A 69,718-nucleotide genomic window follows, 5' to 3' on the forward strand; every position below is an offset into this window, starting at 1 on the left:
CCACCGCCGCCACCACCCTACCCCTCTCTCTCTCTCTCTCTCTCTCTCTCACTCTATCTCTCTTTGTCTGAAACCCATCAGCAGATTTGGCACAGTCAAACACCTCTGCATATTTGCAGTCACCATTGGTTTGTTGAGCATTAAAAATGTTAATTGGAATTTTTAAAAAGGAAAGAAAATATCGCATTACCATCCCACCTCCTCCAGTCACAGGCTGTCAGAATGCAATATTCCAAATTAGATTGTATTTGGATAATCTTTTGAACTGTAATAGGTTTCCAGCCAGCAGGCATATTACTATTGGCACATCATTATTAAACAAAAGTGACACCGAACCATCACTTTGCAGGCGGCGCCAGATAAACGTTCGACACCGTGCAAATAATATTAGTTCTGCTTCCAGAGTCACTGGCTTATCTCTGGGATGCTATATTGGGTTCATATCCCTGTCGGCTGGCGAGGGCCTTCTGACGGAAGTGTCTAAATTTATGAGTAGCCCATATGTGTGAGGTGCATGTATGAATAGGCTGCTGTGTGTGTCGCACATTAAGGCTTTTATATGTAAATGCTGTGTTTGTGCGCGCGTGGGCGGACGGACAGATGAGTGTGCGCTCCCGCTCGTGGGCGTGCGTGCAAAAAGGGAAACTGGATGCATTCATATGTAAATAGGCGGTGCATGCGCGCCTGTATGTGCAGACGCGACCCATATCATGGCATAATGAGATCCGCCACTGTTGGTTACCCTCAGACAGTGGTAATTATGGCTGCGGTGGGAAAAAAAAAAAAGGCGGGATGGACGCAGGCCTCAGTCCCACTGACAGCACGCTGCAGGCAAAATGACGACCTGTCCATTTGGCGGCAGTCCGTTAACAGGAAATGAGAAATTAGACCCTGCATCTGCTTTCTAATCAGCTTTACAAAACCTGTATTTTGCACCTCTTACAATATCTAACAGCAGAGAGATAGTGGCAATTCAATGTCATTTTACAAAAAAAACCAAAAAAAAAACAACTAGATAGGAGACAGCATGGTGCCAATAAAGAGAAAAGAAGAAAAAAAAAAGCCGTATGAAAAAGGAGAAGTGTTTTTGTTTAGCTCGCTCGGGTTTTCCTTCCCGGAAGGCCAAATTGAGCGTTGCACCTCCAAACAGCCCGTGGAGAGGTCTATAGGTTGTGTTAAATGGACCAAAAAGCTTGTTTCTCATTGAAATGGGTGAAAGGCTGGTTTGTAAAACACTGTGCAAAGTGTTTTACAGGCTCACTCTGTTTCTGTGGAAACTGTGTACCCTATCAATAAAAAGCAAATAGAAGAATAAACGCGTGCGTTCGCAGGACGGGGGACAGTTTTATTCGCGGTAATTGGACCGTGCAGCCAAATTCCGACATATTGATGCTCGTTTAGCACAAGAAAACAAGCCCAGGTCAAATGTTTAGGTAAAACTGCTCCTCGCTATTTATCTTTTGACAGTAAAGCATGTCTTTGCGATAAGACCAATACTATTAGATCCCAAAGGCCTCTCTGCTTCTCCAATATCTTTAATATAAAATACGAGGAATTCTGTACATGCACGTTGCAATCTGTTCCAATTTCAAGATCTTGCCAATGGAAAACAAAACAAAATACAGCATAAAGCAGCAAATCACAACTTACCCAAGTCTTTACAAAAATGGTTTACTGCTGCAGCGCATGTTTACGAATCGAGAACTAATTTTAAATTGAGATTTCCTGTGATTCATTCAACGCTATCAAGCATTTCTATTAAACTGTGAAATAGCCTTGAAGAGTTCAGCAATATGATAATATTTAAAGCACACTATAGACAAGAATAAGGAGGTACATGGCGGTAATTTTCATTTATTCTCATGAAAACATGCTTTTATCCCTGCAATGTAAGAACTTTAAAGAGATTTTTTTTTCACTTAACTCTTTCTGTGTAAATGCAAACTTTCCGCTTTATCCTGCTCCTTTCTGAACAAATAACTTTTGGGAAAATCTTCAGTAGACTGTCTATTGTTTATTTGTGTGTAATTACAATTAAAGGAAAGTGTATTCTGTGCATGCTCTCGGTTCGGTTGAATGTTCATCCATTCACGTGTTTAAAAAAAAAAAACATGATTGCTAACGATTTATCAAGACCAAGACTGTGAGTGCGCGTCACTTTTAATCAATTAAAACTTATTAATCTGCCTCTCGGACGCAAACAGCTTGTTGACGTTATGTCAAGTGAAAACGCATCGTATTTACGTTTGCAACAGCGTTTTAGAAACAGTGTCCATCTACACGGCAGCGGCAGGAATGCTGAAGACGATGTAGTTTTCATGGTGGGCCACTAGTGGGTGCTGTTGTTCGTGTTTGTTATGTAACCACACAGAGTCACACGACTCTGGAGGCCGCCATTGTTGTTTTTGTCGACCCACTCGAAGACGTGCGGGAGAAGGATTTACGGCAGCCATGTTGTGCATGCGCAGCAGCAGAGTTTGGGAAAAGTTACCCCGTTGCCGTGGAGATGGAGTTGGAGCATTTTCGAAAATGTCCACCTTGGGAGCCATTTTCAAAAAGTTGTGTTTCAATTTCACTTTGGCATCCTCCATCGGAAGTTACCCAGACCTTTATTGTTTGTTATTTTTGAATCGGTTAACCCAGATCCAGATCCTAGATAACTTTCTTATAGAAATTCTTCATGCATTATCTTGTTCAAATGGAAACATGCTCTCCTTGCTGATCTTCACTCACATTGAACTTGAAAAGATTAGATTTTCACTCACAAACTCGAGTTCTGTTTTCAGTTAAACCTGGCAACCCTTTATAAAACACCTATCCAACATTACTATTCACCCACAAACTAACTCGATCCCCCTCCCCCCGTCTATTTTCTGTACGTCCCCTACCATTTTTGTCTTTTATTTATATATTTTCTTATCTAAGTGTGTCTTGTATTAAGTTTCTATTAATGGGTTGGACGGGACAACGGACAATCACGGACTTTAGTTCGGCTGTAGAAGCAGATTTGGGCTGAATTGATTCAATATTGATACTCTGTTTATTTTTGTTGTCCCCAACACACATTACGCTGAATGACCCTCTTACTCCCGGTCCATCCGTTTATACACATTGTTCTTTTGTTGTAAAAAAAAAAATGTCTCCACAGGTCATTTCTTAACTTTAACTGAAGTTCCACTCGTTTTCTAAAAAGGATTTTCACAATAATTTTGGACCACCACTCAATGCCGCACGTACTGGAGAGCTTTACGCTGAAGTTTGCTGTGCGTCGGAGTTTCACCGCGATGAATAGGACTCGTGATGTATGAAGGGATGAATAAAGGTAGACGCTCCTGAAAAAGAGACGGTTTGTATCCGGGTCTTCAGCGTCCCATCTTCATCCGTCTTGGCTGTAATCACCCTTGTCCCACCGTCTATGGAGAGCCCGGCCTGCTCTTACCTGATGGGCTCTACATCCTGTTTGCACACCGACAATCGCGTCAACCAAGTTCTGATTTATTTTCTTGATACTTGCCTTGAACCTTTCAGCAGCTCTCTTTTACATCTCTCCATCTCTGAATGCGAGTGTTTCCTCCCCTGCTCGTCTCGGTGGCTAATGGGCTCCACACAGCACACTGTGTCTTTTATGGCGAGGGGTCCCTTGATCAAGTGCATGTTTCCCTGCCTCATATAAGCAACACAGAGGGGAAAACATAAAGGATGTGGCAATACTCCATTGGTGCGAGCTCTCGCCCATCAATACAGGGCACTCAGAGAGCAGCCACAGGCACACATCCATTTCCCTCAGCTTTTTATTTATTTATTTTTTTCTTCTTAGAAATCTCCTTAAATGATTTGAAAGGTTTTCACAGCTGCTGCTTCTGTCTTTTTTTTTTTTCTGAAATTCCCAAAAACCACACTTATCAAGCTTGTCAATACTGCTGGCTTAGAGAACCAAAATATAGCAAACCATCGTAGCTTTCATGTAAACGGGCGTGAAAACGCAACGTAAAGTTGTGTAAAGAAGCAGCGTTACCCGTGGCGCTTTGTTGGTTTTTTTTGTTTGGTTGGGGGTTTTTTTGTGCTTGTGATTTGGTTATGGTGGAATCGCAGTGACTGGAACAGCTTGCTGCATATGTCCCTTCATGTGTCTTTTCTCTTGACATTTGATGCGTTTAAAAAAAAAAAAGAAAAGAAAAGAAACTCTCTGGATATGCCACAGAGCAGTGTGGGTGAACGAATTGTAATTATGAAGTGAATGAATTTGAAAATAGCTCCAGTGTGTGCATGAACAGTTATTAGATATTTTATTGCCACAAAGTTGCTGATATCTTTTGAAGTGAAAACTAAGAAGATGCTAAGAAGAGAAATTGAAACATTCTACATGAAACCCACAAATATCCAGAATGAGATGGTTGAAGGAGCAGCCATTCAAATGCAAAAATGGTATTACCGTATTTCCTGGACTATAAGTTGCACCTGACTGTAAAATAATTTCTTGGACAAACTCTTTTTTTTTCTCTCTCAGTAGAATAACAATACTTTTTTTGTTTAAAATGTTGCTGTGGAGCTTTTTTTGACAATATTTTTGCTTGCTCTGGTTTTTCGGTGACACTGTAGTAGCATTTATTATTTTTTTTTTATCATAAAGCAATATCTAGTGGTCCGAGGTGGCACATACTGGCATGTTCTGATGTTTGTCACGTTTTACCATTAAAACAACTACAACAACAAAACTTGGGATTTATAGTCTGGAAAATATGGTAAATCCACAATATATCATTCAGAGAAAATTAAATAAAGACACATTTTTGAATGAAACTGCACAACTTTATTGACTTTTATCATTTACAGTGAGAATATCAGTCTTTGAAAGGGTTTACAATCATTGACATACTTTTATAGATTAGGATCCTCTTGGCTGTGATGAGTGTGATTGATCCTGAGTGTGTGTGTTGCATTATAGGAAATCTATGTGAAAAGGCTGTCGCACATTTGTAACCGAATCACAGTTCTCGTGCGATCCTGGGAACAGGACAAGAGTCTTGCGGCGCCGTGCAAAAGGAATAAACACATTGGAGGACATTGAACTCTGGAAGCATTTATGAGTGAAGATGAATTCAGGAATCTCAGCACACGATGGTCCTGCACTCAGCGGATTATTAAATAAAGACTTTTCCTGATAGTTCTGTTGTGCACAGGATTTTCTGTTCAATTACAGACCCCCCCCCCCCCCCCCCCACGACACGTTAAAGGTATGTTTCTCTCACACGGTGCATTAAGGAATTTCCCCAGAGGGATTAATAAAGTAGTTTAGTTAATTTAGTTTCATATTAAAAGGGCAACTCGGTGATAACTGAGAAACAGTTTGGTAATAAGCCTTTATACCTTTAAGGTTAACAGAAACGTACTTGTCTCGAGGACCGCGCTTACTGCTGGCTTTCTAAGAGAGTAAAGGTATAAAAACATCCTAGCGTGGTCACCGTCATCCTCTGACCTCAATTGGACTGACAACCTGTGGCGCATCCCCAGCATATTAATCTACAAACAGACCCACAACAAAGAGGAAAATACAGGATCAGTCTCATTAAAAACATCCAAAATTCAATACGTTTCTCATCCTTTTTATTTATTTATCCCCCCCCCCCTCCCAAGTAAATAATTACACCCATATTGCGTTTCATTCCTCGAGCAGGGATAAGTTACACGCTGTCATGTTCTGTCGATCCCCGCTGGAAAAAAAACGGAGCAAAGTTCCCTGTGATTTCGTTGTAAATGTCAAGAAAAACAAATCCAAAGTTAATTGAGTAATAAGTTGCGGCATGTTGTTTTGGCGCACTGAGCAGAGAAGTCAGCTGTAAACTAGTGACGCTCCAGTGGAAAAAGACGCCTCCACCGGTGAGGATTGAATTCACATTATTTTTTGTCAATGAGCCCCGTGGGCTGATAAGCATGATGAAACCGCAGCATGGGGCTGAGTGGCAGCACGAGCTGACATGTTCGCTCAGATGTGTCATCAATCACTCCCCCCCAAAAAAATGCAGTTTACTTCGGCGGTGACTAGTTAAGCAGAATCAGGGCACAGCTCAAATGTGCCGGGAAACGAGGTATTTGCCCGCCGAAGAGAAATCCAGCGGTGGATTTTACAGCCATGACAGTAAAAATCAGTAATTAATGCATCGTGTGGAGATTATCATGCTTCTGTTTAGAGAATAACAAGTTGTGAGATGATTTAAATCCAATGTGACTACTGCATATCAGTCCAGGGGCCACATACAGCCCAGTTTATTCTCAAACCACAACAAAAACTTTCTACTTATAGTACCATATTTCCTGGACCATATATAGCTCTTATCGCCTTGAAGGTAATGGTAATATATGTGGTACTTAATTATTGACATAATCTCTTAACCTAAAGTAGCACAAAGTGGAATTTATATTACCGTATTTTCTGGATTATACGTTGCACTCACTGTCCAGAAAATATGGTAATTTATGTGCCACTTATATCAGCGAATTGCTTGGGCTAAAAGTAGAATATACAATAATCATACTTATATACCTGTATTTTCTGGACTAAAAGTAGCCCCTCATATCACCATATTTTCTAGACTATAAGTGTTACTCATTATCCAGAATACACATTAATATACATAAAATATGATGATATGCCATACATTACTCAATGAGTATGAAATATAACAATATAAATACAACTTATATTACCACAATTTCTAGGCTAGAAGTAGCGCAAAGTGGCATTTATATTACCATATTTTCTGTACTATAGGTTGCCCTTATAGTTCAGAATTAACAGTAATATAAGTGCTACTTATGTTACCAAAATCTCTTGGCTATAAGTACAAAATATGTCAATTTAAGTACTCCTTATAATACTGTATTTTCTGGAGTAAAAGTAGCATTTACAGTACTGTGTTTGTTAAACTAGAAGTAGCACTTATATTACCATATTTTCTGTACTATAAGTAGCATTTATAGTGCAGAAAAAGATCGATCTTGAAAAAGTCAACATCAAGATATCGGTATCTAAGGCCGTTGTCCCATGAATTACACTCCTCTGTCACTTGATTTGAAGTTAGTGCTCGTGAATCTGCCAACAGGATGTGAAAAGATAATAACCTCTGCTAACCTGGAGGCAAGTCCAAGAGATCATGGTGATAGACAGATTAGCACTTGTCAAAGAAAATAGTACTTAGACTCTTTGGATGTCGGGTTAGGGTTAACTCGAGGTGAGCAGAATACTGCCAACTGCTTTTTTTTTTTTTTTTTTAAGGGTCCTGGGTGTGATACAAGTTTTTGATTTTACTGGAATATTTCAACCTTCAAACCCTCTCAGGAAAAAGCCTTTTTGGCCTTATAATTATGAAAATCAATAAATAAATGCACATCAAATTGCATATATAGTTTTGTGGAAGAACAATTCACACTTGTATGACCTATAATGAATATTCAGATCTGATGTTTAGCTTGGGGGGGGGGGGTGAAAAATGAGGTTTCACAGTGAAAGAAGACCAAATGATTGAAGATTTTGTTGTTCGTGGTCAGTTTTTCTTCACATGACTGACACAGCTGGTGTGGACTTCAGAGGACAGAGGATTATTATTCAAAAATAATTAATTTATTTAATCATGTGTCATTGGTATGTGCCAATCTGAGAAAAGCCATAATAAAATATTGTATGTGTGTAATGGCCTTTTTTTTTTCTGTTTTCATTTAAGTTCTTTACCATCGTTTCATCTCCCTTTTGGCTCCCGTCTAAACCGTTTTCAGTACAAACAAGCCTGGTGGGGAATAACTACGCTAAGTTTTTTTTGTTGTTGTTGTTGTTTTTTTTGTTTTTTTTTACTGTTTCCCACATCTATAAACCTCTGATTTGCGAATATTAGTGCTGGCAGTGCGGACTCCCACAACCCGGGCTGGCGGGGAAGGGAATCGGCTGATTTCCGGGCATGAAATGGCTCGTCCACTTGGCCTGCACAACAAATGTGAACTGATTCTTTGACCCCTGCAAAGTAAAGTTCCCACAAGGGATCTCCGGTGCTGTGATGTTGCCCCCCCCCCCCCCCCCCCCCCCCCACACACACACCCCACCCCTCCCCCACCTCCAAACTACAATCACTGGGATTAGGTCCAGGTTTGTGTTTGCTGTGTGACGGCTGGAGATGGATGGATCCCCAAATGCTGTGAACACATTCCAGCCCCCCCTGTGTGGTGGGCTGCTGTCTTCCATGGCATGCTCCTTTGAGGCGGGTGTATCTGAGGGAGACTGCAGACAGGCGCTGCTCAATGAGCAATTTATATGTTCTCAACAAAGCTTCTCCTCCAGACCCCGAAGGCAGGTCTTAATTGTTAGACGCGATATCTCCACTCTCCCTCTCCTTCTTTCTTTTGACTGTTTTCCTCTCCCTTTTCCTCCCACCCACCCACCCTCCCTCCCTCCAGCTATTAGGAATTGGATTTGGAGCAGAACGATCCATTTAGTCTCTCCCCTCCATCTCTATCCCTCTCTCCCTGCTTCCACACCTCCTCTGTAGGTTTCTCTCATCAAAGCCTGGGCTTAATCTGTCTATTTTTACCTGGAGGAATGGAAGGGAAAGGGATGAGGTAATGCTTTCCCTGTCCATCAGGTGGGCAGTGGTGCATATGGTGGGGATCACACGGGGAGCTAGCGCCACCATGTGGCCGGGTGAGGAGGGAAAGGCAGACACATGGTCGAGGACAGGAGGTTCTTTACTTTCAACTCCAACAAAGTCCCGGAGAAAACATCAGTGCAGTTCACAGACGAAAATCTACAAAATGGTTAGCGGTAACGGTAATCTCAGTTTGACTTCAGCTCATTCAGTCTCTTGGAGATCAAAGTGTGACAGCCGAGCTCCACCTAGTGGACACAGCTGGGAAGTGACAGGTAGAAAACAAATCTTGTGAATGAACCCATTACATTATCAAATAGTAGAAAATGTGTGCGTCTACTGTCTAGTGTAGATAAACGTCAGATGTTCACTTTTGAACTTGAAAAACATTCAAATTGTAGATCTGCTCTATACTGGTTTGTAAAATTCTCCTAAATAGTCTTTTTTTTTTAATAATTCTAACTTAACTCTTGACTTGTTTTCTCATTGACAACGCTCCTTTTATCAATTAGGGACCAAAGTGGTCTGTTCATACTACTTTTAAATCACGATTGCACCTATTTAGTGAACTTTAATATTAGATAAACCTAATTTAAAACACGTGTCTCCCTTTTGAAAAACAAAATGCTGAAATATTGGATCATTCTCATTGGAACGCTCAGAGGCACGGGAGTTGAATATTACAGGCGTGAATATGCCAAAGCTTAGTCAGGAAACTGTGTTGAAATGACTTACTGGCTCATATTGACCTGGCAAAACAACAGATGCCATACAGTTTAATAAAACAGTCAACAAATGTGCTCCAAATGAATTTGACTTGCAAAGAGAAAAGTGTCAAACCACCCATGTAATTATGTAGAAAGAAACAATTTAAACAGCATCAGTATTAAATAATCTGTTTTGGGGGGGGGAATGTTTAGAAATACAAACTTTTACACTAATCATAAAACTACTAGAAAGAGATTAGTGTGCACCGCCACTAGAGGGCAGCAGAGTCACTCCTGAGCTATTATGTATCCTTTGACAGGCTTTAAATCACAGATAGTCTTGACTTTGAATCATCTTTGGTTTACACTTCTGTGAATGAGTTAAAGCCTTCATCAGCTAACAAAGCATGACTTTATTCACTTAGAATTTGGATTTATTGCAGGTAAAATCAAAGTAGAAGAAAAAAAAAAAACCTCAACAACAATAAACCATGTACAAGTCCTCCTCTTGGGCTACAACGTTTCTATTTTGACATCCAACTCCTTTTTCTTAGACGAGAAGATGATTCATAGCTGTGGAAGTTTTTATTTCTTCTTCAAGAAATAAACTTTTACTAAAATTATAGTATTTTCCGCCTTTCCTCTCGCATAAAATAGCATTATTTTGCACGCACTATTTATTAATTGCAGTAATCCACACATTATTAGAACATAATTTATTTTAAGTTTAGTATCATGAAATAATTCTGAATGCAGAAGTGTGATAGGCACAACAAGTCATCACGATACATTCTCACTAAATATTTCCAATTCAAATCCTTGCTTTACTGCTTACACTTCCGCTGTTAATAAAATAATATCTCATAATGTGACAAACTTCCAAAAGTCAGAGATTCAACAAATAATAACTACTTGCTGTGTGAAGGAAACTCTTCCTAGAGCATGCGTTGTAATAAATATCTCAGATTTGTGCGATAGATTAAAAGAACTATTAACTTGTGATGAAGTTTAATTCACTCTGACAATAGGGCACTCTGAAAAGGAAGAATTTCAACAATCAACCTACTTTCTTAGGCCCCGTTTACACAACGTTTCCAGTGAAAACACACGTGTACACCACAACATTTCGAAAACGATGTTTACACGGCAACAGCAGAATTCCTGAAAATGGTGTCGTTTTCATGTAGGGCGCTGATGTAATGAAACCACATACATGTGTGCAGGGAACAATACGCTATAAACAGGTACCATTGTGAGTACACAGACATTCGTATGGACAGACTCTCAACTACAAAACTACCAACTCCCAGGAGAATTTGGACTGGAAGTCATGACATTTTGGAGGAAACATTGTTGTTGTTGTCCATCTACTACATGTGCAGAAATAACTATTTACCACAGTCGCTACATTTCAGAAAAGTTGCGTTTTCCCACATTTCCTGAGACAAGAGCGTTTTCAAAAAAGTTGTGTTTTCAAAAAGTTGACTTTTACCCATCTACACAGAGACAAAGTAGGAGTGTTTCTGAAAAGTTGCACTTTGCCATTTGCACAGAGACAGAGAGACCCAGAACGTGACATTTTCACTTGTTTTTTCATTTGAAAAAATTGCTGCGCAAACAGGGCCTTGGTCTTTTCACAATCATTGTTGGTATTTTTATGTAATACCAAATTCATTTTAAAGTGTGAAACTGAACAAAATTTCATAGTTCATAATGTATTGTCTAAAGAAATAGGTTAGGTCTATATAGGTTAAACAGTTCAAAATATGCCTTTAAAAAAAACATTTTTTGTTCCATTCTGATTATTATACGATACTAAGGTTATACAAAAAAGTGTTTGGGATTTGAAAAGTCTGTAGTTTATTTTATTGCCCCATAAAGGGTTAATATAGGTTCACCTGAGATAAATAACATCAGTGATCATCAGCAAATGAAAAACACTTCCTCCATTTATTAGTCTTAAATACCTGTGATTTTTTTTTTATTTTACAAAAGAAAAAAGAAAATAAATAAGTGTTTGAGTGGAGCATTGAAAAAAAAAATAAATAAATAAAGGGAGAGAGGATCCGTCTCCTTTGCACTTGAAGGCACAGAGGTTTTGCCGCCGTCACGTCGGACAGACAGAGGCGGTAAGAAGCGAGCGCAGTCTTTGGTTTATTCGTCTTTGCGGTGCTTCTGGCCGTTGCAGATCGTTTTGTGCGGCCGGATGCAGAACTGACGCGGGTGATCTCTGAAGTTGATCCAGTCCAGTGTGTGTGGATTCTGCTGCACGTGCAGATAAAACTCATCTGGAGGGGGGGGAAAAAAAACAAAAACCAAAACAAGATTAAACATCATTGTCCAATTTTGCTCTGATGAAACGCTTCAGTTTGTTTTGTATGTTCCACATGAGTTTGTGCAGATGGAAAATGTGTTCCATGGAAAGAGGAGGAATGGCTTCAACAGGACAAGACGAGGGTGCACAGAGAAGCTTTTGACAGTTTCTAGGAAAGACAGATGGTGGATGTAAAAATTTCCTCAAACAGATGGTATTTATCTTCTTCGGTGACGCCAAGAAGAAATGGAGTGTGATGGTGACAGCACAGACGAAGTGGGGGGACACATTGACAGATGCTGCCAATCATCTCCAACACAGCTTCATTTGTGTAAAAGTGCTATTAAAAATTGAACAAAAATCTACGGGCATGCTTCAGACCTAAGGAGCCGTGTTTCCTACCGTAGGTGATGCGGCCCGTGTCAGGTTTGTCGAGCGTTAAGAACGACCCTGAGAGGTCCACCTCCTTCACTCCCAGCATTATTTCCAATATGACGGCCAGCTCCTCCTCCAGGATTCCCCCGCTGTCCTCGTTCCCGTACATCTGCACAGCAACGTGTTGCTTCAGCACACAGAACACAGGCTCAGAGGTGACTGAAGAAACACGAGGGCTCACCTTGAAGGCCAGTTTGACCGTCTCCATTGACCTCGAAGGCCGGTGGACGGTAGATAAAGCAGTGACGTAGCGCCTGACATCGATTTGTCCGTCTTCATGCTGCAGAGGGAGCAGAAAATGGACAAACCTGAGACGATACAAACGTTGGACCTGCAGAAAGACTGGCATCGTGTCCAACATTGAAGAAGGATGGAAGGAAGGAAGGATGGAAGGAAGGAAGGAAGGAAGGAAGGAAGGAAGGAAGGAAGGAAGGAAGGAAGGAAGGAAGGAAGGAAGGAAGGAAGGAAGGAAGGAAGGAAGGAAGGAAGGAAGGAAGGAAGGAAGGAAGGAGGGAGGGAAGGAAGGAAGGAAGGAAGCTCATCCCACAAATGCATGGTTCTTACAAAGGTTTTCACAATTTAAAATGGATGTAAACAGGCTTTGAAGCACTGTTTGCAAAAGAAATGAACCAAATATCTGGTGCCTGCACAGGGAGAACGTACAAATTCCACACAGAACCAGAAGCAGGACCCATGCTCGCCGATGAGCTGTTCACCGAGCGTTTCTCACCTGGTCGAAGACGTCGTGGACTTGTCTGAGAGTGTCAGAAACAGGCAGGTTGAGGAAGAGGGCGAAGTCCTCCAGCGTCAGCCTGCCTCCCTGCAGCTTCCTGGCCCTCCTGGCCAGCTCCTCCAGCTCCTCGGCTGTAGTCCCTGCTCTCACCTTGCTATGACAAAGTGAAGCACATTTAGCGCTGGAGACATCCAGTCCAACATGTTGGTACTTTTCTGTATATTTGATTTGTAGCAGCGCATGTAATCTACCTCATGGTGCATCATATATTAAATGCTAATTATCTGATACCACAATAACGTGAAATTCAGTATTCTTACTTTTTATTCATAAAAAGCAGCTGATTAGAACAGTGATGATGTTTGTCCAGTATCAGATTTATGTTCAATATCATATTGTTTCATTCTCTCTCAGCAGATTATTGAGATGAGATCATTTCCTTTTAAACAAGGATGGCCCCTTTTACGACACTATATTGATGATACACACTGGAAAAGTAGATCCAGCATATTGATGTTGTGGTTTTATATAATTAAATGACACAAAAATGAATGAAATTTATGTTTAACATCTGATTTAATCTATTTGTTAGTTTCATTTAGCATGCATTCTAAACTAAATGTCAGATGAGAGTTTAATCTAACAAAAAATTAATCATGAATAGGGGGAAGAAAACATTTTTTCCCATGGCCATACATGCTTTTAGCCAATAATGATCCTTCTTTCTATTTTATCATACATATTTTTTTACAAATCAAAAATAAAGGCGATCTAAAGCAAAGCTACACATTTGAAATTCACAAAAGCTGCAGGGGATTCCCAGTGAGCACGTGTAAAATATACAATCTGCAGTTTTCCCAATGAGTTGGCGTTGAGGCCTGATGCTGTGAGTGTTTTTCTGCCTTTCCGCCAAAAGGTGTCAGCGTTCCTGCACTGTCTCTGCCCCCAGAAGTCTTAAATGTCACCCTCCCACCACCAGCACGACCAGTCCGTCCAGTCTCCCTCCGCTCACCCCAAGCGACACATGAGCTGGTTGAACTCCAGCAGGCCGCTGTGGTCGTACATACGCAGGGGGCCCTGCGACAGGATGATCTCACGGTCATCGAAGGACAGGTCAGTGAGCGGCGCCCCCAACGCCCTGTCCACATCCAGAGACAAGAAAAAAAAAAAAATGTAATAGAAATTCATGCCTGTGAGTTATGGACGTCCAAAGTGAGGGAACGCGTGCTGAAAAGGCACGTGTGCAGACAGCGCCGGCGGTCCTAAACACTTACTCGGCCATGAGCTTCCGGACGTTGTTGGCAAACAGAGAAGGGTTGAGCTTCTCCTCATCCGATGGAGTGTAAATAGGCAAGTACTAAGAGGACAGATAAGTGTCAGCTCATGAAAACTCTTGGGGGGTAAAATAAAAGCAAAAGGTCTGGGCGACAATAAACCTGCTCACCTCGATCTCCATAGGGTTGTGAGGCTGGCACAAAGTCAGCCACAAGATCTTAAACCTGAGAGAAAGAAGAGTTATCTCTGTCTGAGAAAAACGACAGAAAGGATGGATGGTACTTGGGGTAATGGAGGTTCCAGTACAGAGTATCACCGCGTTCCTTTCTAATGGAAAACAGGTCGTATGTGCTTAAACCACATACTTAGCAGTGGGGAGGGAGATGGTGTGTGTTTGTGTGTGTGTGTGTGTGTGTGTGTGTGTGTGTGTGTGTGTGTGTGTGTGTGTGTGTGTGTGTGTGTGTGTGTGTGTGTGTGTGTGTGTGTGTGTGTGTGTGTGTGTGTGAGAGAGAGAAACAGAAACACTCACGCTCCAGGACCTTTCCACGTCCATGTAACCGTATCCTACAGAGAGGAAAGAGGAAATGACTTAGAACGAGCAGAGAAACACCCCACGACACCCATTTCAACTCAGCCATTCAAGTCCGGTTTGCTGCCTTTCTCACACTAGTACAAGGGTGTGTTTATACACACCAGTGTCTGAGATGTTTATTATGTTAACAAGAGTTTTCACTCACTGCTGAAAGGATTCTATAAGATCCCAGCAAATATGAGTAAACGCTAATCTGCAACCAAAGTAGAAACTCATAATCACTGTGGCAAAGGACATAAAAAAACATTAGCTCATTGGAGAGGTGAGGTCTAGTTATATATAACAAATACTAAGAACATGAACTTGGAGATAAAAAGTTAGATGTTGTTGAGATAAAAAAAAAAAAAAGTGCAAACAACAGATCTGTGCGCTTATCTCCTCTCAAAGTGTATCAAACAAAATAGTCAGAATTTGAGTTACACTGAGGATAATAGTTTGTACAGTCAAGACTGCATTGAGAAAATGTTCACGTGTGACCGATACGAGGCTAAAAGAGTTGAATACAGCATTGTAAGATTAAGAAAAATTCAAGTCTATTGTGACTGAACTGTAATGAATTATATGTTTTCTATGCATCAACATATTTGAAGAACAAATTACTAAACGCAGGAAAACTTGACAATTGCTCCCCTTCAAAGCATAAAAGTAGAGATGATCCCAAGAGATAAACAGTCATTGTATCTCAAAAGAGAAGTGTAACTGTAATCTGAGAGTACAAACCCCAAAGCGCAAAGACGTCAACAAAAAAATACTTCAGTGTTTCTTCATCACAATTCTCTACATTATCGCATATCTCAAGCTTGACTGGTATCCAACTTTGGTTTAATTTATATCACCGTATCAATGGCATGAACCTGTATGGTTCATACACATATGAAAGGGTTAAACTAACCAACAGATTAGGATTCTGAGTTTCACAATTTCCTCGAGGTACTTCACAAAGCAACCTTCATTCAGAGGTTTTAAATGAGCAGTTTTTTGCACATAGTGGATATAGATCAGTGTAGTTATAGTGACATACACACACACACAAGACATATCAATCTCCTAAAAACCGTATGCATGGCAAGTGTTTACTTTACCCGACTTGATTCTTCATCAAATGTTACCTCAACTAATTAAAATCTGATGATTTACATCATGAGAAACACATACTGCTAGTGTGTAAACAGATGACGCTCCAAACCAAATTAGGGACATCTTTGATACACACAAACGCGCACACGGTGTTGTTGAGTGAAACAAATCTGCTTTTGAAGTACAAAAAAGTAATCACTGCAGGACACCATCAATAATCTGCCTCGTTTCATTGCCTCGGCGGCGCCACGCCATCACTGAGGTCAGTGCCGAGAAGCCCCCACGTGAAGCGGTGACAAAAGCTTTCTAGGGAAACGGACGAGAAAAAACCCAGTAATGAGAGCTGCGTAATTTATGAGCGAGCTCGGAGAGGTGCCGAGAGAGAGACATGACACCTGTGTGTGTGTGTGTGTGTGTGTGTGTGTGTGTGTGTGTGTGTGTGTGTGTGTGTGTGTGCGTGTGTGTGTGAGGGGTAAAGAAGGAGATGAAATATCATCCCACGAGGACGTGAAGTCATTCAGCACAAGGGGAGCGCACGCTGCCGTGGGGAGAAGAAGCCATTGCATCACTGTGCAGCGCAGCGTCGAGGATCAAAAGTCGCAGGGGACATGGAGACGAGGGAGAGGTCAGGGGGTTTACCAGCTTGTTGGGGTAGCGTAGGACCACGGGCTGCACCGGAAGTCCTGGGATGAATGCACCTTAGAAACATGAAGGAAGAAACACACGAAGCATAAGGAACGGTCAGAGCACACTGGTCCAGATCAATCAGACACCGTTTTGCCTTTACAGATATGAACACGGGACGGAGCTGCACCGGATTGGACTATTGTCAAAACCTCAGGATAACCTCCGGCGCTGGCAGACTGACATTGTGTTATGTCCTGCTGATGACAGGTGAGCTGATAAATGCAATATACACTATTTATCTTGGGACAAAGGCCCATTCAGGCCATTGTGGGGCCTGTGGGCAGATTAGACTGGCCAAAGAACTTTACGCATGAGAAAGAGATTACACCCTCAGGAGTATAACTTACACTTTTGTCTATCATGTTGGAAAACAACAGACAACTGCTTCTGCTGTCGGTTTTCCTCTTCTGACTTCTGATTTGCCACCAATATTACAGTGAAGGTGAATCTTGTGGACACGCCCACTGTACAACAGCAGGACGCTTCAAAAGAAAAAGGCAGTTTCTCAGGTTTCCTCGAGTGTCTTTAGTGTGTTTAGTGTATTTAGTTTTTTCTTCTTTCTTATTTCTTTAACTAAAATGTAATTTTCGTCCATGTTTACATGGCAACATTTTAAGTGAATATACATAAATTTTTCCCCGTTTTCGTTTTCGGAAATGTTTTGCGCTTATACTGCAACGTTTTCAAAACGAACATGGACTGGGAGTCACGACACTCTGGAGGCAAACATCGTTGTTATTGTCCATCTCAAGTTGGGTTTTCAGTAGCTCCAAGCACTGTTCTCGTGTACTTAAAGTGGATACAAGGAATAACCCACAGTCCTCGGGATCCCAGGAGTCAGTGGTATAAAATATATATCTCAAGCATCTCAACACATATCTCAACACAACACACACAATCTGAAATCTGTTTCAGAATTCACCAAGATGAATAAAATAGAACTGGAGCTTTAAGCTTAAATAGACCCGGAGGCAACTAACATAAGAATATATGCTTAGTTGTAGCTTCAAGTGGGACCGATGAGGCGGTGAAAGAACATAAAGATGATAAAGATGAATACTAAACCGACGACGGTGAGAGAGACGGACAGGTGGGAAAGGGGTGAGGATGAACGCGACGGCTCTCGACAAGCGTGTTTGAAATGAGAAAAAGACTGGAGGTATCTGTGGAGGAAGTTCATGCACAGGTGGTCAACGCACATCAACACACACACACACACACACACACACACACACACACACACACACACACACACACACACACACACACACACACACACACACACACACACACACACACACACACACACACACACACGGAGTTGTGCTGGGAGCCAGCGATGAGCTGTAACTGAAAGAGACACATCCAGAGAAGACTGGCAACACACAGCCGACAGACGAGGCGAGAAACACACACACACACGCACGCATGCACACACACGCACACACACACATACAGAAAAGTGTGACCCGACAGGGCTTACTGGAAATGACAGAATTACAGACTGGAAGAAATGGGATTACACAGGGCTGGCTGTGAACAATGCCACACACATGGACACACACACACACACACACACACACACACACACACACACACACACACACACACACACACACACACACACACACACACACACACACACACACACACACACACACACACATACACACACACACACACACACAGAAAAACAAGCCCCTAAAGAGTCGGGGACAACAGTTGCGAGCCCGTCCTGCTGTAGTGCCCCAAAGCAAAACACTGAGCAGAACATTCATTTGTCCAGACATCTGCACCTGCAGTTGGCAGACAGACACACACACACACACACACACACACACACACACACACACACACACACACACACAACACTACCACCATGAATAAATGATCACGTACAGGTCCAAGCATACAAAATGAAATGCATTCTGAACAAAGTGATCACACAAACTTGTTCTTTAGACAAACTGACACACCCATCGGTGCGAAACACTGCTCGGAGCTAGGAGAAGTACTGTATTTACATTGGGTGCAGTACGGAACAACCATCATTTAAATCATCTAGTAACAACTGCAAAATTAAGAAGTTGTATTTCCTCAAATGTGCTGCTATATTCAGAAACAACATCTAAGCATTGCATTGTTCATCTACAAATTTTAACCATTAAAACTGTAAGTAACTTTCACCGTGACTATCATATACAGGTGTGCTGGAGCCTGAATTTCAAAATGGTAATAACAGCTGGAGGACACTGACATGCTGGCTCCTGAGATTTTCCATTCAGATCATTCTAACGTTCATCATCCATCTCTGTTTGTAATTTGACCCCAGCCTCGGCCCCTTGCTTGGATGCAGGGAAGTCTGGATTAGATAACTAGGCACTAACACATGCGATGTATTTTTGTTGATATCATCAGTATTTTATTGACATGCAACTGCTCCCAATACATATTGAAATGAAAATTACAAAATACTAAAAGACTATAGAAAGTTCCAGATGAAAATAAATATTTTTTTCCCTGCACTAAGGACAGTCAGGAACAACACATGGCTGACCTCCTGTCTCGTTTCATAATGAAGCGGAAGCACGAAGGCGAACAAACACATACCAGCCTTGAATAAGATGAGACCGGACCTGTTGGTGCACGTTCCTTCTGGAAATATCATGATCTGAAACACACAAAAACAAATAAAGGCACATGCACACAAAAAAAAACAACAAAAAAAACATTTAACGTTTTGCTCTTTGATCTAGTTTGGATCTAACCGGGTCATTTACTGCGCATGTTATTTGTTTATTTCCCATGTGGCTGGAGCTAAGGTTAGATGTGTGTGCTTGCGGATTTATGTGCATTATTCACATATTTCACCTGAGGCCACTTCCCTCCAGACTGGGCTCTCCGCTTGATCTCTTCTACAGTTTTCTTCCTCGAGTTCTGGTCCGACCGAAACACAAACACTGGCCTGATGTAGCTGATCAAAGCTGGGAGGCCGATTATGGATGAGCAGCAAAACGAGAGAGAAGAACATTGAGTTACTGTCTCCAGCTTTTACACGCAACCGTGGATTGTGGGTAAATGCGTTCCACTTACTGCCCCAGACTGGGATGCTCCTGCTCTCCAGTTTCGCGACGATGGAGCACATGATGTTGGTGACTGGGATGGCATCGAAGTACGAGGAATGCGGCGCCACGGTGAGGATGGGAACTTGGGATGGCGGCGCCCGCTCCCCTTTCACCTTGAGCCAGTGGAAACCTCCGCAGAACCACATGGCGCGCATGATCACTCGTAGACACAAGTCTATGAACCTGGTGAAGGTAGATAGAGACTTCATAGCTCAACTTTCATGCATTTCGGGCGCCTGTTCACACGACAATGGTGGTCGGAGCCACTGAAAGCACAACTTTTTGGAAAACAGCTCCCGAGGTAGAACTTTTTGAAAACATTCTGACTATGGAAAGGAGGGATAATGCAACTTTTTTTTCAAACGCTGGTACTGCGCGCGCGCACCGCGGTCATAATACATATTGTTCTGCGCATGTGCGAGTAGATTGACAACAACAACGATTTTTACGTATGTCATTCGTATGAAGAGACGTTGTTATTATTTATAGTGTATTGTTCTCTGCGAGAAATGTGTGTGTGGTTTCATTACAAAAAACCCCCCCAAAAAAACAGCACCCACTAGTGGTCCAAAATGCTAACTACATTGTTTTCTGTGGGTTCCGTTTGAAACTTTGCCATGTAAACAAAAACGCAAAAAGGGATGCACTTTAAACGCTGACGTGTAAACAGGGCCTATATTGCAAACTCACCTCCTCCACCATGACTGCGGCTCGATGACGAACTCGGAGCGGCCGAGGGAAGCGGTGAAGGCGAAGGGCCAGGCCAGCAGCATGAGGAAAGACACCAGCAGCAGGCGCACTGGGAAAACTGTGACCGACATCAGTCCAATCTGCCCAGAGAGAGAGAGAGAGAGAGAGAGGGAGAGAATAAAGAGAGCAGGACATGAACTGTCGTCCCCTTTTTCCGTCCTGCTGCATTTCAGCGACCCGCGAGCTACTGTAACATTCCTGAGGCTTTGTCAGTCGCCTGTCAAACACTTATCACCGTGCGTCTTTATCACGCCGTGCATTCCTGAGCCGGAGGAGAAAAATGCGGCTGCGAGTTCTGCGAGGTCAGGAGGAGGAGAACCACATACCGGCTGTGCCGTCAGGAAGGAACCGGCAGCCATCCGTCATCGAGCCTTAACAATCACGCTTTCATGTCCAACGCCAATGTATGTTTACGCCGGCAATAACGAGAGAGGAAGCCGAGGAAATGTAAACAATGCTTGGGGTCGTTACATTTAATTATTTGGATTCCATGTGTCCAAGCTTTTTCATTTGTGTGTCTGTTTCTTTCAAGCAACCAAGTGTTTCTGTATTGTTTTGGACAGGTGTAACGTTTTCTGGCTTTTTCATGGCCCACTTCATTAGCATTTCTTTTTAATCTTAATATTTGTGGGATATGCCACAAGCTCTTCCTACCTGTTTTTTCTTCAAATAAACACCAATTATTGTATTTAACTGAAGCAACTGGCTTTCAGTGTACGTAGTAGGTTTTAAAAGGAACGCTGAAGAGATTATTATCAGATTTTATCTCATAACCTCCCCTATCTTAACAACTTATAAGAGATAAACCACTATCTCTCCTCCTTCACACTAAGCCTTTAAGGCACTCACTAAAGATATTAACCCTGAGCGCCTGCCGGAGGAGGTATTTATCATCAGTCATTATACAATCAAATCTCTTGCAAATTGGCAGAAAAACTGAAAAATACAAGCACACGCATTTCACAATTGTTAGATATAAATCTCGATGAATGATCCTTAGTACCGCTTACTTATACCATCATATACTTGAAAGTCACTCGCAGTAGTTTTCTGTGTACATTGCACATGTGTATGAACATTTCTTTAATATATACTTTTAAGACGAACGCATCAATCAGATGCATAAGTTGTCAAATTCACTCAAATCCAATGTGACGAATGGAGTTTCCTTACTGTGGAAAATACACAACAAATACAAAATCATAAGTCACAGTAGTTTGTGCTCGCCCAAAAAGCACAGAAAACTATTTACAAAGTGAATTTGCTTGACTGCACAGGAAAACGAGGCAATACTCTGTCCTGCAGTGACGAGTACACACTTAAAGAGTATTTTTTGCTTCCTCTTCCAACTCGACAATCCCTGCATGCGATTGACCTCTTGCCATGTTGTTTTCACTGAAGCGAAGCTTACTCGAGCCCAAAGTAGAGATGAGAAGTCATCTGACTGACCTGTCATGCTTTTTCTCTTGACTGTGTAATGAGAGAGATGTGGTCCGTATGTACTGGGGGGGGGGGGGGGGGGGGGGGGGGGGGGGGGGTCACCGAGTCAAGGCCGCCGCTGTAAATTCAGATTGTGTGACATGTTAAGCTGCTGTCCGACCCCCTATTCGATCTCTCGTTGCGATCTCTTCATTCCAGTCTCATCAGACTCCCGGTCTGCACTACAGTGATCTCCAATCCCAGAGCGTCTCCTCTCCCCTGCAGTCCATCCATCAGTCTCTCGCTCTCTGTGCCTATTTGCTCAGCCGCGACTCCATTCATCACGCCGCCGTCCCTTCAACTGTTTTTCCTCCTGCTTTGCATTGATGAGCGTCTCGTCACCACTCTGGGGAGTCATATCTAACCTCCTCTCCCCTCCCGTCCCCCTCTTTTCGGGCGCCCCTGTGCAATTCTCTGTATGGCGGAGCACAGGTGCACACTTCAGGGCCGTATTAATAAATAAACAGCAATAAGGTTGATTTACGACGCTCTAACGCCTCTCCGAGACGCCACAGCCTATCACCGTCAGAGCCTAACAAATCCATCTGGGAGGATCCGCTGACATTTTCTCAGGAGGTGGCACGAGAATGAGCTGCAGCACGGCGCAATGAGGGGAGCAATTTCCAGTGTTTTATGGAGGCGGCCACCGATCCCTGCCTGATGATTTGAAAATTTGCTGTAAAAATGCTCTTCAGCAGTGCGTCAGCAGAGCTTACCTGTCCCACGCGTCTGCACTGTGGCATAATAATGACTTCCAAGTTCGTTTTTCTTCTGTTTTCTTTGCTACCGCTTCTTAATTGTCAGTTCCAAATATAGCAGAAAGTACTTTTTCACACATTTCAGCCCGAGTGAGGATTGCATTGCTTTCTTTCCTTTCTTGAGGAAGCAAGAGGAAGCACGCAACCTCTCAAAAAACGTGTTTTTTGTTGTTCTTATTCTATTTCCTGTGGCCTCAGAATCTCTAATCAGGGTTCTATTGTAATTGAAGCGTTGGAATTTGTTTATGTTAGAAATAAGATTCACGGAGTTTGAGAGATTTGTCCATTTACATGGGAGGAAAGTCGTAGAGAGTTGCCATTGAGTTGTGTTGTGGAAACTGTTTTTACAGGCTGACTCACATCTAATAGCACTTCTGCCTTTGAGGTGTCTTTCTGTCTTTCCTGTGAACACATGGTGCTTGTTAACTATAATGGCCTGAGATCCAGGTGTGGTTTGAGCCGCGAGCACACAGGATCACTTTTGTCTAATTTCTCTTGTTTTTGACTTAAATATATTTAGTTAAAAGTTGTTTAAAAAATGTTCTTATTGAAAATGGCATTAAAAATGACCACTTTTCTCCAGATTCTCCACATTAACTAATTTTATTAGTTTTCCCAGTGGATGTATTATACCAACAACATCAAGATCCTATTCCACTGACAGAAAGGATCATTCACAACATGATACAAATACAAACCCCTTATTGCACTTTGTTCTTTTAATAATGTTATAAAATTCACATCAGCCGTGATTAAACCATGTTGTTTTGTTTTTGTTTTTTTCTTTTACATGTACATTTGCAGTTCCAACATTTCAATAGCAAAGCAGTTTCTTGATGTTGTTTATGGTCATTTTAACTTTTTCCATTTTTGTGCTTCGGGCCTTTTTCCCCCTGCGCCTACCAAATAGGAGATAATTAGAACTTTAAATCCATGATTTTGTGACTGGGTCAATCTCAATTTCACTTTTTCTTGTGATTAAAAGTGTTTAATGTTGAATTTGTAGAGCACGGAAGCACGCAGCATACACACACTATTTAATCACAGTTTAGTCAGTCTTTGTACATTTCACATGTAGATATCACAATAAGGAACAATGTTAGATATGCTGTGCAAAAATGGTTAATGTTTATGTTAGGTTCTCACGAAACCATTGAAAATACTGTCAATCAATAACTAAATAATGGTGTAACTGTGATCGCGCCTATTCAATACAAATATGGTGAAGTGGAGGAAAGGGGTCAAGAGTCAATCAACTGCAATCTGTTAAACCAAAAGTAAGTATTAGTAAGCTATTGATGGATCAAGGAGCAGCTCAAATTGTGTAATTCAAGTCAAACCTTTTAACTCTGAGCTCCCTGTGAGAAAGTTTAAACATCTCTCATGGCAATAACTATAATAGATAGAAGTGATAGGCAGTTTGTCAGTTTGAAATTCTAGACAGAGTTTTGTTCAGATTTTCTTTGACATGTGTATATCTGCGGCCCCATATACACTCAGATCACCTGCGCACCACTAAATAGATCTTCTGCACATGAGAGACTAGACGATCAAAAACAACCATCCAGACCGTCATGACTCCAAGTTCATATTCTGCTGGGACTCGGTAGTTTCATAGTTGAGAATCCTCTGGAATAGCAATCCAACTTCATCGTCTGTCCATACGAATCTCCGCGTACTCGCCATGGTTAACGTTTATAGGGCATTGTTCTCTGCATGCATGTGTTTGCTTTTACTATAAAAACAAAGAGCAGAGGCCCAACAGGAAAACGACATTGTTTTAAGTGTTTCTGCCATTTCCGAAATGAAAACGATAAAATCATGCGTTGTCGCTTGAAACGGTCAAAGTTAATAATCTGACATTAAACCCTTTGGGCCTCCACAGAATCAAACCACCTCAGAAAAAAAAAGTTACAAATTTCTAGCAAAAGCCTCACGTTTGTGTAATAAACATTGCGTCATTATTCCACCAACTGCCAGCAGTTACCCAATGTACATACGCAAAGACAACAACTGTCTTCTGACCCGAGGCAAAACTGTTGCAAATATTCAGACGCCCCCTTTGGAAGCCATGAAACAGACACACACACACACACACACACGCACACAGAAATGTTTGTAAGGAAGCAGTAAAGCTGCCAGCAGGCATTAAGTCACAGAGCCACTCAACATGCAGCACTGAGCGCTTCTGCTTTACGCACGTACGCTGCCGGCTGACCTCCAACTGAAACACACACACACACACACACAACGCGAAGGGTCGCACCACCTGACACATCGCCGTCACCGGTGCTCGTACACAACCAGACAGCAGGAGACGTGACACACCTAAAGGAAGTTTAATACAGACTGAATACAGCCCATTGTTTAAATCAAAAATTTGCACTTTTTCCAAGCCTCCACTGATAATCCATATTCCACTGCCATCCCCTGCAACGCCAAACTCCTCAGGGTATCGTGGCTCGGTACAGCTTGAACTGCTCTGTACCCTGCAGTGAGATTTTAATTGCTCCCGGCTAATTGTTTCGAACGAGCCAAGGGAGGCGCGCCCTGATTTCCACCCGAGGGCCCAGGAAGCTCCCAACGAGCGAGTCGGGGGACTGGATCGCACCGGTTCAGAGCACCTGTCAGTCACACACGTACTGAGAATATATGCCCGGGGATTTACTGTCCGCTGTAGTTAAGCAGCTCTCCGGTCCAGCCCCAGAACGCCACGGCTCTCACCCGGGTTTTGTCCACCCGTCTGTGTGATTGTTCACTGTTCAACCAAAGTGTGACTCAGCTGGAATGAGCGCTGCCGTCAGTCTGTTTCGCACGCTGACCTGGTTTTTCTTCATCACGCCGGCTGGAAAGTAGGAAAAAGAAGAAGGAAAAAAAAAAAAAAAAAAGATTCCAGGAAGTACCGTGATGCGAGGAGGGAGAAATGTGTTCATTTATAAAAAAAAATTTAAAAAAAGCACAGCAGTTGAAGAGCAGAAAATATGCGTGAAACATAAGGTTGTCAAAAGATGTGGCTCTTAAACAAACCCGAAAGAGGTTTCAGGCTGATCAGTGATTCTGACAAGTGTAAAAAAACAATATATTAGAAAACACTCCCTCCCATTGTTTTCCAACAAAAGAAACCGCTGTTCTGGATTTGTCACCGGAGGACACTATTTCAGTGAGAGTACAGGACACGACACTGAGACCCAGAACTCAAGACAAACACACTGTGAGAACTGGCTCCCTTAATGATAGTCGAGTAGAATTACCGTCTTTGTTTTAGATTAAAAAGAACAATTTTAGAGTGTAAAACAAGTAAAAGCTCAAACAAGAGTGAAAACATAAAACAAAGAGACACGAAAAACAATAAACACAGCAGTAAAAGTACAATAAAGTGCACTGAACATGATTTTTAAAAACCGAAAGAGTTGAAGCGTTTTTTTGAGACGGGTTAAAAAGCTAAAAAAAATCTGGACTGACACTACAAAATAAAGCGGAAAACCGACATGACCAAAGTTGATCTGCTTATCCATTTTTAGTTTGGAGTCACTGTTCAACCCCAGGTACTGTATGTAACTACAGGTCTGACAAAGGTCAAACCAAGGTACTACGGGAGCAACTCCAAACCAAAATGACCTGCTTCACTGGAATAAATCTTTTAAGAAACTGACAACGTTATCGTTGATGTCATCCACGTACACCAACAACGCCTTCAGGGAAATAATAGAAAGGTATGCAAGCGTCAAGCTTTTGTTGGAGCAGCATTTACATATAGGGACGTGGTGGAGAGAACGTGGTGGTGCCCCGACACTTAAATCCTGCAGCATTTCTAATGGTTGTTAGTGGCCGTAGCTCGTAACAGCGGCCGTGGCATCAGAGGGGAAGGTGACGCCAGAACAATGTCTTCACTCATTTCTGTCGGAACTATCAAGCCAGACACTTTGTGATGACCAAAAATCAAGCTGTTCCTCTTTTGTGTGTACGATCATACTTCTTGTGTCTGTATGTAAAGGTTGTCATGCTGCATTAGCACCGGTCCGAATCGATCATCATCGCCAACCTGGGATGTTTGTACAGTTTTGAAATGAGCTTGACTGAAGTCATTAAGTTATTATTTGAGTTGGTGGAGAGTTCTCTGGAGGTTGTTTTTGTTCAGACGGAGCTACGGTTTGTTTACCAATTGCGGGGGGACTGAGTCCAGAGGTGAGACGAGTGGAAAGAAAAATGAAAAACAAAAAACAAAAACAAAAAACATACCTTAGTGCCACATGAGGAGGCAACATGAGGCGTGAACCACACACACACACACACACACACACACACACACACACACACACACACACACACACACACACACACACACACACACACACACACACACACACACACACACACTCACACATGGTTCGAACTACAGTGTGCGACCTGCTACTGTCATCTGGCACAGACACACAACTGTTTACAGAGTTCGGCACACTCCAGTGGAAAAACCGACGGAGACACAGTGCTGGAGACGTTCTTAAAGTCGGAGCGACGCGTCGGGGGAAAACAGTGACGCGAGACCAACGTTCAAGTTCCTCGGGCCTGATCCGTACGCGCTTTACTCCGAACGCAGGAAACCTTTGAGGGAAAAAAACAGGTGATTGTTTGTGAAGAACACAGACAAACGTTTGTGTTTTGGCGCACTGTATCTTAAACGTCTCCGCTGATCAGTCGGGCTGCAGCAGCAGCGATCCACATCTCTAAGAGGTCATTTCTATTCCTCCACAAGACGTCTTTCCTGGACATTGCATGGAGGTCCTGTCTGGACGTCATATGAACGTCCAAACAAGACGTCTGGATTTTTTTAATTGTGACCCTACCTGGAATCGAACCCAAACCTCTTAAGACTCTTATCCACTGGACCAACGTCACACTCCTGACGATTCTGACAATAATGTTGTAAGCATGTCACTTATAATACGTGACAAGCTTAAAAAAGTATTGTGAGTAAACGAAGCGTGTGCCCTAGATAACATTGATTCATATAATACTTTTTTAAGCTTGACATGCTTACAAAATTATTGTCAGAATCAATGTAATCCAGAGTGTGATGTTGGTCCAGTGGGGGGGAGTCTTGCCTGTCATGATAAAGGTTGGAGTTTGATTTTTCTTTTCCCATTGCGTCACGTCATCCAGAGGTCTTATGTGGACGTTCATATGACGCCTTCGTGCAATGTCCAGGAAAGACGTCTTGTGGAGGAATAGAAATGACGTCTTAGAGACGACTCAGTGGGTCCAAGATGCTAGCATGCTGCCAACAGGGCCAATCAATCACCGACCATGGGAATCTATAGATCCATCACGTGATTTACGAGGAGATATTTCAGTCGTTGCTGATCTTCCTCTAACAGGGAGCGCACTGATTCCATGGTTGATTCAGGACAGCAGAAGCCACAGCAGAGTATCTCACACACAGGTCGTGCTCGGATGCGCGGGCCTGATTCTGTTCTCACCTGGACCACCTGCTGTACACTTCGCACTCGTTTAGCCATCGGCATCTCCGTGAATAACACACACACCTATTGAAAGGGACAGCGAGGAAATGAGGAGCGCGGAGGAAGTCGGGATCCACCCGAGGTCGAGCCTCATCTGTCGGCATGCCGGTTCATGAGGTCATAAAGGCAACATATGGGTTTGAGGTGCTTGAGGCGTATACTTTGGATCCTTCTGGGAGCAGGTGTGTCTTTTTAAAAAGAAAAAAAGGACAGATGCAAATGTATGATATATGCAAACGTATTCAAGTCGGATTCTACTGCAAGGCAAAAGTACTTAGTGACACTTCAGATAAGACAAGAAGGCACAAGTGGCAGTTTCATGTTGGGTGAGGATTAAAAAACCTGCTGAAGCCTTGGATTAGAGTTATGATGTAAAACATGCGGAGGGGAGAGGAGAGTCACGGCCTTTAACCAAACGGTTAGAAAGACAAGTTTCACCTCCAATAATCAATGTGAGGAAGCTGGTTTGTTTTATATTAGAGAATAATAAAAATAACTGATCCTTTGTTGTAATGACAGTAGAAAGTAAAAGCTATAAAACGATCACTTTTGTTCATTTTTGTCTTCCCGATTGATGGCATGGCAGTTCCACTCTCGATTACACATGAGTTCTTACTCTCTTTGATATTACAGGGTCATTTCTTTGAAATAGTTTTTAATACGCGCGAGTAAATGGACGGTAACAACACTGGTGGCCTCCGGAGTGTCATGACCCCCCAGTCCATATTCTCCTGGGACTTGGTAGTTTTATACTTGAGAGTCCCTTTAAAAGCAATCCAACTTTGTCGTCTGTCCGTACAAATGCCCGTGTACTCGCCATGGCAGAGGTTAATCCCGTATTGTTCTCATGCGCGCATCTGTGTGTGGTTTCATTGCAAAAAGATAAATAAATAAATAACAGTGCCAACTTGTGGCCTGGGACACTAATTACATTGTTTTCAGCATTTCAGCCATTCCCATGTAAATTATAATTCAGGCATTTACAGCAGTTGCAGAATATATATAAAGACTTGCCAGGTATCTCAATTAAAAACAAACCAAAAAACATGTAACTGGAAGGATGGAAGTTGGAATTTTTGTTTTCAGTGGAACCAAAAAGTCCTGCAATTTAAATTAACGTTACAACTGGGAGTGGGATTAGGCAGGGGAATTACTAGATTGTTACTGCGTCTTGAAAGCTGCAGGACTATAATATAGAAACAAGAACAAAAAGTGTTTTCTGCATATAACTTGATTATCTTGTCTCACTGTTTTTTTTTGTTTTGTTTTTTGTTTGTTTGTTTCTGACAACATCAACAACCAGGGAAACGCTGAGAAACAACTGTCACAGCATCTCCACGCTCAACGTGAAGCACGCATTGTTGTTTACAGCTTTATTGTTTACACACGCACCGGGGTGACGTCAAAAGGTGTGTGTGTGTCTGTGTGTGAGTGTGTGCGTGTCAGCGCGAGCGGCTGCGCGTAAAGTTTGGACGCTTTTTTTGCGCAAAGCTTTCAGACGATTCGGTAATGTCGAACATAGCGTCCCTTCACATGAGTTATATTACCTGTAGCTTCTCTGTCAGGGTGAATTTCAGCTGGTGCACGAAGGGGTTTCTGCCCACTCGTGAAGGTCGACTGTTTGACGTCTTCATCTCTCAGGGCTCCGCACGCGCACGCACGCGCGAATAGCTAAAAGAAAGAAAAAGATAAAAGAAAAAGAAAAAAATCCCAAAGTGTCCCGAAATGTTGAGTAAAGTGACTTTGTTGTTCCCCCACATGAGCGGAGCGCCACTCCTGCAGCTCCACACACAGAGACTGATGGTGGAGGAGGAGGAGGAGGAGGAGGAGGAAGGGGAGGAGGGGGGGGGGGGGGGGGGGAGGCGGAGTCAACTCCAAAACTTCAGAAGGTTTAGTAATATAAATAGCGTAACATGACTTCCTTAACCCTTGGATGCGTGACCTGCCAATACCGACACTCTTCCGTGAGTGGGGTTGAAAATGACACCAATTAGAATCAATGCGTTTAAAGCAATAAACTTAAGAATTATTATTTATTTTTTTTTGTTTAGAGATCATGGTTTTAATTATATGTTGTCAGCAAAAAAATAAATAAAAAAATTCAATATGCTCATTTATTACCTTTTCTAACATGTCATATGCTGTAATTGGTGGCCTTGCTGCAGGAACGTGGTGCTCCCTCTGAATGGCACAAGTTGTTCCTCCACTGTGAAGGAAGTCTTTATGGAAAAGTAGGGCAGTGATACAAAAGCTGTAATTTCTTAAAATGTATAAAGGAATTCTTTTATTTTTTTATTTTTCATAATGGCTTCATGTCACGAACATGTTTCACGAGGAATACCTGAAATATGAAAAAAAAAAAAAAAATGTATTTCAAATATTTTGAAGAAGAACAACCCTTGGGGTCTTTTCTCAGGGTTAAAAATCATTGATGAGCTACTTTGTGCAATTTACACTGAACATCGTGTTGTTGATCCCGGTTGGCACGCTTACTTTGCCTAATGCCAATTTAAAGTATCAAGTAACAATTACAAAATCTCACTTTACTGTAATCGAGTTGTATTCCGCATATTTTAATTAGTATCTGCTTCCGAGTACTCATACTTAAGTACTGATCTACTACATTTGAAACCAACCTGAATGAATTTAAATTTCTAACCTTTTGATCTGTTTTTATGGAGCTAAGAGGTTTGTTATTTCAACCATGAGAAAATGCTGCTCAGGAGCGATGTTCATTTACCACAAAGCTTGTTTGTCTGACATTTGCTTTAACGCAGTAAATACATTCCGATAGATCACACCAACTATCTGCTACTGAAAATGCAGCTTAAAGATAACTGATACTTTAAGTAGTTTTAGTTGAGTACCTCACAATAGCAGTACCTTTTAGAAACGAAGCCGCGTAAAAGTGGTTGTACTTGAGTACAAATCCACTCGCCAGCTCAACCGGTCAGGCGATCACCAAGGTCAGCACAGTGCAGCAATGCGGTCACTGAGGACAGACTGGCAGACTTTGTAAAAGACCTGGAACCTCTGGAAAAGCCACACAGGAAACACCGAGCGCAACCACCTGAGTGGACGAACTCGACGCTCGGGCATTGGACACAAAACTGAGGACTGTGCGTTTGGAGATGTCGGGAGTGATGTGGCCTTCACTGAAGCCATTAGAAGTCCGGGTTTCCTCCCCGTTTGATCCTCCCATCAATTTTCTGCTGACGATCTGTTCTACTCCAGATGACGGCCACTGCCTGTGTAAACAGACTTTGTTGAGCCTCAAAGCCACAGATGGCTGATTCACATTGTGTCCCGCGGCTGACTGCTTTATCGAGCGCCACATCAGAACCTGCTCACTGACCCACAGTTATGATCAGCCTGAGTGAACTCCCCCGGTCCCGCTTATCTGACAATATTTCACACTCAAAAGAAGCCACGCTGGAAACTTCTAACATGTTTGTTTCAGTTGAAATGCCATGAAACTGTGCCAAATCCGGTAAATACAGATATTCATGACACCATGCTGTACACACACACACACACACAGACACACACACACACACAGGGTGCTCCTCCATCGGTACACTTAACCTTTAAGAAAACTTTGCTTGCAGAGTTGTTGGCTCGGTGTTTGTTGCCAAACATCTTTCAGCTGGTCTCCTTGGACTTCTCGGTGTGCAGGTGGACGCAGCATGCCAGTGCTGCTGAGTGCTATCAGACTTTATTATATTATAAGAGACATGCAATGACACAAACTTGATCTGTGATGTATAAGATCAACTATGTTTTAAGAGTGAACACAGTTGAGGGGGGAAAAGTGAACTAAAACCATCTAAAGTCATTACAGTGCGAATAGATTTTTTTTTCCCACCACAGGAAACAGTTTGGCTCCCTCTTGTGGAACAAAAGTGAAAATGTTTGAATCGTCATTATCATCATCATCGCCATCCCCAGTCAGTCAAACCAGTGATTCCCAACCTTTTTCTTGAGGGATACAAATTTTTAGCATTGTAAATCTATAGGCAACCCCTCCAAATCCTGTATTATTATTATTATTATTATGAATCAAAGAAAGAAAGGAAGAAAAACAACCTCATAACACACTATATGTGAAATACAGTTGTTAGTTTTTTTTTGTTATATTCTAAAACGATCAGTTACACTCCGTCTCAGGGTGTTTGGTGGTCTGGTGTCACTTCAGTTTGCACTTCCCAACTTTCAGTCGCCAGTTTTTCCTCACAAATGATTAATTAAGTGGTTTGCCACGTAATCTAATCATCTAAGCCAAAGATGGAATATGGAGTCAGAAATATAGCTGTCAAACATTATTTGTTCCATATTTTCAAACAGTTCTTTTTAGATGTGAATCTAAAAAGAACTTCAAATGCCAGCGTGCACATTTAAGTCCATATAAAGCAAATGCAATAGTTTACCTCTGAATACATTCAATTTGAGAAATCGGTTGCTCAATACATGTAAAAGAAAGCTTTCTAGAGTTTTTTTCTGATAACAAATACATCGAATGTTGGATCTGGGTGAACTTGTTTCTGTGTTCTAATAAATGAATGAATCAACCTACTTGAATCAGGTTGTGGCGCCTTTCATCACCAGCATGCATGCGCTCCTCTTAAAAAAAAAAAAAAGATTCCAATGGTTCAATTCAAACGTTAATGATTTCCCAGAGTCAAAAGCTGAGATTTTTTATCACCTGGAAGTCACTCATATTTCCCTTTTTCCTGTCTTGGAACTCAAAGAGGACAAACAAAAAAAATAATATTGTTATTAAGACTACAACACACAGTGATGTATTCAGTGCTGCAATTTGAAAATAGGTTATTTTAAATTCTTGTACCTTCCAAAAGTAATTTATTTAAATCAATGAATAATAGGAATTCCTTTAGTGAAGAGTCACATTGTGATCCTGCCTCTGCAGTGATCTCTTTACACTGCAGTTTTACTAACTTTGACCAGGAAAAACAAAAAATGTATGGTAGTAATGTGTTTTTTGTAGCGTGGAGAATTCTTCCCACATTCACTCCGGTTTCTGGTTACGTGAGCTGACATTATAAAGTTTCCTTCTCTGGGAAAAAGGGGAGCATCCGTAAAAGAATCACAGCAAAAACTGGACTATTTACCTCTAAAGTGTTTATTGCTGCTGCACAGTTCTTACAACCTCTGAAACGTCAGCCCTGCCTCTGCTTGTGTCTCGGGTGAGTCTTGCAGAACACGAACAAACGTCCCCGCCGTCGCACGAAGAAGCAGTCCTTGCAGCGCCGCTTTAAGGCGGACTTGGTTTTCATTCCCGCTGAGGGGAGGATGCTGGGAAGAAGGAGCCGACACTGTCCCAGGAGAGATGCTCCATGCCGGGTGGCGGGGGCGATGTGGGCGGAGCCGACACCGGGCCACGACGGGTGGGGTGCGCGAGGGGCGGCGGTGAGCGTGCAGAGACCTCGGTAAGCACCGGACAGACTGAAGCGGCTGATCTGGACCACCGGGCGAGTCAGGGAGGAGGCCAGGAGCTTCAGCAGGAGAGGGGCCATGATGTGAAAGACTGCAGGGAGAGAAAACAAACACATGTTTTTAGAAGGAGGGACTGAAGACACACAAGTACAACACACCTCCTTCACTGGCTTCCTATTGAGAACCTCCTCAATTTTAATGTTCCGGACACAATCCTTTCTGTCTGTTCTCAATTGACCACCTAGTAAAATAAAAAGAAATAAACAAGATAAGTAACATTTCCTTTTAAGTGTAAATACCCCTGCTATGATTGTATAATCAAGTTAGTCCATATGGATTGGCTTAAACATCTGGAAAAAGGTCATTATCCCAAGATCATCCTGTCAAATCCTCAATGTTTACATTTATGAAACCTAGTGTTATGCTGGTTGCAAGTTTTATATGAATATGTCCTATGAAACTCATTTGTGCTGCTGTGTTGTCATTTTCAGGTGCAGTTTATGTCTATTTGCGCACAAATAACATGAATCTGGAGGTATAATGAGTCATCCTTAAACACAATTTGAAGTGAAAGCACTTTGTGACTAGCTGTTGGGTGTAAAAGCAGTTCGATTTACATCCGATTGTTGAATAAAACCAAATATTAAAAAACATGTGACTTCAAGGCTGCTGTGCGACACGCCAAGGAGACTACTGTGACCTGCTTACAACGCGGCTCATACATCAGCCAGTAAGCACTCGATCGGACCTCAAAGTCACAAATGACGATAATAAACCTACCAGAAGTCCCTCGCTGCTTCAAAACATGGGTTTTACGCCTGAATGCTGTGTTTATTCGTAGTAACTCAGCTGCGGCGCTCAGGTTGCTAGTACGGTGTTACGAAAAAACGAGTATCCCTGTTAATTGGTGACCGACTTCCTCCAGCGTCCATCGTTTTTTTTTACAATTTACAATTTACATTTGTAGAGGTCAACAGTCGTTAAAGATATAAGAATAAGAATATTTGTTCAAAAAAGTAATACATGTGAAGGTAAACCATAATAACAAAGATGGGAGAAGAAAGACGGATTTTTCATATCTGCTTTTTACCGCGACGAAGGGCGCCAAAGGACGTTGGTCACCAGTTAACAGGGAAACCAGTTAATCCGAAACACCAGATAAATTAACAACTTCCGGTTTCACTTGTAAATGTTGTCCTTTATTTGGTCTCTCAGGCAGTTTAGCTCTGTAACTTTGGGGAAAGAAAAATGTTCTTTCTGTTTGTATCAAAACTCTATAACGAGAAAGAAAACGTTTATGATAATTCTCGAAAATATAAGGATGTATCAAAAATCTTGCTATTTGTGCACATATACAAGTGGTTGAACCTGGCAGTCTACGTTGAGGGCACAAATTAACTCTCTCTCCAGTCTGGGGAAACGGGTTATTGTAAACATGGCGGCCGCCGTAGGCAGACTTCTGTCCTTCAGTGTAAATGTTCGGACGCTGGTTTCTCCTCTAAGGCTGGCCGCTGTGTCCGCTCATCGGTACAGCATAGAGGTTTGCACCACCGGCGAACCCATCGGCCACACCGGCCAGGTAAGCTCACGGTGAATCCCGCCATTGAAGGCATGAGCCGGCGGCCTAGCGTCAGCTAACCTTAGCCTAGTGTCACGGTAAAGTGCACTGCATCCATTATCGGACATACATTTTGTATCGCTACAATTTACACCTTTCTGCTTCATCAAATATCTCAATTTTATCCAAAGTGAATATAATGCTTTATTATGCGTTTGTTGGCAATAACGAAGGATTTTCAGTTTCATAATGTCAGTTCCTCAACTTGATTCTGCTGTCAGTGTTTGGGTTTTTTCTCCTGCATCCAGATCATAACGGATGTTTTCCTCTCAGGTGTTTGAGGAAAAAGACCCCAGGAGAGCCAGATTCGTTGGCAGGCAGAAAGAGGTAATCACATGACATTATGCCATCCTAAATGTAAATCTTTCTCCCTAATGTACATGTGTTTTTTACAGTGACTGTGAAATTGGCTATCACAATGATGAGTCTCACTGATCGCAGGTATTGACGATGTTTTTTTTTTTTTTTGTTTTTTTACTTTGTTTTTATATTTGGTGTTCAGGTGAATAAAAACTTTGCCATCGAGCTGGTGGCAGAGGAGCCTGTGTCTGAGATCGGGGCCCGAGTGGTGTCTTGCGATGGAGGCGGAGGAGCTTTGGGACACCCCAAAGTCTACATCAACTTGGTATGAGAAGGGACACTCAATGTTTATATTCTAATCTCGTTTGTAATAAAAATCTGAATATATGCTCTGGTAAGTTTATTTTGAAGGCAGAAGATAAACTGACATGTGTTGCTAAAGAGCGGTGAATTCCAAGTAGTATTTCCTATAGTAAAAGGTATGAAAACACACATTTAAAGCAGTGAATAAAGTGCTAACGATTCACACGATGATGGTTATTGCACTAGATTATTGCGTCATCCTCATACCTGACAATGCTGCAGTTGAGAATTTTGCATTAGATAATAACTGAAATTGAACAATGTCTTCCTGCGCAAATGCTCAGTTTTGCGTACTAACTACCAACTGTAGGAAAACCATTTTAAAATGAAACATCCACAATGTTTGAATCACACACATATAAGGTTGTTTTTAAAAAAAAAAAAAAAGAAAAGTACCAAAGCCTTCAGAAATCGTAGAATCTAAAATGTATTTATGTCAATTACCAAATCTAATGAGCAGAAGGGGAATGCCCATCCAATCAGCTCTAAGGCAGCATTTCCTCTACATTAACACAGTATTGTTGCTCAGCTGGATTTTGTTTTGGTCTTTAAATTGCTGTTTAAAAACTCCTGACGATGTGAAAACTTCCACCTTCTATTCTTCACTCTTTCTGTCTCCAGGATAAAGAGACTAAAGTGGGCACGTGCGGCTACTGCGGCTTACAGTTCAAGCAGAAGCACCATCACTGAAACATCACGTCTGTCTCTGCTGCTCCGTGTAAATCACCATATTGGTCAATAAATTATGTTTCATCTGTGTGAGAGTGATTTCTTTTTTTTCTCTAATCTTGTCGAAACATGGCAGCAGAGTGTTTGGACTTGGCCCGTCGACTGCGGTGAAAGACCTCAGACACTTTCGATTTTGTTGTCGCTTCACGTAACCCTAAGGAGACAGACGTGATTGTCAGGAGAATTTCCTGATATATCATTGTCCAGGAGTTTGTCAAACTGTGAAGTCGGACAACGCCATCTTGAAGGCTGGATTGTTTTGAGAAAGATCCACCTGCTTCCTGCACTGTAGACTCTGAAGGTTACAAACAGTAGCACAGAGGTTCCAACACAGGTCATCCTTGGAACTCAGACTGCAAAATTACACATCATTATTTTTGAGACAAAAACAAGATTTCCTTAACTGATCATCACAAATAACCTGCAATTGAAATTTATATATATTTAAGTGAGTGTTATAGACTGTTCATATTTTAGTTTGATGTCTGGAGCCTTGACATCACATCTCCTAAAGCTGTTTCTCGCTGCCGCAGATGACGTGAGCTAAACTATGTTGCAAATTTCATTTCTTTTTTGTCTGAAAAAAACAGAAAATGTCCACAACCTGCATTCATCTGAAACACGTCAGATTCCAAATAGTCCATTCCAATATGTTTGCAGACGACCATGTTGTTTTCTCCTGCTTCCACTTAATCATTTATTCACATAAACATCCCACCTGATATTTCATCTGTTCTTTCCATGAACCCCGACTTCACTTTTATACAACTGCAGAATGAAAAAAGTGGAGGATTGAACATCTGAATGAAGGTATTTTCTTGGAATAACTCAAAGTTCAAAGGTCAGTGTAACTTCCTGTTTTGAAAACAGTCCTGACATTTTATCTGGAGCATCTTCACGCCTGCCACTCGACTCTAAAGTGTCAGAAAGAAAGAGCAAAAGGAAAAACTGCTTCTGCTGCTCAAACATCAGCAAAGATTTCTCTTCATCAGCAGTTTTTAGCTGCGTGGCTTCATAGCAGCTTCAGATTCTGCTGCCTGGAGGATAAACCTGATCAGATGTTAGTGTTGAAGGGACTCTACTGTTTCACTCTTTTCTTTTCTTTTTGACCTGATACACAGATGATAGATAGATAGATAGATAGATAGATTATAGAGGATTACTATTAAAGGACGAAGTCTCCACTCATGAATGTATTTAGTTTTCCAAGCTGCTGAAATGTGCTTGAATGTTTTTTTCACTTTCGTTTCAGAACCTGTGTGAGTCAGTTTCACCCAGCAACACTCACTTTGAATTGTCATTGTTTCAGATGCAGGTTCACGCCTCATTTTCCTCCTTTATTTGTTTTTCTTCCTGCTTCTTCTCCACACGAAGATAAAGACTGGATAGGTCACAATGAAGCTCTTTGTGGCTCTCTTCCTGCTGAGAATCCCCAGCGTGGCTCCAGGTAGCTTTCCTATGTTTTTACATCTATTCAATAATCATTAGAAAATGCCTTTTTTTTCTTTCTTCATTGTGCTTTTCTTTCTCTGTCTGTAAACAGTTGAAGCTCCCGTTTGATATTTTAATTCTTTTAACAGTCACAGCAGAACAAAATCAGCTTTTATCCATCTCATCAAGTGTTTATAATCCAACTAACTGTAGAAAAGAGCGAACAGATGCACTTTGAATGAGGTGTAACCAGGTTTTAAAGCAAATAAAGTCAAATAAATTCAAGACTTTCAAAATGAAAAGGAAGTTGTCTCTGGATATGATTTGTAGTTTAAAACAGAGACCTTCATTAAAGTGAAATAACCAACAAGATGAGAGAAAAAGTTTGGTTTTGTTGAACATTTTGAAAAATAAAATGTTTTATTTGTGATTGTAATGATGTTTGAGTATAACTATTGTTCACTGATTTTAAATCTGCACTTGATCTTTTTCTTACAGTGATTCACTCTCTGAAGTTTTTCCAAACTTCATCCTCTGAAGTACCAAACTTTCCAGAGTTTGTTGCTGTTACTTTAGTTGATGAAGTTCAGATTGATCACTATGACAGCAACACGAGGAGAGCAGTGCCCAAACAGGACTGGATGAACAAAATCACAGAAGATGATCCAAATGTCTGGGAGAAGGAAACTGAGAGGTTGGAGGGACATGAGCAAATTGACAAAGGAAACATTGAGCTCCTGAAGAAGCGCTTCAACCAAACTGAAGGTTTGTTTGAACTTTCTCTTTTTTCCTGACACTGTCTTCACTGTGTTGACTGTTGTTCTGCATGTAGTGAGTTTAGTGTGGACATGTTGACACCTTGTAAATGTTGGTTTCAGATGACAGATTCAGTCATTTAGCAGCTTGACTTCTTCTTCTGTTCTCCAGCTCACATCCACTATCTGGATGAAGTTCACTTGATCACAATGTGTCGGTGCTTCGACAAACACTCTTGTCCATTGAACTCAATTATTGACTCAGCCAACTCACTTTATTCAAGTTCAAACACACATGAAATGATAGTTGAAGTGTTTTAATCAAACTTTGATAGTTTCTTCTGTTAAAATGAAGAAAATTCTGACTCCTGGAACTTTTTTATTATTTCTCTTTCTATTGGTCCACACGATCTCTATGGTTTGTTTTAGCTCCAAATATTGTTGTAGGAATAATATAAAATGTCATTTTTACATTGAAACAAACTGTATTCATTCAGAAATGTGAGAGCTGCTTTGTGAATTTCAAAGAAATATTTCTCAGAATGAACTTTTTTCAGGTTTGGAATTTTTTTTTATTTTTTTATTTTTTTTTAAATTTCTTTTTTCGCCCTTGTCCTGTTCGGCAGCTTGGGCCAACAATATGATGTGATTGAGAGCCTTCGGAGTCAGAACAGTTTTTGGTCTTGCAACAGGGAGAGACCTGGAGTCTCCTCCTGTTGCCTTCTCCGTCAGAAGTTGGCATGGCTGCCGTACACGACCGGGGGGGAACGCTCAAAGAGAGAGAGAAGAGAAGAGAGAGAAGAAAGTTGAGGGGGGAGGGGGGAGGGGGGAAGGGGATAACATACAATATCCTTGTTGTGCTACATATATTATTTGCAGTTATCACACTGATCCAAATACTTTACAACTGTTATTAGATTAAACCAGCCTGAGCAGCTCTATCTAGACAGTAAGATGATTTCCTAGATTAAACCAGCCTGAGCAGCTCTGTCTAGACAGTAAGATGATTTCCTAGATTAAACCAGCCTGAGCAGCTCTGTCTACACAGTAAGATGATTTCCTAGATTAAACCAGCCTCAGCAGCTCTATCTAGACAGTAACATGAAGCAGGAACATGAATTAACAAAGAGGAACATGACTTTGAGTGTTTGAGCAAATGATGACAGAGAACAAGCAACTTCAGAAGCACCTTTCGTGAGGAGTGGAAGTGTGTGTGTGTGTGTGTGTGTGTGTGTGTGTGTGTGTGTGTGTGTGTGTGTGTGTGTGTGTGTGTGTGTGTGTGTGTGTGTGTGTGTGTGTGTGTGTGTGTGTGGCTTGTCCACTGGGTATGTCCGGAACTGTTGTGGGGGGACCTGTAGCGACACCCCGGGGTCCGAGGCCATCTGGCCCGGACACCGCCACCCCGGCAGATGGCAGCCCCCAGGCCCGGGGAGACCCCAGCGAACCACCCCACAGAGCCACGCCCTCGCCCAAAAAGCACCCGACGGAGAATGCAGAGAGGAATCCCCCCCAGGCAAGAGGGGCCCACAAGAGAAGGATTAAGGGCACAGGGCCCCAGGCCCCGACCCAAGCCGCCAAGCCGAGAAAAGGCTGGAGCAGGGCCCCCGGGCCGAGCGGGCCGAGAGCCCCCCCAACCCCGGCGGCGAGTCCCGCCGCACCCCCGGGAACAGGCCCATCCACCGCCCCCCCCCCCCCAACCCGGCAAGGCAGAGACGGCCCCAGCCGCCGCGCCCCGGACCAGCCCCGCCCCCAGACCCAGGAAAGCGAAGGCCCGCGCCGGCCCCGGTCGGAGGACAGTCAACTCTACACCCCCAGGAGCCTCATATCCCACCCACCCCATGATTCTCCCCCCCGATCTTGATTGAAAAAACCCAACCCCCGACCCACCCCCCCACAGACACCCACCCCCGACATAGACACAGACACAGACACAGACTCACACACACACACACACACTCACACACTCGGGAGGGGGGGGGGGGGGAGTGATGACTCGCCCCCCAGGCCGCCGGCCGGGCCCCCACCCGGCCACCGCGGTATCCCAACCTCCACCAATCCAACAGCAAATGGAGAAGGAGCACCGCACCCCAGCCCCCCCACGAGCGCCACGCCCGAGGGAGCGCGCCCCCCGCATTCCAGCCGCACTCACCCCGGGCCGGGGCGGGACCCCAGCGGGAGGTGCTGGGGGGAGCCACGTCTCCCGCCCTTCCCCTGCCCTATATGTGTGTTGGATGTATGTAAGGGTGTGTCTTTGTGTTTTGAAGAGGTGGATGCAATGTGTGTGTCTATGGTGCGGTTTAAAATTGGGGGGTAGCAGGGCCCGGGCGTTCTGCGGCTTACCCCCTCAAGATCCTGCGTGACTAAGTGTGGTTAAAATTGTGGGTGGTGCAAAGTCGGGGGAGGACCCAGACCGCAGTTAAGTAGCCCGGACCTCCCACCTAGACACCGCCCCACTGTTCCCTATTGTGGAGTAATATAAGGTGAGGTAAGGCAGGGAGGGTTCTGAGGGAGGGGGTCCCCCCGTCGCTAGGACCTTGGCCCAGCTGGACCCCCCGCGCTGCCCCACCCCACCCCCGAGCGGCCGGCCTAGGACCCGGGGAGCCACCCCCCCCCCCCCCCCCCCCCCAACAAGGCGCTGTAAGGGGACCCGGGCAGGGAGCCCCCACCCCACCCAACGGCCAGACAGCAGAGTCTGAGACCCGCAGGGCCCAGTGCGAGCCCAGCCGGAGGCCAGTGGCCAGGGCACCCCCCCTCATTCGCCCACACACACACAGCCCCACACCCCAACACACACACACACACACACACACACACACACACACACACACACACACACATCAGGCCCTGGAGGTCACTCTCAGTCAACCGTCCATCCAGAACCCGGAGCCCCCCCGTCCCCCGCTAACCCCAATCCGGGAACGAGGCAGACCCGGAGCGCGGCAGCAGGGACCAACCCGCCCCACCGGGGGAGGGGGCCAGAGGGAGGACCCACCCCCAGCGCCGCAGCGGGCACCCCCACCGGAAAGGGGGAGGCCCCGCACCCCCAGGGCCCGGACGCCCCGCCCCACAACCCCCCCCCAGCCGACACCCCAGCGGGCGCACCCCCGGCCCAGAGCAACGCTTAGGGAAACCAGGAGCATGCAGGACTAATTTTTTTCTCTTTTAATTTCTGTGAGATCTCCGAACATGCAAAGTGAAGGTGAGACTGGAATAGGGTGGCCCAGGCATAACGATAAATCTTCACAAATCTTTTGCCAGAACGTTTGGACTGCCGTACACAGCCAAAGTGCGTGTAAATAGGTATTGGGGAGATCACCTGTGCAGTTTGAACATATGTTAGTAGGAGTGAGCCCCATCTTGAACATCCTTTGTCCTGTGTAATGAACTCTGTGAAGGACCTTGTATTGTATGAGCTGTACTGTATATTGGGGTTTTTGCTCATTTTGAATGTATTTGTACAGATTTCTGACCAAAACGTTGGGTCTCTGTTGATGTTGAGATCTTCTTCTCATTTGAAGGTGGGAAGGGATATTGAGATATTTGAACCTGACAGGATTGAGATAATTTTAGAAAGAGGTTTAAGTGCTGAGATCTTCAGGAGATTTGTCACTGTCTGAGGTAAGTTCAGGTTAATCTGTTCTAGTTTGAACTTAGTTTGTATTTTTGACTTAAGCTGAAGATATTCCAGATAGTTGTTTTGACTGATGCCATATGTTTCTATTAGCTCATTAAATGGAATAAAAGAGTTATTGGAGATAAGTTGTTCTAAGTGTCTTATTCCTTTATTTTGCCATCTTGGGAAGTTTATTGGTTTCTTTCTTTGCAGGATGTCGGGATTGTTCCAGATGGGTGTGAGTTTGCAGGGAATGAGTGGAGATCCATTCATTTTAAGAAATTCCCACCAAGCTGTCAGCGATGTGTTTATATTGATGCTTTTAAAGCAGCTGTGCTTTTTGATGACATGACTGAAGAAGGGAAGATCTCTGACTTGGAGATTTTCACAGAATGTTTTTTCAATGTCTAGCCAGCCTTCATCTAAGGGTTTCTGATTGATCCATTTTACAACATAAAGTAGTTTATTGGCCAGATAATAATTATAAAAATGTGGGAGTTCTAAGCCACCTTGGTCCTTGGTGTTCTGTAGTGTTTTTAAACTTATACGTGATGGTTTGTTTTTCCATAAGAAGTTTGAGACATGAGAATCAAGAGTGTTAAACCAGGTTTTTGGTGGTTTTGCTGGGATCATTGAGAAGATGTAGTTAATTTTAGGCAAGACCATCAATTTGATTGTTGCTACTCTCCCCATAAGTGAAATTCGGAGTGTCCTCCATCGAGTGAGGTCCTCCTCCAATGTTTTAATAAGGAGGGTGTAGTTTAAGTGTACCAAGTCTGAGAGTTTGGCTGAGACGTTAATGCCGAGATATTTGATGTTCCCTGGTTTTAGTGGGGTGTTAGGTGTGTGCTGAAATGTAGAGTTGATAGGCAAGACGACTGATTTGTTCCAATTTATAGAATATTCTGAGATTGAGGAGAATCTGTCTATTAACCCTATTGTTTCTGGAAGAGAGGTCTGTGCGTTTTGCAGGAAAATTAGCACATCATCTGCATAGAGACATATTTTATGTGTTACATTTGCTGTTTGTATTCCTTTTATGTTATTGTTCTGTTTGATGGCTGCTGCTAGTGGTTCGATAAAGATTGCAAAGAGAGATGGTGAGAGTGGACACCCCTGTCTGGTGCCTCTCTCAAGATTGAACCTTGAGGACATTTGGTCATTGGTTTTAACACAGGCACTGGGTGAGGTATACAGTATTTTTATCCAGGAGAGGTAATTTTCTCTAAATCCAAATTTCCGTAGTGTAGCAAGTAGAAATTTCCAATTTACCCTATCAAAGGCTTTTTCTGCATCTAAGGAGGTGATAATGGCTTTTTGTTTATTGTGGTGGCAGTGGTCTATAAGATTAATTAATCTACGTGTATTGTTAGTGGAGTGTCGTCCTTTAATAAACCCAGTTTGATCTGGGTGTATGATGTGGGGTGTGATTTTTTCCAGTCTGCTTGCTAATGTTTTACTAATTATTTTAAGATCTACATTGATTAGTGATATCGGCCGATAGCTAGATGGTAGTGTGGGATCTTTATCCGGTTTTAGAAGAAGACTGATATTTGCACAGTTCATATGTTGGGGGAGAGTTGAAGATTCTTTAATTTCCTCAATTATTCTGAAAAAAATAGGTGAGAGTAAAGACCATAATTCTTTGTAAAATTCAGTGGGGTATCCATCAGGTCCTGGAGCTTTACCATCAGGCATGTGCTGGAGAGCTTCCTGTAGTTCTTCAACTGAGATGGAAGCTTCTAGACCTTGGATCTGTTCTTCTTTTAATTTTGGCAGGTCAACTGTGCTCAGAAAGCTCTCTATTTCAGATTGTGAAGGGTCAATTTGTGAAGAGTAAAGTTTTTTGTAAAATTCTCTGAAGGTATTGTTTATTTCTTGTGGGTTAAAAGTGATTTTACCATTTTGAGTTTGGACTGAGGGGATTGTACATTTTTCTTTATTTCGTTTTAACTGATTGGCTAAAAGTTTGCTGGATTTATTACCATGTTCAAAGTTCTCCCAACGTAGTCTCTGCAGTTGAAATTGTGTTTTATGTTCAATTATTTTGTTCAACTCTATTTTAAATTTTCTTAGTTCCATTAATAGGCTGTCGTCTTTGCAGGCAGCATGAGCTGTCTCCATGGTTTTGATTTTATCTTCCAGTTCTTTCTCCTTTATCTTTTCCCTCTTTTCTTGAAAGTAAAACGACTGCGAGTCTCTGCTGACAGTTCAGTTCAGCAGTATAAACAAACACTTTATCCACTGAAAATCAGCATCTTGTGACCTGAAATCAGAGTTTTTAATCCTTTGTGTGTGTGTGTGTGTGTGTGTGTGTGTGTGTGTGTGTGTGTGTGTGTGTGTGTGTGTGTCGGTCTCTCAGGTCTCCACATTGTCCAGTGGATGTCTGGCTGTGAATGGGACGATGAAACTGATGAAGTGAACGGATTTAATCAACACGGTTATGATGGAGAAGATTTCATATCTTTTGACCTGAAGACGGAGACATGGATCGCTCCAAGACCACAAGCTGTCATCACCAAACACAAGTTGGACAATAACGAAGCTTTGACAATGTATCTTAAACACTACTACACCACAGAATGTCCTGATTGGTTGAAGAAGTTTGTGAACTATGGGAAGAGCTCATTTAAGAGAAAAGGTAAAATCACATCACCTGCTGCAGTTTTATTCACCAAACAGTTTTTATCTTCCTCTTTTGTTTCTCTCTCATGCCTACACAATATTTACCTGCAGCTTTCTCTTCATGTTTTATTTCCTCTCTGTGCTTTCATTTTCTCTTCCTCTCTGTCCTTTCTGATCTGTCTCTCACCATCTTCTCTCCTCTCTCCATCTTTATTGTCCTCTTTAACTCCACATTATTTCCCTCATCACACTTTACATGGCACATTTATTAACAGCTGCACTGAATTCCATCACAGCCACAGGACAGGAGAGAGGAACTGTGATGTTTTCCAGGTGAGAATCAAATAAAGTGTGAGGTGTCTTCCTGATTGTTCTCCAGAGCGTCCCTCAGTGTCTCTCCTCCAGAAGACTCCCTCCTCTCCGGTCATCTGCCACGCTACAGGTTTCTACCCTGACAGGGCCAACTTGTTCTGGAAGAAAGACGACAAGGAGCTCCATGAGGAGGTGGTCAGAGGAGAGATCCTCCCCAACAATGATGGAACCTTCCAGATGAGCGTTGATCTGGATGTTTCATCAGTCAAAGCTGAAGACTGGGGGAGGTACAACTGTGTGTTTCATCTGGCTGGAGTTAAAGAGGACGTCCACACAACACTGGACAAACGTGTCATCCTGTCCAACCGGCGCAGTGGTGAGAGACACATTCATTCACATTACTCACACTTTTTTCACTTTTACGCTGATTTAGAATGTGATTCTCTCCATTTGTCACATTGTGAGATGTTACGGATCATTTAGTGGTTCACTAGTGACATCAAATGTGAATGGAGACAAAACAAGGTGACACTGTGTGGTTTTATCTGCAGGGTTTCCCACTGCTGCTGTTGTTGCTGTTGGACTGCTCCTCCTGGCAGGCTGCATCATTGGACTCGTCCTCTGGAGGAGAAACAGTCACGGTAAAGAAGAAACACTCATTTCCTCATGAATAGATTTTCAGAGGAAGCTGATTTCTGGAGCCATCAGTTGTCAGAGTGACACATCAAGTTTAGTTTTAGTCCTCCAGACTGTAATGGAGCTAAATGAATCTTCAGCTGTTTGTTTTCACATCTTATGAAGGATTTTAGTCACTATTCTGAAGATGTTGCAGAAGTTTTTCAAAACCAAAGAAAGTCGTTTCAGGAAGTAAATAAACAGCTCAGTGACGCCTGTTGACCTCTGCTTAAACTCTGAATAAAACTCTTTATCTTCCTGTTTTCCAGGGTTCAGACGCACTAACAGTGAGTACTTTACTATTCTCTTGAAGATTTTAAATTCAGCAAACAGCTTGACAGAAATGACTGAGAACAAGTTTTCCTCTGACACATTAAACTTTGTTTTCCAGCCTCTGAAAGTCCATCTTGATCAGCAGATCCAGTCGTAAGGAAAGTGAGTACATGAAGTGAAGAGATCTCATAAATCAGCCCGTTGTCTCCAACACTACAGTCTAACTCCAAATCTGACTCGTCAATAACATCTAATGTTTGATTTGAAGACTTGTGACACATTTCTCTCTGTTTGATCTGCTGTGTTTACAGAAAAATGACACAATTGTAGAGTTTGGATTCAAAGATGAAGGCTGGATTGTAATCAGACTAACAGATTTATTATTTGTCTTGACAGCGGACCAGTGAGGAGCAAACCATGTTAGAAACCAGATAGCAAAAGGAGCATTAAGTGTCTACCTCTGATGAACATTGAAGGTTGAAAAACTATTTCAGTGGAAATCCCATTGTTTTTATCTTTTTATTCTGGTGAAGGTTATATATTTATTTTATCTATTTAGAAATCACTGCAGTCACACGTGTTACATGTACATAAAGAGTGGGTCTATGAAACTTATTGCTTTTTCAGTTGTCGGTGTGCGCTATGATTATGATTCATCGCTTGTACATTTTAAGGATTGTAGGAAAATAAAGGGCTTCCGGATTCATAACATCAGAAACCATATAGCAAAATGAGCATTAAGTGTCTACCTCTTATGAACATTTAAGGTTGAAAAACTATTTTAATGGAAATCACATTGTTTTTATGTGATTTGAGTTTTTTGTCTTTGAGCCTCATGAACACTGCCCACCTGTATTCCTGCTTCATCCATACATGGACATGCAATGTAGTGTCCTTGGACTGTTCCATTCATGCTGATGCTGTTGTCCAGCTGTGTGAGCAGATGTTTTGGAGAGAGAAAGTCCTGCAGCAGCTTTCAGAGACCAAAGATTTGGGGAGAGAACCAAACCAAAGGCTCTTTTCCTTCATTATGTTCAACATTTGTGTCAATAATGATCATTTTGGAGATTTTATTAAACTCAGAAGTTCAATTGGTTTAACACAGTTAATGCAGGCATTTTCCAGTGTCACCATTTAAAAATGTGTTTAATCTGGTTTTCTGGTGAAAGTGTTTTTTAATTAATTTAGAAATCACTGCAGTCACACGTATTTACTTGTTGAATAGATTAATATTGAATGTATAAAACTTTTGATATCTATATATAGTGTTTTTTTAGGATGTGAGACTTCTTTTGTACATATTACAGATTTAAGAAAGCCGATTGAAAGACAAAACTAAGATGAATTCCCCTGAAACTTTTATTCCGAAACACAATAATTCAGGATGAACATGAACTAATGCTAATAAAGTGTATTGATGATGCATCCAGGTGAATTAAAAGTGTTGATGAGGATAGTCTCTGTGTTTGAGTCCAAAATACCAGCATATAACAGTCTGCTGAATCCCGAGTGTGTGAGTCCTCCAGGAACCAGTAAATATTTTACCAGGAGGATTCAAAGTTTCTCTGCCTGTCACCACCTGTCCTTGGGAAAAATTTCGCTCTCCGCTGGATTGATCACTTTCTTCATTTTGTCGGTTTAAAAAAATTATGACAGTACAAATGTTGTTTAAGTATTCATTTTTAGTAACAAACACTTTTCTCACGATGAATCTGATTTAATGACCAAAACCTTCACTCTGCTTAAACAAATATGAGACTTGTGACCATTAGTGATCTAACGTCAGACAAATTAAACTTCTCTCAATATATACAGCTGTGGGACATTTATCATCACGCAATGTGTGGAAGGGCTCTGATACTATATCTCAGCTGTCATTGGTTGTTTTCTGGTTGTTGGTTGTTTTCCAGAAACAATACTTGTTTCTTGAACTTCCTTCACTGTAACACGGTGTTGCAGGTAAAGTGTCCGGCAGTGCTGCTGTGACAGTGGAAGACGTTTCCTACTGCTGCAGCGCCGCCTGCTGGTATAAAAGCTGTATAGCTATCAACACTGGCGCTGCAAACCAGTCAGCCTGCAGGTAAATGGAGCTGAGGGCAGACTCAGACACACTGATGTTAAACTGTTCAAAGAAAAACGTTTTAAAAAAACAAATACTGTGTCACGAGATTTCACCGTTAAAGCTTTTTCTTTGCTCTGACGACGGACTGGAAGGTGCTTCCGGTCGGGCTACTTCCGGTACGGCTGAAATTCGTTTCGCTGCAGCGTCTTCATAGCTATACAGCTTTCATGCCAGCAGGCGGCGCTGCAGCAACTCTGTCATTTCAAGCTGACGTTGCAGCTGATAGTGAAGATTTTACAGTGAATATTGAATATTCTTTGTTAAAGTTTGATATTCTGTGTTACGTTAGTTTAGTGATGCAGAAAGCAGGACTGTTTGTCCTTCAGTAATTAGACGGATCCCACTGAAAAGCTGATCATCCATCACTGTGCAGCTGGAAAGTTTCTATGAAAGAAAGTTTCATGATTCGTTTCATCAACACATTTCCAAGAAGTTTTTGTAGAAATATGCAAACGACTTTGACTGGAGGTCTAAAATGTTCCTGAAAGTCTGAGCAGCAACAAGGCGTCTGATTGGCTTAGAGATCCTGTACCATCAGTCAGCTGTAAATAAAACGACCACACTCAACAACTCACCATCTGATGGTCACTGCGTGTTCAAACGTTTCATCATTTTGTCACGTCTTACTCTACTGTATATCATTCCTCTCTCAGCTTGAGAACAAGAGATTTCATTATTGAATTGAGCATTATTGCTTTAGTGAGAAGGTTTTGGTTCCAGTCTGAGCCTTTCTCTGTGGGGAGTTTGCAAGTTCTCCCTGTGCATATGAGGATTTTCTGCAGGTTCTCCAGTTTCTTGCCACAATCCAAAACATCTATTTGATTATGAGGTGGTGATAATAAATGGCCTGTAGACGTCAGCATGTGTGTTTGTCCTGTGATGAACTGGATGAAGTGTCATGGAGGATGGATGATTGAAGTCTTCACTTCTCCTGAGACGATTTGATCCTTTTCAAGACACCTGAGTTTAATCTCATCTGTGGTTGGCCACACTGCATCCACTTCTGTATAATGAGCAGAATGACTCATTGAATGGAAAAAGACTTGTATATTTAATGTAAAAGAAGTCATGAGGTGGAGTATATATCTATACGGGAAGCAACAAATCATCAGAAGAATATTGACACTGACAACAAAGGAAACAAAAACAAGCAAATGTCAGAATTATTCCAAGACATTATGACTAATTTATAAACCACACAGCATTTCTGTACTAATAGCAGATAGTTTGACTAAATGTGGTGAAATAAATGATTTCATATGGTGCTGTTGCTTGTTGATTCAGATTCTGGTGTTGACTTTATTTGTGAGTTTGGAGTGGAACACGACTGAAGCTTTACTGTTGAACACCTTCAATTGGGTTCCATATCTTTCATTAGAGGAATGTGGCCAAACAAGAAAGAGGGAGCCATGGCCAGGAGGACAGATAACATCATCTGCAATGTTATGTACACGTAACAGATCAGTTTGCCACTGAAAGGCCCGGCCGGTATTTTAACCCACAACCTTCTCACTGTGAGGCGAGAGCACTAACCACTGCTCCACTGTGCGACCTGCTACTGACTCCTGCGGTGGTAAACGTCAATGATAATGAGGTGACGGTCCATGTGAAGCTGCAGTTTCTCCTGTGTTCAGTCTGTGTCACTCCACAAGTCATCAGCAGGGTTTGAAGGACGACACCTGACCAAGTGAGTTTAAGTTGGTTTGAGGTGATAATAGTCACACTGTGGCTGGCTGCATTGTGAAGAAGAGAAAACTGTGTGTGTCTGCCATTTTAAGACAAGACAGAACTCGTCAGTGCAGGTGCTTTCACACTGAAGGGTGTGGCACAGTGACCATGTGCCAGCTCAAATTTGCTTGTGCGGTTTTCCTGAAACTTGGCTCGCTTCATTGGGATGCTAACGTGGAGCGACCCGGCTTCAGCACAGTTCAAGCTGATAGAGACACAAACGCCTGAGGCAAGTGGAAAAGAGGAGAACTCGCTCACAACGTGAACACGATGTGGTGTAACCCTGGGCATGTATAGATAGATAGATAGCTAGATAGATAGATAGATAGATAGATAGATAGATAGATAGATAGATAGATAGATAGATAGATAGATAGATAGATAGATAGATAGATAGATAGATAGATAGATAGATAGATAGATAGATAGATAGATAGATAGATAGATAGACGGATGGATGGATGGATGGATGGATGGATGGATGATGTGAAGTCTCCACTCATGAACGTATTTAGTTTTCCAGGCTGCAGAAATGTGCTTGAATTTTCTTTCAGCACTTATGCCAACGTTGTGGTTTTAAAGTGTTCTATAATTAAAGCTGAGTTGGGTTGAGATGAGTTTTTTCACTTTCGTTTCAGAACCTCAGTGAGTCATTGAATTGTCATTGGTTCAGATGCAGGTTCACGCCTCATCTTCCTCCTTTATTTGTTTTTCTTCCTGCTTCTTCTCCACACGAAGATAAAGACTGGATAGGTCACAATGAAGCTCTTCGTGGTTCTCTTTCTGCTGAGACTCCCCAGCGTGGCTCCAGGTAGCTTTCATATGTTTTTACATCTGATCAATAATCATTAGAAAATGCCTTTTTATTTCTGTCTTCATTGGTTTTTTTTTCTCCGTCTGTCAACAGTTGAAGCCTCGTTGAAAGTTTTATTCTCATATTAAGGTTCTTGTGTAGAAACTGGAGGGAATAAACCACATGTTCCATGTTTAATGTGTGTAACAGTTAGTACTGTGTTGATTTTTACACAATAGAATATCCTGATATGACGTCAAGGCAGACTTGGATTAGAATTTGTTCCAGTTTTTTATTGTGATGACTTTGTTTGGTCTTATTGTCATACAATGTAACATTTGAGAAGTAAAATGTCTTAATTGTGGTTGTAATAATTCAATTTTAAATCTGGACTTTTTCTTATAGTGATTCACTCTCTAAAGGTTTTCTACACTTCATCCTCTGAAGTACCAAACTATCCAGAGTTTGTGGCTGATTATTTGGTTGATGAAGTTCAGATCGTTCGCTATGACAGCAACACGAGGAGAGCAGTGCCCAAACAGGACTGGATGAACAAAATCACTGAAGATGATACAAAATACTGGGAGGAGGAAACTGAGATATTAAAGGGAAACGAGCAAACCTTAAAGAAAACCATTGAGATCGCAAATCAGCTCTTAAACCAAACTGAAGGTTTGTTTGAACTTTCTCTTTTTCCTGACACTGTCTTCACTGTGTTGACTGTTGTTCTGCATGTAGTGAGTTTAGTGTGGACATGTTGACACCTTGTAAATGTTGGTTTCAGATGACAGATTCAGTCATTTAGCAGCTTGACTTCTTCTTCTGTTCTCCAGCTCACATCCACTATCTGGATGAAGTTCACTTGATCACAATGTGTCGGTGCTTCGACAAACACTCTTGTCCATTGAATCAATTATTGACTCAGCCAACTCACTTTATTCAAGTTCAAACACACATCAAATGATAGTTGAAGTATTTTCATCAAACTTTGATAGTTTCTTCTGTTGAAATGAACAAAATTCAGAGTCCTGGAACTTTTTTATTATTTCTCTTTCTATTGGTCCACACAGTCTCTATGGTTTGTTTTAGCTCCAAATATTGTTGTAGAAATAATGTAAAATGTCATTTTTACATTAGAAACAAACCGTATTCATTCAGAAATGTGAGAGCTGCTTTGTGAATTTTAAAGAAATATTTCTGAGGATGGACTTTTTTTTCAAGTTTGGAACATTTTAAAAACAATATTTAAATTGAAAATCAAAGTTTCTATCATCTGATTTTCACTTCTTGTTTCTTTTAGTTTGAGTTTCATGTTTCATCTCCTGACATTTCAGTAAATTATCAACAGTCATGCCCGCAGCAGGTGTAAAGTGTTAAGCACTGTCTCCTCACAGCAGGAAGACCTCGGTTCGATTCCTGACGATATCTTTCTATGAGGAGTTTTCATGTTCTCCCTGAGCATGTGTGGGATTTTTCCTTTCAACAATCCAAAGACGTTCTTGTTAGGAAGTCATTCCTGCCTGTGGCCATCAGACTGCTTTTCTGTATTTAAACAAAACTGTGTGTGTGTGTGTGTGTGTGTGTGTGTGTGTGTGTGTGTGTGTGTGTGTGTGTGTGTGTGTGTGTGTGTGTGTGTGTGTGTGTGTGTGTGTGTGTGTGTGTGTGTGTGTGTGTGTGTGTGTGTGTGTGTGTGTTTGTGTCTGTGTGTGTCTTTGTCTGTGTCTGTGTCTGTGTCTGTGTGGCACAGTAAATAAGCTGTGCTGTAGGGACATAGAACTCTGGTTCTAAGTCTCTGCGGCATGTTGCCATGAAACACACACAACAACCGGAGGCCATTTTGTTAAAATGTGGGGACTTTAATCATGAGACTCTGGACACAACACCACCTGCTTTCTCCCAGTATGTGGACTTTCAATACAAGAGGAAACAGAACTGTTGACCTGCGCCTCATTCATTTTGAGACAAAAACAAGATCTCCTTAACTGATCATCACGAATAAACTGCAATTGAAGTATCAGTGAGCGTTATAGACTGTTCATATTTTAGTTTGATGGCTGGAGCCTTGACATCACATCTCCTAAAGCTGTTTCTCGCTGCCGCAGATGACGTGAGCTAAACTATGTTGCAAATTTCATTTCTTTTGTGTCTGAAAAAAACAGAAAATGTCCACAACCTGCATTCATCTGAAACACGTCAGATTCCAAATAGTCCATTCCAATATGTTTGCAGACGACCATGTTGTTTTCTCCTGCTTCCACTTAATCATTTATTCACATAAATATCCCACCTGATATTTCATCTGTTCTTTCCATGAACCCCGACTTCACTTTTATACAACTGCAGAATGAAAAAGTGGAGCATTGAACATCTGAATGAAGGTATTTTCTTTTCATTTTGACCGAGATAGATAGTTAGATAGATAGATAGATAGATAGATAGATAGATAGATAGATAGATAGATAGATAGATAGATAGATAGATAGATAGATAGATAGATAGATAGGTAGATTATTGAGGATTACTATTTAATGATGAAGTTTATTTCACTTTCGTTTCAGAACCTCAGTGAGTCAGTGACACCCAGCAACCACTCACATTGAATTGTCATTGGTTCAGATGCAGGTTCACGCCTCATCTTCCTCCGGTATTTGTTTTACTTCCTGCTTCTTCTCCACACGAAGATAAAGACTGAACGGGTCAAAATGAAGCTCTTCGTGGCTCTCTTTCTGCTGAGACTCCCCAGCATGGCTCCAGGTAGCTTTCATATGTTTTTACATCTGATCAATAATCATTAGAAAATGCCTTTCTTGGAATGCAGGGGGCGAGCTCCCTCGGGCGTGGCGCTCGTGGCGTGGCTGGGGTTTTGATGCTCCTTCCCTTTCACTGTTGGATTAGTGGAGGATGGCATATCGCGGTGGCCGGGTGGGGGCCCGGCTGGCGGCCTGGGGGGTGAGAGTGTGAGTGTGTGAGTGTGAGTGTGAGTGTGAGTGTGAGTGTGAGTGTCTGTGTCTGTGTCTGTGTCTGTGTCTGTGTCGGAGTGGGGGTGGGGTTGGGGTTGGGGGTGGGTGTCTGTGTCGGGGCGGGTGGGGGTGTGGGTGTATCTATCAAGATCGGGGGGAGAATCATGGGGCGGGAAAGTGGGGGGTAGGATATAAGGCTCCTGGGGGTGGTGAATCAACTGTCCTCCGACCGGGGTCTGTTCGGGCCTTCGCTTTTTCTGGTCTGGGGGCGGGGCTGGTCCGGGGCGCCGCGGCTGGGGCCATCTCTACCTTGCTGGGTTGGGGGGGGCGGTGGGCCTCGCCGGGGTTGGGGGGGCTCCCGGCCCGCTCGGCCCAGGGGCCCTGCTCCGGCCTTTTCTCGGCTTGGCGGCTTGGGTCGGGGCCTGGGGCCCTGTGCCCTGTATCCTTCTCCCGTGGGCTCTTCTTGCCTGGGGGGGATTCCTCTCTGCATTCTCCATTTGGTGCTTTCTGGGCGGGGGCGTGGCTCTGTGGGGTGGTTCGCTGGTGCCTCCCCGGGCCTGGAGGGCTGCCGTCCGCCGGGGTGGCGATGTCCGGGCCCGATGGCCTCAGGCCCCGGGGTGTCGCTACAAGTCCCCCCATAACAGTTCCGGCCACACCCAGTGGACAAACCACAGACACACAAACCACACAAACCACATACACACACACACACACACACACACACACACACACACACACACACACACACACACTTCCACTCCTCACGAAAGGTGCTTCTGAAGTTGCTTGTTCTCTGTCATCATTTGCTCAAACTCTAAAAATCATGTTCCTCTTTTGTTGTTGCCTCTTTGTTAATTCATGTTCCTGCTTCATGTTACTGTCTAGATAGAGCTGCTCAGACTGGTTTAATCTAGGAATCATCTTACTGTCTAGATAGAGCTGCTCAGGCTGGTTTAATCTAGGAAATCATCTTACTGTCTAGATAGAGCTGCTCGGGCTGGTTAATCTAGGAAATCATTTTACTGTCTAGATAGAGCTGCTCAGGCTGGTTTAATCTAGGAAATCATCTTACTGTCTAGATAGAGCTGCTCAGGCTGGTTTAATCTAGGAAATCATCTTAATGTCTAGATAGAGCTGCTCAGGCTGGTTTAATCTAATAACAGTTGTAAAGTATTTGGATCAGTTTGATAACTGCAAATAATATATGTAGCACAACAAGGGTATTGTATGTTATCCCCTCCCCCCTCCCCCTCAACTTCTCTTCTCTCTCTCTTTGGGCATTCCCCCCCGGTCGTGTACGGCAGCCATGCCAACTTCTAATAAAGGCAGCAACAGGAGGAGACTCCAGGTCTCTCCCTGTTGCAAGAGCAAAAACTGTTCCAACTCCGAAGGCTCTCAATCACATCATATTGTTGGCCCAAGCTGCCGAACAGGACAAGGGAGGAAAGAAAAAAAAGAAAAAAAACTTATAGTTTAGATTCAATCGGCTGCATGTTGCTCCGTTTGATATTTAAATTCTTTCAACAGTCACAGCAGAACAAAATCAGCTTTTATCCATCTCATCCAGTGTTTACAATCCAACTAACTGTAGAAAAGAGTGAACAGATGCTCTTTGAATGAGGTGTAACCAGGTTTTAAAGCAAATAAAGTCAAATAAATTCAAGACTTTCAAAATGAAAAGGAAGTTGTCTCTGGATATGATATATAGTTTAAATCAGAGACCTTCATTAAAGTGAAATAACCAACAAGATGAGAGAAAACGTTTGGTTTTGTTGAACATTTTGAAAAATAAAATGTTTTATTTGTGATTGTAATGATGTTTGAGTATAAATCTTGTTCACTGATTTTAAATCTGCACTTGATCTTTTTCTTACAGTGATTCACTCTCTGAAGTATTTCCAAACTTCATTCTCTGAAGTACCAAACCTTCCAGAGTTTGTTGCTGTTACGTTAGTTGATGAAGTTCAGATTGAGCACTATGACAGCAACACGAGGAGAGCAGTGCCCAAACAGGACTGGATGAACAAAATCACAGATGATGATCCAACATACTGGGAGGAGGACACTGAGAGGTTCAAGGGAAATGAGCAAATTGACAAAGGAAACATTGAGCTCCTGAAGCAGCGCTTCAACCAAACTGAAGGTTTGTTTGAACTTTCTCTTTTTTCCTGACACTGTCTTCACTGTGTTGACTGTTGTTCTGCATGTAGTGAGTTTAGTGTGGACATGTTGACACCTTGTAAATGTTGGTTTCAGATGACAGATTCAGTCATTTAGCAGCTTGACTTCTTCTTCTGTTCTCCAGCTCACATCCACTATCTGGATGAAGTTCACTTGATCACAATGTGTCGGTGCTTCGACAAACACTCTTGTCCATTGAACTCAATTATTGACTCAGCCAACTCACTTTATTCAAGTTCAAACACACATGAAATGATAGTTGAAGTGCTTTCATCAAACTTTGATAGTTTCTTCTCTTAAAATGAACGAAATTCAGACTCCTGGAACTTTTTTATTATTTCTCTTTTTATTAGTCCACACAGTCTCTATGGTTTGTTTTAGCTCCAAATATTGTTGTAGAAATAATATAAAATGTCATTCTTACATTAGAAACAAACCGTATTCATTCAGAAATGTGAGAGCTGCTTTGTGAATTTTAAAGAAATATTTCTGAGGATGGATTTTTTTTCAGGTTTGGAACATTTTAAAAACAATATTTAAATTGAAAATCAAAGTTTCTATCATCTGTTTTTCACTTCTTGTTTCTTTTAGTTTGAGTTTCATGTTTCATCTCCTGACATTTCAGTAAATTATCAACAGTCATGCCCGCAGCAGGTGTAAAGTGTTAAGCACTGTCTCCTCACAGCAGGAAGACCTCGGTTCGATTCCTGACGATATCTTTCTATGAGGAGTTTTCATGTTCTCCCTGAGCATGTGTGGGATTTTTCCTTTCAACAATCCAAAGACGTTCTTGTTAGGAAGTCATTCCTGCCTGTGGCCATCAGACTTTAATGAAAGTAAAACGACTGCGAGTCTCTGCTGACAGTTCAGTTCAGCAGGATAAACAAACACATTATCCACTGAAAATCAGCATCTTGTGACCTGAAATCTGAGTTTTTAATCCTTTGTGTGTGTGTGTGTGTGTGAGTGTGTGTGTGTGTGTGTGTGTGTGTGTGTGTGTGTGTGTGTGTGTGTGTGTGTGTGTGTGTGTGTGTGTATGTGTGTATGGACTCTGGTCTCTCAGGTCTTCACATCGTCCAGTGGATGTCTGGCTGTGAATGGGACGATGAAACTGATGAAGTGAACGGATTTCATCAATACGGTTATGATGGAGAAGATTTCATATCTTTTGACCTGAAGACGGAGACATGGATCGCTCCAAGACCACAAGCTGTCATCACCAAACACAAGTTGGACAATAACAAAGCTTGGACAATGTATCTTAAACACTACCACACCAAAGAATGTCCTGATTGGTTGAAGAAGTTTGTGAACTATGGGAAGAGCTCATTGATGAGAAAAGGTAAAATCACATCACCTGCTACAGTTTTATTCACCAAACAGTTTTTATCTTCCTCTTTTGTTTCTCTCTCATGCCTACACAATATTTACCTGCAGCTTTCTCTTCATGTTTTTTTTCCTCTCTGTGCTTTCATTTTCTCTTCCTCTCTGTCCTTTCTGATCTGTCTCTCACCATCTTCTCTCCTCTCTCCATCTTTATTGTCCTCTTTAACTCCACTTTATTTCCCTCATCACACTTTACATGGCACATTTATTAACAGCTGCACTGAATTCCATCACAGCCACAGGACAGGAGAGAGGAACTGTGATGTTTTCCAGGTGAGAATCAAATAAAGTGTGAGGTGTCTTCCTGATTGTTCTCCAGAGCGTCCCTCAGTGTCTCTCCTCCAGAAGACTCCCTCCTCTCCGGTCATCTGCCACGCTACAGGTTTCTACCCTGACAGGGCCAACTTGTTCTGGAAGAAAGACGACAAGGAGCTCCATGAGGAGGTGGTCAGAGGAGAGATCCTCCCCAACAATGATGGAACCTTCCAGATGAGCGTTGATCTGGATGTTTCATCGGTCAAAGCTGAAGACTGGGGGAGGTACAACTGTGTGTTTCATCTGGCTGGAGTTAAAGAGGACGTCCACACAACACTGGACAAACGTGTCATCCTGTCCAACCGGCGCAGTGGTGAGAGACACATTCATTCACATTACTCACACTTTTTTCACTTTTACGCTGATTTAGAATGTGATTCTCTCCATTTGTCACATTGTGAGATGTTACGGATCATTTAGTGGTTCACTAGTGACATCAAATGTGAATGGAGACAAAACAAGGTGACACTGTGTGGGTTTATCTGCAGGGTTTCCCACTGCTGCTGTTGCTCCTGTTGGACTGCTCCTCCTGGCAGGCTGCATCATTGGACTCGTCCTCTGGAGGAGAAACAGTCACGGTAAAGAAGAAACATTCATTTCCTCATGAATAGATTTTCAGAGGAAGCTGATTTCTGGAGCCATCAGTTGTCAGAGTGACACATCAAGTTTAGTTTTAGTCCTCCAGACTGTAATGGAGCTAAATGAATCTTCAGCTGTTTGTTTTCACATCTTATGAAGGATTTTAGTCACTATTCTGAAGATGTTGCAGAAGTTTTTCAAAACCAAAGAAAGTCGTTTCAGGAAGTAAATAAACAGCTCAGTGACGCCTGTTGACCTCTGCTTAAACTCTGAATAAAACTCTTTATCTTCCTGTTTTCCAGGGTTCAGACGCACTAACAGTGAGTACTTTACTATTCTCTTGAAGATTTTAAATTCAGCAAACAGCTTGACAGAAATGACTGAGAACAAGTTTTCCTCTGACACATTAAACTTTGTTTTCCAGCCTCTGAAAGTTCATCTTGATCAGCAGATCCAGTCGTAAGGAAAGTGAGTACATGAAGTGAAGAGATCTCATAAATCAGCCCGTTGTCTCCAACACTACAGTCTAACTCCAAATCTGACTCGTCAATAACATCTAATGTTTGATTTGAAGACTTGTGACACATTTCTCTCTGTTTGATCTGCTGTGTTTACAGAAAAATGACACAATTGTAGAGTTTGGATTCAAAGATGAAGGCTGGATTGTAATCAGACTAACAGATTTATTATTTGTCTTGACAGCGGACCAGTGAGGAGCAAACCATGTTAGAAACCAGATAGCAAAAGGAGCATTAAGTGTCTACCTCTGATGAACATTGAAGGTTGAAAAACTATTTCAGTGGAAATCCCATTGTTTTTATCTTTTTATTCTGGTGAAGGTTATATATTTATTTTATCTATTTAGAAATCACTGCAGTCACACGTGTTACATGTACATTAAGAGAGGGTCTATGAAACTTATTGCTTTTTCAGTTGTCGGTGTGCGCTATGATTATGATTCATCGCTTGTACATTTTAAGGATTGTAGGAAAATAAAGGGCTTCCGGATTCATAACATCAGAAACCATATAGCAAAAGGAGCATTAAGTGTCTACCTCTTATGAACATTTAAGGTTGAAAAACTATTTTAATGGAAATCACATTGTTTTTATGTGATTTGAGTTTTTTGTCTTTGAGCCTCATGAACACTGCCCACCTGTATTCCTGCTTCATCCATACATGGACATGCAATGTAGTGTCCTTGGACTGTTCCATTCATGCTGATGCTGTTGTCCAGCTGTGTGAGCAGATGTTTTGGAGAGAGAAAGTCCTGCAGCAGCTTTCAGAGACCAAAGATTTGGGGAGAGAACCAAACCAAAGGCTCTTTTCCTTCATTATGTTCAACATTTGTGTCAATAATGATCATTTTGGAGATTTTATTAAACTCAGAAGTTCAATTGGTTTAACACAGTTAATGCAGGCATTTTCCAGTGTCACCATTTAAAAATGTGTTTAATCTGGTTTTCTGGTGAAAGTGTTTTTTAATTAATTTAGAAATCACTGCAGTCACACGTATTTACTTGTTGAATAGATTAATATTGAATGTATAAAACTTTTGATATCTATATATAGTGTTTTTTTAGGATGTGAGACTTCTTTTGTACATATTACAGATTTAAGAAAGCCGATTGAAAGACAAAACTAAGATGAATTCCCCTGAAACTTTTATTCCGAAACACAATAATTCAGGATGAACATGAACTAATGCTAATAAAGTGTATTGATGATGCATCCAGGTGAATTAAAAGTGTTGATGAGGATAGTCTCTGTGTTTGAGTCCAAAATACCAGCATATAACAGTCTGCTGAATCCCGAGTGTGTGAGTCCTCCAGGAACCAGTAAATATTTTACCAGGAGGATTCAAAGTTTCTCTGCCTGTCACCACCTGTCCTTGGGAAAAATTTCGCTCTCCGCTGGATTGATCACTTTCTTCATTTTGTCGGTTTAAAAAAATTATGACAGTACAAATGTTGTTTAAGTATTCATTTTTAGTAACAAACACTTTTCTCACGATGAATCTGATTTAATGACCAAAACCTTCACTCTGCTTAAACAAATATGAGACTTGTGACCATTAGTGATCTAACGTCAGACAAATTAAACTTCTCTCAATATATACAGCTGTGGGACATTTATCATCACGCAATGTGTGGAAGGGCTCTGATACTATATCTCAGCTGTCATTGGTTGTTTTCTGGTTGTTGGTTGTTTTCCAGAAACAATACTTGTTTCTTGAACTTCCTTCACTGTAACACGGTGTTGCAGGTAAAGTGTCCGGCAGTGCTGCTGTGACAGTGGAAGACGTTTCCTACTGCTGCAGCGCCGCCTGCTGGTATAAAAGCTGTATAGCTATCAACACTGGCGCTGCAAACCAGTCAGCCTGCAGGTAAATGGAGCTGAGGGCAGACTCAGACACACTGATGTTAAACTGTTCAAAGAAAAACGTTTTAAAAAAACAAATACTGTGTCACGAGATTTCACCGTTAAAGCTTTTTCTTTGCTCTGACGACGGACTGGAAGGTGCTTCCGGTCGGGCTACTTCCGGTACGGCTGAAATTCGTTTCGCTGCAGCGTCTTCATAGCTATACAGCTTTCATGCCAGCAGGCGGCGCTGCAGCAACTCTGTCATTTCAAGCTGACGTTGCAGCTGATAGTGAAGATTTTACAGTGAATATTGAATATTCTTTGTTAAAGTTTGATATTCTGTGTTACGTTAGTTAGTGATGCAGAAAGCAGGACTGTTTGTCCTTCAGTAATTAGACGGATCCCACTGAAAAGCTGATCATCCATCACTGTGCAGCTGGAAAGTTTCTATGAAAGAAAGTTTCATGATTCGTTTCATCAACACATTTCCAAGAAGTTTTTGTAGAAATATGCAAACGACTTTGACTGGAGGTCTAAAATGTTCCTGAAAGTCTGAGCAGCAACAAGGCGTCTGATTGGCTTAGAGATCCTGTACCATCAGTCAGCTGTAAATAAAACGACCACACTCAACAACTCACCATCTGATGGTCACTGCGTGTTCAAACGTTTCATCATTTTGTCACGTCTTACTCTACTGTATATCATTCCTCTCTCAGCTTGAGAACAAGAGATTTCATTATTGAATTGAGCATTATTGCTTTAGTGAGAAGGTTTTGGTTCCAGTCTGAGCCTTTCTCTGTGGGGAGTTTGCAAGTTCTCCCTGTGCATATGAGGATTTTCTGCAGGTTCTCCAGTTTCTTGCCACAATCCAAAACATCTATTTGATTATGAGGTGGTGATAATAAATGGCCTGTAGACGTCAGCATGTGTGTTTGTCCTGTGATGAACTGGATGAAGTGTCATGGAGGATGGATGATTGAAGTCTTCACTTCTCCTGAGACGATTTGATCCTTTTCAAGACACCTGAGTTTAATCTCATCTGTGGTTGGTCACACTGCGTCCACTTCTGTATAATGAGCAGAATGACTCATTGAATGGAAAAAGACTTGTATATTTAATGTAAAAGAAGTCATGAGGTGGAGTATATATCTATACGGGAAGCAACAAATCATCAGAAGAATATTGACACTGACAACAAAGGAAACAAAAACAAGCAAATGTCAGAATTATTCCAAGACATTATGACTAATTTATAAACCACACAGCATTTCTGTACTAATAGCAGATAGTTTGACTAAATGTGGTGAAATAAATGATTTCATATGGTGCTGTTGCTTGTTGATTCAGATTCTGGTGTTGACTTTATTTGTGAGTTTGGAGTGGAACACGACTGAAGCTTTACTGTTGAACACCTTCAATTGGGTTCCATATCTTTCATTAGAGGAATGTGGCCAAACAAGAAAGACGGAGCCATGGCCAGGAGGACAGATAACATCATCTGCAATGTTATGTACACGTAACAGATCAGTTTGCCACTGAAAGGCCCGGCCGGTATTTTAACCCACAACCTTCTCACTGTGAGGCGAGAGCACTAACCACTGCTCCACTGTGCGACCTGCTACTGACTCCTGCGGTGGTAAACGTCAATGATAATGAGGTGACGGTCCATGTGAAGCTGCAGTTTCTCCTGTGTTCAGTCTGTGTCACTCCACAAGTCATCAGCAGGGTTTGAAGGACGACACCTGACCAAGTGAGTTTAAGTTGGTTTGAGGTGATAATAGTCACACTGTGGCTGGCTGCATTGTGAAGAAGAGAAAACTGTGTGTGTCTGCCATTTTAAGACAAGACAGAACTCGTCAGTGCAGGTGCTTTCACACTGAAGGGTGTGGCACAGTGACCATGTGCCAGCTCAAATTTGCTTGTGCGGTTTTCCTGAAACTTGGCTCGCTTCATTGGGATGCTAACGTGGAGCGACCCGGCTTCAGCACAGTTCAAGCTGATAGAGACACAAACGCCTGAGGCAAGTGGAAAAGAGGAGAACTCGCTCACAACGTGAACACGATGTGGTGTAACCCTGGGCATGTATAGATAGATAGATAGCTAGATAGATAGATAGATAGATAGATAGATAGATAGATAGATAGATAGATAGATAGATAGATAGATAGATAGACAGATAGACGGATGGATGGATGGATGGATGGATGGATGGATGATGTGAAGTCTCCACTCATGAACGTATTTAGTTTTCCAGGCTGCAGAAATGTGCTTGAATTTTCTTTCAGCACTTATGCCAACGTTGTGGTTTTAAAGTGTTCTATAATTAAAGCTGAGTTGGGTTGAGATGAGTTTTTTCACTTCATTGGTTCAGATGCAGGTTCACGCCTCATCTTCCTCCTTTATTTGTTTTTCTTCCTGCTTCTTCTCCACACGAAGATAAAGACTGGATAGGTCACAATGAAGCTCTTCGTGGTTCTCTTTCTGCTGAGACTCCCCAGCGTGGCTCCAGGTAGCTTTCATATGTTTTTACATCTGATCAATAATCATTAGAAAATGCCTTTTTATTTCTGTCTTCATTGGTTTTTTTTTCTCCGTCTGTCAACAGTTGAAGCCTCGTTGAAAGTTTTATTCTCATATTAAGGTTCTTGTGTAGAAACTGGAGGGAATAAACCACATGTTCCATGTTTAATGTGTGTAACAGTTAGTACTGTGTTGATTTTTACACAATAGAATATCCTGATATGACGTCAAGGCAGACTTGGATTAGAATTTGTTCCAGTTTTTTATTGTGATGACTTTGTTTGGTCTTATTGTCATACAATGTAACATTTGAGAAGTAAAATGTCTTAATTGTGGTTGTAATAATTCAATTTTAAATCTGGACTTTTTCTTATAGTGATTCACTCTCTAAAGGTTTTCTACACTTCATCCTCTGAAGTACCAAACTATCCAGAGTTTGTGGCTGATTATTTGGTTGATGAAGTTCAGATCGTTCGCTATGACAGCAACACGAGGAGAGCAGTGCCCAAACAGGACTGGATGAACAAAATCACTGAAGATGATACAAAATACTGGGAGGAGGAAACTGAGATATTAAAGGGAAACGAGCAAACCTTAAAGAAAACCATTGAGATCGCAAATCAGCTCTTAAACCAAACTGAAGGTTTGTTTGAACTTTCTCTTTTTCCTGACACTGTCTTCACTGTGTTGACTGTTGTTCTGCATGTAGTGAGTTTAGTGTGGACATGTTGACACCTTGTAAATGTTGGTTTCGGATGACAGATTCAGTCATTTAGCAGCTTGACTTCTTCTTCTGTTCTCCAGCTCACATCCACTATCTGGATGAAGTTCACTTGATCACAATGTGTCGGTGCTTCGACAAACACTCTTGTCCATTGAATCAATTATTGACTCAGCCAACTCACTTTATTCAAGTTCAAACACACATCAAATGATAGTTGAAGTATTTTCATCAAACTTTGATAGTTTCTTCTGTTGAAATGAACAAAATTCAGAGTCCTGGAACTTTTTTATTATTTCTCTTTCTATTGGTCCACACAGTCTCTATGGTTTGTTTTAGCTCCAAATATTGTTGTAGAAATAATGTAAAATGTCATTTTTACATTAGAAACAAACCGTATTCATTCAGAAATGTGAGAGCTGCTTTGTGAATTTTAAAGAAATATTTCTGAGGATGGACTTTTTTTTCAAGTTTGGAACATTTTAAAAACAATATTTAAATTGAAAATCAAAGTTTCTATCATCTGATTTTCACTTCTTGTTTCTTTTAGTTTGAGTTTCATGTTTCATCTCCTGACATTTCAGTAAATTATCAACAGTCATGCCCGCAGCAGGTGTAAAGTGTTAAGCACTGTCTCCTCACAGCAGGAAGACCTCGGTTCGATTCCTGACGATATCTTTCTATGAGGAGTTTTCATGTTCTCCCTGAGCATGTGTGGGATTTTTCCTTTCAACAATCCAAAGACGTTCTTGTTAGGAAGTCATTCCTGCCTGTGGCCATCAGACTGCTTTTCTGTATTTAAACAAAACTGTGTGTGTGTGTGTGTGTGTGTGTGTGTGTGTGTGTGTGTGTGTGTGTGTGTGTGTGTGTGTGTGTGTGTGTGTGTGTGTGTGTGTGTGTGTGTGTGTGTGTGTGTGTGTGTGTGTGTGTGTGTGTGTGTGTGTGTGCGTGTTTGTGTCTGTGTGTGTCTTTGTCTGTGTCTGTGTCTGTGTGGCACAGTAAATAAGCTGTGCTGTAGGGACATAGAACTCTGGTTCTAAGTCTCTGCGGCATGTTGCCATGAAACACACACAACAACCGGAGGCCATTTTGTTAAAATGTGGGGACTTTAATCATGAGACTCTGGACACAACACCACCTGCTTTCTCCCAGTATGTGGACTTTCAATACAAGAGGAAACAGAACTGTTGACCTGCGCCTCATTCATTTTGAGACAAAAACAAGATCTCCTTAACTGATCATCACGAATAAACTGCAATTGAAGTATCAGTGAGCGTTATAGACTGTTCATATTTTAGTTTGATGGCTGGAGCCTTGACATCACATCTCCTAAAGCTGTTTCTCGCTGCCGCAGATGACGTGAGCTAAACTATGTTGCAAATTTCATTTCTTTTGTGTCTGAAAAAAACAGAAAATGTCCACAACCTGCATTCATCTGAAACACGTCAGATTCCAAATAGTCCATTCCAATATGTTTGCAGACGACCATGTTGTTTTCTCCTGCTTCCACTTAATCATTTATTCACATAAATATCCCACCTGATATTTCATCTGTTCTTTCCATGAACCCCGACTTCACTTTTATACAACTGCAGAATGAAAAAGTGGAGCATTGAACATCTGAATGAAGGTATTTTCTTTTCATTTTGACCGAGATAGATAGTTAGATAGATAGATAGATAGATAGATAGATAGATAGATAGATAGATAGATAGATAGATAGATAGATAGATAGATAGATAGATAGATAGATAGATAGATAGATAGGTAGATTATTGAGGATTACTATTTAATGATGAAGTTTATTTCACTTTCGTTTCAGAACCTCAGTGAGTCAGTGACACCCAGCAACCACTCACATTGAATTGTCATTGGTTCAGATGCAGGTTCACGCCTCATCTTCCTCCGGTATTTGTTTTACTTCCTGCTTCTTCTCCACACGAAGATAAAGACTGAACGGGTCAAAATGAAGCTCTTCGTGGCTCTCTTTCTGCTGAGACTCCCCAGCATGGCTCCAGGTAGCTTTCATATGTTTTTACATCTGATCAATAATCATTAGAAAATGCCTTTCTTGGAATGCAGGGGGCGAGCTCCCTCGGGCGTGGCGCTCGTGGCGTGGCTGGGGTTTTGATGCTCCTTCCCTTTCACTGTTGGATTAGTGGAGGATGGCATATCGTGGTGGCCGGGTGGGGGCCCGGCTGGCGGCCTGGGGGGTGAGAGTGTGAGTGTGTGAGTGTGAGTGTGAGTGTGAGTGTGAGTGCGTGTGAGTGTCTGTGTCTGTGTCTGTGTCTGTGTCTGTGTCTGTGTCGGAGTGGGGGTGGGGTTGGGGTTGGGGGTGGGTGTCTGTGTCGGGGCGGGTGGGGGTGTGGGTGTATCTATCAAGATCGGGGGGAGAATCATGGGGCGGGAAAGTGGGGGGTAGGATATAAGGCTCCTGGGGGTGGTGAATCAACTGTCCTCCGACCGGGGTCTGTTCGGGCCTTCGCTTTTTCTGGTCTGGGGGCGGGGCTGGTCCGGGGCGCCGCGGCTGGGGCCATCTCTACCTTGCTGGGTTGGGGGGGGCGGTGGGCCTCGCCGGGGTTGGGGGGGCTCCCGGCCCGCTCGGCCCAGGGGCCCTGCTCCGGCCTTTTCTCGGCTTGGCGGCTTGGGTCGGGGCCTGGGGCCCTGTGCCCTGTATCCTTCTCCCGTGGGCTCTTCTTGCCTGGGGGGGATTCCTCTCTGCATTCTCCATTTGGTGCTTTCTGGGCGGGGGCGTGGCTCTGTGGGGTGGTTCGCTGGTGCCTCCCCGGGCCTGGAGGGTTGCCGTCCGCCGGGGTGGCGATGTCCGGGCCCGATGGCCTCAGGCCCCGGGGTGTCGCTACAAGTCCCCCCATAACAGTTCCGGCCACACCCAGTGGACAAACCACAGACACACAAACCACACACACACACACACACACACACACACACACACACACACACACACACACACACACTTCCACTCCTCACGAAAGGTGCTTCTGAAGTTGCTTGTTCTCTGTCATCATTTGCTCAAACTCTAAAAATCATGTTCCTCTTTTGTTGTTGCCTCTTTGTTAATTCATGTTCCTGCTTCATGTTACTGTCTAGATAGAGCTGCTCAGACTGGTTTAATCTAGGAATCATCTTACTGTCTAGATAGAGCTGCTCAGGCTGGTTTAATCTAGGAAATCATCTTACTGTCTAGATAGAGCTGCTCGGGCTGGTTAATCTAGGAAATCATTTTACTGTCTAGATAGAGCTGCTCAGGCTGGTTTAATCTAGGAAATCATCTTACTGTCTAGATAGAGCTGCTCAGGCTGGTTTAATCTAGGAATCATCTTACTGTCTAGATAGAGCTGCTCAGGCTGGTTTAATCTAGGAAATCATCTTAATGTCTAGATAGAGCTGCTCAGGCTGGTTTAATCTAATAACAGTTGTAAAGTATTTGGATCAGTTTGATAACTGCAAATAATATATGTAGCACAACAAGGGTATTGTATGTTATCCCCTCCCCCCTCCCCCTCAACTTCTCTTCTCTCTCTCTTTGGGCATTCCCCCCCGGTCGTGTACGGCAGCCATGCCAACTTCTAATAAAGGCAGCAACAGGAGGAGACTCCAGGTCTCTCCCTGTTGCAAGAGCAAAAACTGTTCCAACTCCGAAGGCTCTCAATCACATCATATTGTTGGCCCAAGCTGCCGAACAGGACAAGGGAGGAAAGAAAAAAAAGAAAAAAAACTTATAGTTTAGATTCAATCGGCTGCATGTTGCTCCGTTTGATATTTAAATTCTTTCAACAGTCACAGCAGAACAAAATCAGCTTTTATCCATCTCATCCAGTGTTTACAATCCAACTAACTGTAGAAAAGACTGAACAGATGCTCTTTGAATGAGGTGTAACCAGGTTTTAAAGCAAATAAAGTCAAATAAATTCAAGACTTTCAAAATGAAAAGGAAGTTGTCTCTGGATATGATATATAGTTTAAATCAGAGACCTTCATTAAAGTGAAATAACCAACAAGATGAGAGAAAACATTTGGTTTTGTTGAACATTTTGAAAAATAAAATGTTTTATTTGTGATTGTAATGATGTTTGAGTATAAATCTTGTTCACTGATTTTAAATCTGCACTTGATCTTTTTCTTACAGTGATTCACTCTCTGAAGTATTTCCAAACTTCATTCTCTGAAGTACCAAACCTTCCAGAGTTTGTTGCTGTTACGTTAGTTGATGAAGTTCAGATTGAGCACTATGACAGCAACACGAGGAGAGCAGTGCCCAAACAGGACTGGATGAACAAAATCACAGATGATGATCCAACATACTGGGAGGAGGACACTCAGAGGTTCAAGGGAAATGAGCAAATTGACAAAGGAAACATTGAGCTCCTGAAGCAGCGCTTCAACCAAACTGAAGGTTTGTTTGAACTTTCTCTTTTTTCCTGACACTGTCTTCACTGTGTTGACTGTTGTTCTGCATGTAGTGAGTTTAGTGTGGACATGTTGACACCTTGTAAATGTTGGTTTCAGATGACAGATTCAGTCATTTAGCAGCTTGACTTCTTCTTCTGTTCTCCAGCTCACATCCACTATCTGGATGAAGTTCACTTGATCACAATGTGTCGGTGCTTCGACAAACACTCTTGTCCATTGAACTCAATTATTGACTCAGCCAACTCACTTTATTCAAGTTCAAACACACATCAAATGATAGTTGAAGTATTTTCATCAAACTTTGATAGTTTCTTTTGTTAAAATGAACAAAATTCAGAGTCCTGGAACTTTTTTATTATTTCTCTTTTTATTAGTCCACACAGTCTCTATGGTTTGTTTTAGCTCCAAATATTGTTGTAGAAATAATATAAAATGTCATTTTTACATTAGAAACAAACCGTATTCATTCAGAAATGTGAGAGCTGCTTTGTGAATTTTAAAGAAATATTTCTGAGGATGGACTTTTTTTCAGGTTTGGAACATTTTAAAAACAATATTTAAATTGAAAATCAAAGTTTCTATCATCTGTTTTTCACTTCTTGTTTCTTTTAGTTTGAGTTTCATGTTTCATCTCCTGACATTTCAGTAAATTATCAACAGTCATGCTCGCAGTAGGTGTAAAGTGTTAAGCACTGTCTCCTCACAGCAGGAAGACCTCGGTTCGATTCCTGACGATATCTTTCTATGAGGAGTTTTCATGTTCTCCCTGAGCATGTGTGGGATTTTTCCTTTCAACAATCCAAAGACGTTCTTGTTAGGAAGTCATTCCTGCCTGTGGCCATCAGACTTTAATGAAAGTAAAACGACTGCGAGTCTCTGCTGACAGTTCAGTTCAGCAGGATAAACAAACACATTATCCACTGAAAATCAGCATCTTGTGACCTGAAATCTGAGTTTTTAATCCTTTGTGTGTGTGTGTGTGTGTGTGTGTGTGTGTGTGTGTGTGTGTGTGTGTGTGTGTGTGTGTGTGTGTGTGTGTGTGTGTGTGTGTGTGTGTGTGTGTGTGTGTGTGTGTGTGTGTGTGTGTGTGTATGTGTGTATGGACTCTGGTCTCTCAGGTCTTCACTTCGTCCAGTGGATGTCTGGCTGTGAATGGGACGATGAAACTGATGAAGTGAACGGATTTCATCAATACGGTTATGATGGAGAAGATTTCATATCTTTTGACCTGAAGACGGAGACATGGATCGCTCCAAGACCACAAGCTTTCATCACCAAACACAAGTTAGACAATAACAAAGCTTGGACAATGTATCTTAAACACTACCACACCAAAGAATGTCCTGATTGGTTGAAGAAGTTTGTGAACTATGGGAAGAGCTCATTGAT

General features: G+C 42.1%; 6 protein-coding genes across 12 annotated transcripts in view; 4 read left to right on the forward strand and 2 right to left on the reverse strand.

Annotated features, from left to right (window-relative positions):
• Positions 1 to 10,040: 10,040 nt before the first annotated feature.
• lpcat1 (lysophosphatidylcholine acyltransferase 1) lies at positions 10,041 to 29,880 on the reverse strand. The gene is made up of 14 exons (XM_080484319.1): positions 29,629 to 29,880; positions 20,266 to 20,405; positions 19,544 to 19,758; positions 19,322 to 19,434; positions 19,061 to 19,121; positions 16,403 to 16,461; positions 14,624 to 14,658; positions 14,264 to 14,318; positions 14,094 to 14,176; positions 13,832 to 13,957; positions 12,817 to 12,973; positions 12,268 to 12,366; positions 12,054 to 12,195; positions 10,041 to 11,625 (listed from the first exon to the last, which is right to left on the reverse strand). Exons 1-14 carry the CDS (start codon positions 29,713 to 29,715, stop codon positions 11,492 to 11,494), a joined length of 1,506 nt encoding a protein of 501 aa, XP_080340445.1. The 5' UTR covers positions 29,716 to 29,880; the 3' UTR covers positions 10,041 to 11,491.
• Positions 29,881 to 33,238: 3,358 nt separating this feature from the next.
• mrpl36 (mitochondrial ribosomal protein L36) lies at positions 33,239 to 34,408 on the reverse strand. The gene is made up of 2 exons (XM_080484668.1): positions 34,316 to 34,408; positions 33,239 to 33,626 (listed from the first exon to the last, which is right to left on the reverse strand). Exon 2 carries the CDS (start codon positions 33,613 to 33,615, stop codon positions 33,259 to 33,261), a length of 357 nt encoding a protein of 118 aa, XP_080340794.1. The 5' UTR covers positions 33,616 to 33,626; positions 34,316 to 34,408; the 3' UTR covers positions 33,239 to 33,258.
• Positions 34,409 to 34,949: 541 nt separating this feature from the next.
• On the forward strand, positions 34,950 to 36,575 carry ndufs6 (NADH:ubiquinone oxidoreductase subunit S6). Its single transcript, XM_080484360.1, has 4 exons — positions 34,950 to 35,114; positions 35,427 to 35,480; positions 35,656 to 35,778; positions 36,438 to 36,575. Exons 1-4 carry the CDS (start codon positions 34,971 to 34,973, stop codon positions 36,504 to 36,506), a joined length of 390 nt encoding a protein of 129 aa, XP_080340486.1. The 5' UTR covers positions 34,950 to 34,970; the 3' UTR covers positions 36,507 to 36,575.
• A 1,313-nt stretch (positions 36,576 to 37,888) lies between these two features.
• On the forward strand, positions 37,889 to 47,888 carry LOC308123203 (class I histocompatibility antigen, F10 alpha chain-like). Of its 2 annotated transcripts, XM_080485556.1 has the most exons (8): positions 37,889 to 37,992; positions 38,475 to 38,741; positions 44,707 to 44,985; positions 45,349 to 45,657; positions 45,833 to 45,922; positions 46,226 to 46,243; positions 46,348 to 46,391; positions 46,626 to 47,888. In XM_080485556.1, the coding sequence occupies exons 1-7, from the start codon at positions 37,941 to 37,943 to the stop codon at positions 46,365 to 46,367; spliced, it is 1,035 nt and encodes a 344-aa protein (XP_080341682.1). In that variant the 5' UTR covers positions 37,889 to 37,940; the 3' UTR covers positions 46,368 to 46,391; positions 46,626 to 47,888. The 2 variants fall into 2 exon arrangements, with proteins under 2 accessions (XP_080341682.1, XP_080341683.1); XM_080485557.1 differs by having other exon boundaries at positions 37,911 to 37,992; positions 46,348 to 47,683.
• A 2,920-nt stretch (positions 47,889 to 50,808) lies between these two features.
• On the forward strand, positions 50,809 to 60,408 carry LOC308123202 (class I histocompatibility antigen, F10 alpha chain-like). 3 transcript variants are annotated; one of them, XM_080485555.1, is made up of 11 exons: positions 50,809 to 50,890; positions 51,278 to 51,544; positions 53,216 to 53,250; positions 53,431 to 53,626; positions 55,709 to 55,975; positions 57,077 to 57,355; positions 57,719 to 58,027; positions 58,203 to 58,292; positions 58,596 to 58,613; positions 58,718 to 58,761; positions 58,996 to 60,408. In XM_080485555.1, exons 4-10 carry the CDS (start codon positions 53,575 to 53,577, stop codon positions 58,735 to 58,737), a joined length of 1,035 nt encoding a protein of 344 aa, XP_080341681.1. In that variant the 5' UTR covers positions 50,809 to 50,890; positions 51,278 to 51,544; positions 53,216 to 53,250; positions 53,431 to 53,574; the 3' UTR covers positions 58,738 to 58,761; positions 58,996 to 60,408. The 3 variants fall into 3 exon arrangements, with proteins under 3 accessions (XP_080341681.1, XP_080341680.1, XP_080341679.1); XM_080485554.1 differs by having other exon boundaries at positions 50,810 to 50,890; positions 53,489 to 53,626; XM_080485553.1 differs by lacking the exon at positions 53,216 to 53,250 and having other exon boundaries at positions 50,810 to 50,890; positions 53,489 to 53,626.
• Positions 60,409 to 62,231: 1,823 nt separating this feature from the next.
• The window catches only part of LOC308123200 (class I histocompatibility antigen, F10 alpha chain-like), a 9,447-nt gene continuing 1,960 nt past the window's right edge, over positions 62,232 to 69,718 (forward strand). Inside the window, exons 1-6 of one of the 4 annotated variants that reach the window (XM_080485549.1) lie at positions 62,232 to 62,407; positions 63,094 to 63,166; positions 63,554 to 63,820; positions 65,779 to 65,916; positions 68,046 to 68,312; positions 69,448 to 69,718. The exon at positions 69,448 to 69,718 is cut by the window's right edge and continues 8 nt beyond it. In XM_080485549.1, the coding sequence (XP_080341675.1) occupies positions 63,115 to 63,166; positions 63,554 to 63,820; positions 65,779 to 65,916; positions 68,046 to 68,312; positions 69,448 to 69,718 (995 nt within the window). In that variant the 5' untranslated portion in view covers positions 62,232 to 62,407; positions 63,094 to 63,114. Of the gene's footprint in view, positions 62,408 to 63,085; positions 63,167 to 63,553; positions 63,821 to 65,493; positions 65,529 to 65,778; positions 65,917 to 68,045; positions 68,313 to 69,447 lie in introns of those variants that run through there. The other 3 variants (XM_080485551.1, XM_080485548.1, XM_080485550.1) reach the window with 3 other exon arrangements.

Source organism: Lipophrys pholis, assembly GCF_963383615.2.
Source record: "Lipophrys pholis genome assembly, chromosome: 17".
Classification (NCBI taxonomy): Eukaryota; Metazoa; Chordata; class Actinopteri; order Blenniiformes; family Blenniidae; genus Lipophrys; species Lipophrys pholis.

Coding starts and splice junctions, on each gene's coding strand:
- mrpl36 (XM_080484668.1), bottom strand. CDS start 33,615: ATGGCCCCTCTCCTGCTGAAGCTCCTGGCCTCCTCCCTGACTCGCCCG.
- LOC308123202 (XM_080485553.1), top strand. CDS start 50,839: ATGAAGCTCTTCGTGGTTCTCTTTCTGCTGAGACTCCCCAGCGTGGCT. Junction 51,545..53,488: donor GCTCTTAAACCAAACTGAAG/GTTTGTTTGAAC, acceptor TCATTGGTTCAG/ATGCAGGTTCACGCCTCATC. Junction 58,028..58,202: donor CCTGTCCAACCGGCGCAGTG/GTGAGAGACACA, acceptor GTTTATCTGCAG/GGTTTCCCACTGCTGCTGTT.
- ndufs6 (XM_080484360.1), top strand. CDS start 34,971: ATGGCGGCCGCCGTAGGCAGACTTCTGTCCTTCAGTGTAAATGTTCGG. Junction 35,115..35,426: donor CCATCGGCCACACCGGCCAG/GTAAGCTCACGG, acceptor TTTTCCTCTCAG/GTGTTTGAGGAAAAAGACCC. Junction 35,481..35,655: donor TCGTTGGCAGGCAGAAAGAG/GTAATCACATGA, acceptor TTTGGTGTTCAG/GTGAATAAAAACTTTGCCAT.
- lpcat1 (XM_080484319.1), bottom strand. CDS start 29,715: ATGAAGACGTCAAACAGTCGACCTTCACGAGTGGGCAGAAACCCCTTC. Junction 14,177..14,263: donor ACAACCCTATGGAGATCGAG/GTGAGCAGGTTT, acceptor CTGTCCTCTTAG/TACTTGCCTATTTACACTCC. Junction 12,367..12,816: donor TCCACGACGTCTTCGACCAG/GTGAGAAACGCT, acceptor CTCCCTCTGCAG/CATGAAGACGGACAAATCGA.
- LOC308123203 (XM_080485556.1), top strand. CDS start 37,941: ATGAAGCTCTTTGTGGCTCTCTTCCTGCTGAGAATCCCCAGCGTGGCT. Junction 37,993..38,474: donor AATCCCCAGCGTGGCTCCAG/GTAGCTTTCCTA, acceptor TTTTTCTTACAG/TGATTCACTCTCTGAAGTTT. Junction 45,658..45,832: donor CCTGTCCAACCGGCGCAGTG/GTGAGAGACACA, acceptor TTTTATCTGCAG/GGTTTCCCACTGCTGCTGTT.